A 72,089-nucleotide genomic window follows, 5' to 3' on the forward strand; every position below is an offset into this window, starting at 1 on the left:
GAGTAAATCTTAAAAAATGTTGTGTGCATGCGCGGCACCGATAACACTAATTGAGTAAGATAAATGATATTTCTATAACTATTTTATGACAATTTTCTATCTCTTCCTCACATTTTGTTTTTACTCACATTTTAATTGTTCCCTAAGTTATCAATAACACACTAATTTGAATTTTTCCACGCATGAGATGAGTTATTCTTTTTCTCGATAAAAGGCACGAGTTTTTTGTGATACATGACTTTGCATTCTCGAAAAAAAGGCACGAGTTTTTCGTGACGCACGACTTTGCAATAGCCAAATCCTACTATCCTAGTCCTACAGTTGCTTTTTAAGTGTCGCTGTCTCTGGAGAGTGTGCCGTAGGTTCACTTTGGACCAATTGTCTTCTTGGCAGTGCCCCACTGGGTCTGCAGCTCATTTGTATCTTTGTTGGGACAAATCAACATGAAGGATCGTGCCACATGTTAGAGCATTCCACAAATAACAAATACTCCCTGGGTCCTATTTTAACCGAATTTTTTTTCATTTCACACATAAGAAAAAGTGTATAAGGAAAAAAGAGAGAAAAATAGTTTTAAGTGTCTTGTCAAGTATTAGTGCATTCTTTCTTATCATAAATGAAAAGTAGAATATATTGAATTGGAGGGTAATTTATCCTTATTAAATAATAAAATCATTTTCTTCATCTTTATTCTTAAAATAAGTTATTATTTTCTTATGAGAACATCTAATTTCATCATATCCTTCATTTAACATACAATATTTATCTCTTTTGTTCCATAATTGAATCATATTTGTCATTAGGGGTAAATTACCTCCAATTCATCAATAACAATGTATTTTAGTTTTTTTTTCCTTGTATAATCAATTATCACTTTCATCTCACAAACATCAAACTTGTTCATCTCTTTCATTGAACACGTAATTTTCATCTCATCGCTCAAGAATCGAATGATAGTTGTAATTAGGGGTAAAATACACACCCAATTCATGAAGAGATAATGTAGAGTGTAGACCTCACGGTGAAATTAATGTTTATAAAGAAGCATCATTAAAAAATGCCTACCAAACAAATCAACTATTAACAATCACCACATTTTGCCAAAATAATTTAAAACTAGATGGATGACCCGTGCGCCGCACGGGTCTTATGAGCTGGAATAACTATTTAATTATTTAATTTCAACTCATATAAATAATTGTTTGAACCAATATTTAAGAACCAAAATGATAAGCGTAACAGAAAATTAAAGTTTATGTGAAGTAGAATAATTGGGATAAGAAGCGGGAGGGCGGTTTTAGAGGTTTGTTGATAAGGTGCAATCAACGAAAGATTAGTGTCGTGAATATATATTTTAAAAGCGAAATTAATTCAACCAAAATTTGTGTGGCATAATGGCAAAAACCGTGGACAATGACCATCTGCAACCGGGTTCAACTAAAATTACAGTTATGATAAATATGAGATAGTCAAATAGTAAGATAATAAAATGCAGTTCATTAGTTTCACTAAATAATCTTTAATACTCAGAGAAAGTAAATAAAGCTTTTAAAACAAAAAAAAAATAGAAATTAAAGTCTCAAAGAAGTTTATAAAAAAACGGCAAAGATACAATGTAAGAAGGTGACTCAATATAATTCACAAAGCATAGGATAGAAAGAGTTGGGAATTAGTAGCAAATATAGAGAAGAGTAATAATCACCTGATAAAAAAAATTGAAATTGATAATTATAAAATTTGGATGAGTGGCCAAGATTTTTTTCAAGTTTATACTCATCATCTCAATAAACATTACCAAATGCCTGGAGTATTATCTAATATTTCTAAAGAGCTCTACTAATCTGTTACAAAGATTCCATTAAACACAATTACAAATTGTTTATAAAACTAACTCTTCATGATTTCTACAATTGAAAGTTCCATGTCAAAATGGTAAACCAAATTTGATGCTGACACCAGGGGCGGATGTATGTTCATCCATGTGTGGGCTTATGCCTACACTAAATTTTTAGAAACAATTATTTTTAGTAGTATAATGTATCAATAGTTGACATTTTGACCACATGACCTACACTTATCACAAATTATTTCTCTTTTGGCCCACACATATCATCATATATCTCAAATTCTTTCTTGATAGTATGAATATTGTCAAGAATCGGAGAGGACAATGATTAATGCTACAAAATTTCAAAATAAGAAAACCATTCAAAATTTCCATAATATGAAAAATTGTAGAGGACCATTAGAGTAGAAGGCAGTGGTAAGTAGTAAGGTATTGATTTCATTTATTAGTGGGCCATAGCCATTAACATTATTGGCTAGAATTTATAGAGACACACGTTTAGCAAAGAGAAACATGCCATTATGTTATTTTTAAATCATAAAAAAAAAACAAAAAAAAACAACAGAAACAGATGAATGTTTAATAAGCTATCAAAATTGTATCCTTTTTTTTTCCTTCCCAAGACCATGAGATTAGTAATGACATGAACCAATTTTTTTTCTTAAACAACATTACATCAACATTATAATATTCAAGTTTATACACTGTATGTTTTGATGTTGTTATACTTAGATTAGTAAATTCCCAGTACTTTATTAAACGAATAAGAAATACTTATACTTTTTCCTTATGTTGAGCATAAAATTTTGGTATAGTTATAAACTAAATAAGTATTGACGTAATTTATATTACTTCATTGTGGTCCTAATTAAGAACAGCGGGGTTAACAAAAAAACATAAGAGTGGTAGCTTCGACAATATGAGTATGATATACAAACACTGTATTATTTATCCAGGAATTCTGGCATATTTTGTTTCCTTTCTCTGCATTCGAAACTTTCAGACAATTGCTTTTAGGATATTAAGAGCTGAGGATGGTGGATATGCTATAACTCTAAATATAAGCCGGTATAGTATAGTATTGTTAGAAACAATTAAAGTTAGCTATTTTAGTCTCAATTGTAAATAGGGGCATTTATATTAGAGCACGATGCTCATTGTATATTAACTTGAAATTTTTTCTCATTTCATCAAGAATGAAATACCATTCTCTTTTCTCTCAAGTTCTCAACATTTACACCACGAAACAAATATTTTGAAGAAAAAAAGAAAGGGTTTGAAGCATGTCAGAGATAGGATTAGCCATCAAAGGACCGACGACAAAAAGGAACATCAATGTTACCAATAAACTCAAAGAAAAAAATGGATTTCAATAAGCATGAATTGCTATTTCTATACCAATTAAGCAGTGGAAAGACAGAAGGGTTTGAAGGTTTGTCCAACCATTTGGAAAACAGAATTTTTTTGAGGATGTGCAAATGATGATTGGGATAGCATGATTGCCATGTATTTATAGTACAGGAACAGGTGTAGAAGCCATGCCTTGGAAACCAACATACTTAAGGTGATTGGTTATGTAGAAGCCATGAGTTTGCATGGGATATGGGAAAGGTCATATTTAATAGCATGAAAATAAGTACATTGAACAACACTCCCCACTTATTCCAACGCTGGCTATTAGGGAAAACTCAACAATCAGTATTTGAATTTCAAAGTGGGGATAGAGGAGGGAAAAGTGGTAGGGTTAAGTGACTATTAGCAATTAATGAAGGATAATTAGAGGGAAAAATTAGGGTAAATGGTTGCAAGACCTAATAAGCATTTAGAGTAAGGGATATAAATTTCTAAAGACTAAAGAAAGTAAAATAGCATTAATCAATCATTACATATACTTAATTTGATACACTTTTTCTTGACCACCTCATTCTTGAAATAATAATGTTTCAAAGTAAAATCATTCTATCGATGAAATAATGACTTCGATATGCAACAACAGAAAAGTGGAGTAGCAAAAGGCTAAAGAAATACAAAGTTGTGCTATAGCACCTAAAACCAAAAGGAAGAAAACACAACAGGGCTTAACAATTCTGCAAAACTGCTCTAATCACCCAACCAAGCAAAGCATAGGATCCAAAGAACATTCGTATAAAAGACACCAAGTTTATGATACCAACATTTTGCCTTAATCTTCAACAACTCTATCTATTCTATTGCAGATAAACAATGTAGACAAAAACACCACATATTTAAAAAAAAAATAAAAAAAAAAAAGAAGAACTCCAACTCAAGGTACATAAACTCTTATTTGATAATAACTTACAATCAACAACAATGGTTCAATGAAATGGATAAAATCAAATATTTGACATCGAAAAGAATACAAAAAAAATGAAGAAGGCATAAGCATAATTTCCTGCTGCACAAAACTGAAGAGACATTTGTTCTTGATGAAAACCGATAGAAAAGTTTGGTCAAGGTTTTCCAAAAAAGGCTGCTCCTGTTTTAAACTCTTATATTGATAGAAAAGTTGTAAAATCCACTTACCTAAACTTCATTCATAAAAGGATCAATTATTGATAGAAAACTTGGATGAGATCGAAGACAAAATCAAGTAAAGGAGACAAAATTAACTTTAGAAAAAGATTAATGGAATTGATTCAAAGTGATAGAACGAAAACAAAAACCCAAAACAAAAAATACCCAGCCAAGCAAACAACTACAATCAATTTCTACATACCCGCGCCACTGCCTCTTTTGCTCCAGATTGAAAAAGCTGCAATGCCATGCTTGAAACAGATTGAAACAAAAGCAGAAAAATATATGAGGATGGAAAAAATGATATAAAAATGATGAGAGAAAGCAAATGAGATGAAGGGTAAGAAAGAAGAAGAAAACAAATGATGATAGAGTATTAAATTAAAATGGAAAAAACTGGAAAGGTCAGCAAGCTAAGCTCGGTAACATTGCTAATAGGAACTTGAAAATTAGAGAGAGGAAGGGTGGTGTGACATTTGCATCTGTGTGGGAAATATACTATTGTGTGCTGAGTGAAAGCTGTATGGTTTTCCATGGGTATCCTAATTCCCAATAGACGTGATTAAATGCAGTTAGTAGTTCAAGCATTCAAAACCCAGATATTCTGAAAGACCAATGTATCACGGTTCACAACATTGTTTAGTTAATTCCACCGAATTAATAAGGCCTGATTCCAAAAAAAAAAATCAACAAACTTCTTTTAATAAGCAAGCCGCATAACTCTCATTTACTGCACATGTATTGGAAGTGTTGCAACAAACTTCCAAAATAATTTGAATTTCAAATTTCACAATTAAAAGGAGGAAAAAATTAGGGTTGCTTAGCAAGCATTAATTACATGGAATTAGAGGGAAAAATTAGGTTTAGTGATAAGCAAGACCTAATAAGCTTTAAGAGTAAGTGATATAATACTATCACACTGTTATTTTGGAGGCGGCATCTTTAAAACGATTGCTTTTCATGTTAGGGAAGAGCTCATCCAATCAAATTAACTTCCTGTATAGTTACATGGGCCTATGGCCTAACCAACGACAGACCAGACTTTTTTCTAAAACAAAAAAGGTCTAGACTTTTTTAGAAGCATATTTAGCTTAAAAGACCAAGCCACAGGCCATTCAAAAAGCCTCTTAGGTCTATTTGGTCGGCCTATTTAAGTAAATATGAATACTATTATTTATTATTATATTATATTTTGTACTTTGAATTAAAATAAAAGTTTATTAACTTTTTCAGTAATTTAAGCTTATCAGTATACATTAATCTTTTGCATATTTAAATGTATTATTATAAACTAGAATTTAAATATGATACAATATATAGTCAAATTCCCTAAAAACTTATCTTGATTATCCAAAGAGAGTTTAATCTAATTGATATATTAGTTTGTCAGTCTATTTAAACTTAGATCACCTTGCTTATTAAAAGATGTTCATATGAAATAGGGTTTTAAACAGGCTAGCAGGCCGTATCAGGCTTTCAGACGGTCAGACTCAGGCCTAAAAAATAAGCCTATGACAGGTCGCAGGTCAAACTTAAGCCTTCAAAAAATATGGCAGGCCAGGCTCAGGCCTTACAAAGCCTAACTCGACCTAACCTATTCCCACCCTTGCACACATCCTCACATAAGGAAATACCAATTGCAGTCGGTGTGACCACACCAGAAAATTATTTACTTTATAAGAAAATCTTCAATATTTTCCAGCCAGGATTTCCTTTAGAAAATAGAATCTTGAAGATTTATATGTTTGATTTGTATTATTATTATTATAATAAGAATGACAGATAATAGAGTATAATGTATCTTTGTAAGTTTTTTAGCCTTAAGACATGTCTTGACTTGACGAGTCTTTAAAGTGTAATTCACTTAAACTTTTCCTTATAATAAAAAAAAAACAGCCTTAATTGTGGTCTTGGTCTTCTTATTTTCACCATTTTGTATAATTGGTATCATTTTGATAGTTTTGATCCCTCTATCAAATATTTAGTCTAAAATAAGGGTGATACGATATGTTTAAAAATAATTGTTTTAAAGGAGTTATCTTACAATTTCATAGATACTGATATTTTCCCATCATTAGATCATATACCACATCCTTTAAAACATACTCCCTCCGTCTCAAATATAAACAAAAATTTGTCAGTAAAAATTAATGTATTTGGTTCAAAATTTATATCAAATACGTCAACTTATGTTGACTCATTTTTGCTATATTTTGAGACGATGAGGTATATCTTCACCAATTTTTAGTTAAGAAATACGATGGAGGGAACAAAATTTTCAAATTTTAAAGTAGGGAACCAAGCCTACAAAATGATGAAAATAGAGAGACCAAAATTACAATTAAATCAGTATTACTTATGTGCCCACCCGCTCTCTCACACAGTTGATTCAAAGTATTGTTGTTTGGAAACACAGTTGATTCAAAGTATTGTTGTTTGGAATAATGTAAATGTTGGAGAACGATAGAAGGGGCGGAAGTAGAGGACCAGAGGTGTTCATGTTTGATCAATTCTAATATATAGTGCAATAACCGAAGTGAAATGTTAAAATTTGAACAAATAAAACAAGAAAAATCAGTTTTCTTTAATTGATTTGATCTATTTTTGGTTTTTATGATGCAAATTGATTCAATCTACCATTACCCATCAGCCGTTAATTGTCATACACAGTTATGATACTGAATGAGAATACCTAACCTACTTTTCTTTTTTGAATTTCTTGGTTCTATGATCATGAAAATGTTTACCGTTTACGGACATGTTATGGTATGACCGTTTGTCAGAATCACGTTAAATCGTTCTCGTGAGCTTTGCTCAATTGATATAAACAATGCATAATATATGCAAGGTCCGAGATTCAAAGCCCGACCACCACAAAAAAAATAAAATTACGTTAAATCACCACAATTATATCAAACATGCACTTAAACAGCATGTAGACCACTCTTTCTCTATATCGAATGTCGGTTAACTATTTTTTTATACATAATCACAATACCAATTAGTAGAATTGGACTTGCATATTGAACTACTAAAAAAATGAAGGATGAGACAACTTCGGTTGTAAAGTGGTTGATTTGTAAAATTGTTGCAAGGGCCGAATAAGTTGGAGGTAAGGGACAAAACACAGTGAAATTTTTGTCACTTACTAAACCACAACACAACTTTTAATTCAAAGTACAAGTTGTCTAAAATACGAAGATATTCTTTTGTCTATCAAAATCGTATAAGACCAAAAGTTGTTTAATACCATAAAAGTTAGTTCTCTGATATTCTGTCTTGTTGTGTCAAAAAAAAATTATGTCTTGTGTTATGTTGTTCTATCTTATGTTGTCATATCCAATATGTACTTTTTATCCGATCAAACACACCTTATGTGTAATAGTTGTGTCTAAACGATCTTTTACATGAGAATATAGAAGTAAAAGATATATTTTTTTGACTGGAAGTATAGAAGTAAAATATGAAATATAAAACACACGGTAAAATTAATATTTGATCACATATATATGATCAATTATAAAATTTAAATAGTATATTACATATCAAAGTATGATATGACAAGCACAACTTTAATTTGAAAACAATTACAATGAAATTACAAGTTTAAATCATAGAACATATATAAATCAACAATTGTCAATGCAAAATACATTATCACACACAAACTCACTTTAATTAATGCATCTTTTTTGGTATGATTAAAACTTTAATGCATACTTGAAGATACCAGGGATGTGGATATTCATGAAGTAATCTTCCCAATCAATAATTTTGGGATCAAAGTAAAACAAATTCATTTCTGCACCTTCTTGTTTTACGGCTAATAGCAACTTTTCTGTATTCATATCATCAAATCTGTGTACAAAAACAAACACTAAGTTAATTAATGAACCAAATGCTTTAGTATGATATTTTAATTTAGATGCTAATTATCAATTAACTTACATGCCATTGAAGAACAAGTAAGGCAGGTAAAGATCAACCAACCGCATAACTGTACTGATTTTCCGATTTAGGTCAGTATATATTCCCCGAAAATATTGGCACAAAATTGAATTTGCCACTTCTAGTCCCTGTTAGATGAAAATATTTTTAGCGCAATGTTGCTAATCGAGAAAATTACACTCACCTCCCTACACCACAGTGGTACATATGTTCTATTTTTTCAAATATGTCACTACTCTCTTTGTTTGACACCAAAGAGAAATATATAGAAATTGTGTATAAAGACTAATCTAACTCATAAACAAGAAGGAAACACAACCAAAGAGCTCAGTAAAACATAAAGTCCTTACAATGTCATTTCATAAATAGTTACCACTCATATTTAATTTGCAACAAAAAATTGAACCCAGATCATTTAATTCATGAATAGTCCCAAAAGTTTAAATCTCGATCATTTAACTCATTCAACTCTTTTAGCTCAAATTAGTTGAGTTATGAGACCCCACAATCCCACACACATTCCCATTTTCAAATTATAAAGGAGAAACGTGTGTAATACACCAAATCAAAACCTTTTACAAAAGGAATGTGAATTGTAATGGTTGAAATTAATGAATAAAAGTAATTAAGTACCTTTAAAGGAAGCAAGTAGCATATGAACATGTATCTCCGGAAGCTAGCTATGTTGCTAAACACAGTAATATTGCCAACCTTAATCGATTTTCCATCCTTGTTTATCAATGGTTTTTTGGTGAAATATTTAAGGTTATAGTCTCTGAAAGTACGGTACGTAATTGGATTTCTGACAGAGGAACCAACATGATATATGATATGATCACTAGGTTGATTTGCATGAGCCATCATAGCTACTATAATTGCATTTACCACCATGTCTGCTGGTATCTGCTCAAAATTCAACATCAATATTAATATTGTACTACTATCAATTTGTGGAATTTATCAAAAGAAAGATTTCGTGCATAGACCAAAACAAGAAAAAAAAAAATATTTGGTGACTCACCACGTCGAAAACTGCGTCGAGATCTGCCATGAAGCTTGTTAACTTTCCTTTACCATAAGCAACGACTACACTGTCTATGGTTCTGCAGAAAACTCCAAATATAAGAAAAATGGAGGATAATTGAGATTCAAAACTTTACTAGAAAAAGTTGAATAATTACCTAAAATTAGAGAAAAATTATATCCATCTTTAATTACGTTAGATAAATCAGATTCAAAGATGATTATTTTTTTATTTATTTATCAAAGAAATATTAGTTTTTTTTTTTTTGACCGAAGAAATATTAGTTCAATAATAAGAGTTTGAATTTGTAATATCAATAAATGTAATTCAAATCGCCGCCTAGGTAACAATTGTAAAATGACCAACCATTAATGTCACTTTCATTAATAATAATTTTTTTCATTCTAAAAAAAAAAAAAACTCATTCAACTTTTTTTAATAGAATAAGATATAATTTGGTGATTTACCTTAAGCCTTCAACCCATCCAGGGAAAGGTTCTCTACAAGTGCTAGTAACAATGGTAGGTCGAACAATAACAACAGACATGTTTTCCTTGAAAGTTTCTACAAGCATTTCTCCCATTGCTTTAGTAAACACATATGTGTTTGGCCATCCATAGTTAGTAGCTCTAATAAATTCAATCATGCAAAAAAAAAAAAAAAAAAAAGATATTCAACTTTTTGTATTTATTAGAATTCACAATCATGCAAAAAAATTGAGAGTTTCACTTATTTGATTACCTTTCCATACCCAAGTCCTTCATGGCCACTTCAATATCATGTTCAGTTGTTCCATGTGCCTGAAATTGATTCAATTTCTCCTCCACTAATTTCTTTTCCATATTAATGTCAAGTCCTGGAACTCCATTTAGTGACACACCGTAGCGATGAGGATCCTCTAATATGAGTCCTCCTCCCTCGCCACACACATAAGCTGCAAGGTATAACAATAACAAAATAAAAAAATTCCATAAGTACAACTTAGGTGATAAAAAAAACTACTTAAAATTTTATTCACAAAATACTTGCAGGCATGGCCGGATTTAGCATAAGGATTGGTTACGCTATAAGCACACCATATTTTTACATAGGATGGAGTATATAAGAATAAAATATTAGAAAAAGTTGACGATTCATTTTGTTCCCGTTAGCAACTGTAAGTGTTACAAATGAACTTGGACTAATAAAACTATTGAAACTATTTTTTTTTTTTGACACAAAAACTACTGAAACTATTATTTTAGGTGAAATAATACATAATCACTAGTTTTATTAGGAAAACTTTTTGAGATGATTATTTTAGCCACATCAAAAATTTAGTCTTGGATCCACCCCTACTTGCATGGACATAAAACATACTCCTTTTTAAGAAATATATATGCTAACTTGTGACATATTATATATTAAAATATAATACTATCTTAATGTCATGAAGACTATTTACATTAGTATAGTCGATTCAAAAAAATATAAGTGGTCTAATTAAGTTGTTGCAACAAATGTGACTAAAAAAGACATCTTTTTTGATACATGCATGTTTGAATACAAAGGGATTAATTGTGATGAAGATTTGACTTTATTATATGGATGGATAGCAGTCCCTCTGCCATACAATAACATATAAACATACTTTCCCCTAAAAAAATAATGAACATATTTGACAATTTCAAACAAATTACAAAATTATTTAATAAATAAATAAAAATAATATTTTAGCTATATTACTTTTTTTTTTTGAAGGAAATGTATTAATCTTTTTTTTTTAAAAGACAAACTCTATTAATCTTATTAAGTACTTCATCGCTCTAGTCTCGAATGAAAGTTTTGAAGGAACTATATTAATCTTTTAAGAAATGCTAACATGTGCCCTCTTGTTAAGAAGTTTAAAATGAAAACTTTATATTTGAAATTGTGCATTCAACATATTAAAACAGGAAAAATTATCTTTTTCTACCTAAATTTCATCAATCATTTTTAATTCAATATCTATTCAATTCAATATCTTACACTTTACACATATACATATAATGGTAAACACACAATTCTACCTTGAGTCATTGCAATACTACCGATAATAATTGATGAGTGTATTAGGAAGACATTATTAAATGGTGTAAAAATAGTTGAATTTTCTTACGTTTGAGACTACGAAATATAAGTATTTATTCACTTACATTTAAATTGGGTTGATACCTAAAATAATTTCTCTAATTTGTGTGAGTTCTGAAAATAGTCTCTGTAAAAAGAAAATTACAGATTGCACCCCTATACTTTTCATATTTTTCCCTCACCTTGTTAAAATAGATATTTGGGGGAAGTTTTAAAATTGTCCTCGCAAAAGGTCAAGATGACTGAAAATTACCTCTTTAAAGGGTTAAAATATGAAGAATCCAAAATTTCTAGAGTTGAACCTGTGGTTTTTCTTCTACATAAGTTATTTTTAGACCTTGCCCAAATTACGATAGTTATTTGATGTATTAAGCCATTTAAATTTATTAGTTCACATTAGTTTTTCACATATGTAAATATACTATTGTCTTTTTTAGTAAATGTAAATATATTAGGCTTAATAGCAGTTTTGACTCCCTATGTTTTAAGACGTTGCGATTTTGGCCCCTAATAAAATAAAATACAAAAATGCCCCCTAAATATTACCTCTTTTGCAGTTTTGGCCCCCTGACCAATTTTAACCAAGTCAATGCACAAGTGGACGCCACGTGTGTAATTTTTTTTCTAATTAATTTTTTTAATTAAAAAATAAAAAAAAATATCTTTTTAATAATTAAAAAAAAAATACACATGTGGCCTCTACGTCAGCTTTGACTTGGTCAAAATTGGCCTGAGGCCAAAACTGCAAAAGGGGCAATACTTAGGGGCGATTTTGAATTTTATTTTGTTAGGGGGCCAAAATCACAACTTCTTGAAACATAAGGGGTCAAAACTGCTAATAAGCCAATATACTATTATTAACTATAGTAGAATTTAAATATGATATCATGTATAGTCAGATTCATTAAAATGTCATGTAAAATATTAAAATGAAATTTACACCTAAGCATTTAAAAGTCTAACTCTGTCGAACCTATTTTGACCCTCAGAGAGTAGTAATTTTCACTAGCACATGTCTATACCAACCTGTTGAAACGTGGACAAGCACCTTTAGTTGAATACATTTTTTGGCAAAGCTCGAAACATGTTTGACTCCTAATGTATTTATACCCAATGCAACATCGTATCTGAATTTAATAACAATCAATGAAGAATTATATACAACTTTTAACCATAAAGAAATTAACGTGACACATAAGGTTCTAAATTGTATCACCTTTCATCAAATTTTGTTGTTGCAGCTAAATTAACTATAACATCTGTTTGATTGCAAATCTCCTCTTCTAGAATGGATTCCTTCAAATTCAAGCCTTCCTTAGAAATGTCTCCAGGCACCAAAGTCAACTTTTCAGAGACAAAAGAGTTGAATTTTGAACCCTGATTTTCCTTCAGCAATTTAAACAAGTCCTTCCCTATTATCTACATATCAAACACAAACTTATTACGTATACATAATGAGAAAAAAGTAGTAAAAATGTTATTTAAAATATCAAAAAACAGAAAGAATGAAAAATGTTATTTTATACGAAAATGAGACTTATATTCAGGGCCGGTTTTAAGATTTTTGATGCTCTGGATGAAACAATAAAATTTTGTCCTTTTAATTATTCTAATGTTTTTCTTCATCCATTTTTTGTTGCAAAAAATTTATTTATAATCAAAGTTCTCTAAAAATATATTTTCAATAGAATTAATCAAAGAGAATTAAAAAGAAATATATATCTATATAATACTAATTATCAAGTAAAAATAATAATTTTGGTTCCACTAAGAATGGTGTCCTGGACTGCCGGCCTTTCCACCCACCCTTAGGACCATGCTTATATTTGTTCTAATAATATACAAATATTCATCACCTCATTGCGGAAACGTTGGGCAGCAGATTCAGAATCCTTAGCTCTTAGAAGAAGATAAAGTTTCTTCACATTTGGTTGAACTCTCAAAATCTTTTCAACCAAAACTGCAAAACTAAACAAGTAAACAAACATATATATAATTAAGTCATGGCTTAAAGACAGAGAGAGATATGTATACTTTTTGCGAGGAAGCCAGTGGCACCAGTGACTAAAATTGTTCTGCCCTCAAGAAAGTTCAATATGCTTCCCAATTCCATTTGAAATAAAGGAAGAAATTTTTTAAAGTGAAGTTTTCGCTACAAATGAATGAAATGGGCACAATGACAATGTTCTGGAATTATGATTAATGCCTTGATGGTGATATACCAATACCATATGTCTTTATATAGACATATGACACATGAATACTATAATATTTTTTTGAGGGGACATGAATACTATAGTATTATTAAGTGGTTTTTAGGTAGGAAAAAGAAAATATGATGTAGGATGAATCAATGAAAGTAATCCTATTAACACATATTTTATAACACACTTTTTATTTGTTCAAATTTATGGGTCTCACCAAAATTATATGCGATCCACATGGTTTGGCGAGACCTATATGAAATTTAACTAATAAAGAAGAGTATGTTTCTGTACAAAAGGAAAATGAGTGTGTTGCTAGGACTCTATGTTTTGAAAATATTTTGAAACTCTAACAACGATAGGTGCTTCTCACTCTAAATATAAGTTTATGGTATTACTCATTCTCACAACTGAAATGTCATCCGAATATTAATAACTCAAAATTCAACTTATGTTTGTTTTTTTCTTCATATTTTGTTAGATTAACGTCAAACAAGTCGTGTCACTCCAGCTCTAGAGACGCGGGGATCTTAATTTCAACTTAAAGGCAGGTGCATGCAGGGATGAATCTAGAAATTTATTGAATGGGGTGAATCTTTTAATAGTATACATTGAAATTAAATACTCCTAAAAATCACTTAAAATCTAAAAATTCAAATTAAGAGTTCAATCTCAATCTCAGTTGAAAGAGATATATATATTTTTTTAGGAAAGAGATATACATATTTAATATGTGACACACCATAAACTATTATATTCCAAAAATTTTGATGTTTTAGTGAATTTATTATTGTTTTCTCAAGTTTACCCTTGTTGGAAAACTCCATAAACTATTAAAGTAGTTGTGACCTTTGGTTTATCACATGTGAATTTAATGATAAATAAGGACATTTTAGTCAAAAACACATAAATATTTATATACTTTAATTACTCCTTAAAACTTGTGCCAAGAGCTAAAACATCAAAAGAAAAGGAATGGAGGGAGTATCTTTTAACTTTTTAAGAAGTGTAATTAAGAAGCTAATGATAATCTCTAATAAAAAGGCGGTGAAGGATCACATGGGAAGGTAAAATCCCTTCCCACCATGGGTCAGTTTGGTTTTAGTGGTTTGATCAAAAGGAGACCATAATATTATTGTGCTCTATCAGCATCATATTTTTTTCCCACCATCTTTCTCAACCATTCTCTCTCTTCTCACCCACCACTTGCAGCAACTCATTTTTTTCCCACCACCTCTTCTCTACTTTACTTTTTATCAATGGTTTCTATGCAAAATATTAATCATAATTAGCAATAGTAATGATGATAATAAAATGAAAATGGAATAGATTATACCTGCATATTTTTAGCCTGGATGATTAATTTGACGGAAGAGAGTGGACCGTCCCATGACATACAAACAACGGAGAGTGAACCGCCGCTGCTGCCGCGGCGTTTGGTTAATGTTGTTGTGGCGGCATATTTCAATTTCAGCAATTGTGATGTGTCTCCTTCTCCTGTCAAGAATGTTGTGGAGGGTAACTTGGTCTTTATGGAGGAAAATTGAGGAGGAAGAGCGAGTACAGAAAGGCACCGCGTGGAAGAAGAAGAAGAAGAAGAAGAAGATGGAAAAAGGTTTGTATGGAAGTTGAAGGGGAAGCACTTGGGTGACATAATGTCACCGTGACATTAAATCTGAGCCACACAACACACATTGCCACATAAAATCTGGGCCACACAACACATACAACACATCTGGGCCACACAACACAACACCTTTGTGTGGCCCAGATTTAATATCACGGTGACATTATGTCACCCAAGTATTTTCCGAAGTTGAAGTGAGTCGCCATTGACATGCGCAGTTCAATGAATAAACATATTAATAAATCACAATTGATTAATTTTTTGAATCTTTAGTATTTATTTGGATTTATATTATGCGTTATCTTGATTTTTTTTATCTATCTTCAATTGATTTTCTGGGTTATGTTAGTGTGATAGGAGTGAAGTTGGTGGTAGTGGAATGATGGTGTGAGGAGGTTTATGGTAAAAACGTGAATGAGAGATGGTGGTTGGGAAGGAAGAAAAAAATATAGTGCAGAGAGAACATGATAATTTTGTGGTCTTCTTTTGATCAAATGGTTAATATCACCTTTCCCATGGTGGGAAAGGATTCACATGTCCCATGTGAAATGCCACCTTAAAAAGGCTATTGATAAGATTCTTCTTTTAATTTCAAAAGATCCGTGAGTGCTTTTGAATTTTGATCATCAAATAAAGAGACATGTTTTTTCTATTTTTTTTTTTTTTTACAAAAGACATGTTTTTTGTATGCTACCCCTCGATGAATTGGAGGGTAATTTATCCTTATTAAATAATAAAATCATTTTCTTCATCTTTATTCTTAAAATCAGTTATTATTTTCTTCTGAGAACATCTAATTTCATCATATCCTTCATTTAACATACAATATTTATCTCTTTTGTTCCATAATTGAATCATATTTGTCATTAGGGGTAAATTACCCCCAATTCATCAATAACAATGTATTTTAGTTTTTCTTTTCCTTTTATAATCAATTACCACTTTCATCTCAAAAACATCAAACTTTTTCATCTCTTTCATTGAACACGTAATTTTCATCTCATAGCTCAAGAATCGAATCATAGTTGTAATTAGGGGTAAAATACACACCCAATTCATGAAGAGATAATGTAGAGTGTAGACCTCACCGTGAAATTAATGTTTATAAAGAAGCATCATTAAAAAATGCCTACTAAAAATCAATTAACATGAAAATCAACCAATTTCTATTTGTTTATCAATAAACAAGATGGGCTAACATTATTCCTAATGGTGTGTTTGGTTGTGAGAAGAAAATGAAAAGAGAGAAATAGGTGAGAAAGAGTATAAGAAGAGAGAAACAGATGAGAAATAGAGTAGATTTGATGGGTTGTTTGGTATAAGAGAAAGAAGAGAGAAATAGAAGAGAAAGAGATATTATTGTTTTTTGAAAAGACAAAAATATCCTTGAATAGAAAACAACAAATAATTTATGATTGATTAATTTATTTTTGTACAAATTAACTTAATTTATTAGTTTGATAAAATTAAATTGTTTTAAACCGTAATCCACCTCTCATAAAAATAAAAAAACGTAACCAGAAAACAAATTTAAACCGTAACCCACCTCTCATAAAAATAAAAAATCAAAATCAAAACGTAATCCTGACTAGTGTGACTTGGTGTTGATATTGTGTAATAATAGTGTGGATAAAACTGTAATTTTGGTGGTTCATTGGCACTTTTTCTGCTTTCTTCGCTGGATAGAGGAGATATCAAAAAGTAAGAATTTGCTCTCCTCTAACTCTCTCTCTTCAACTTCTCTCATCAACCAAACTGAAGAAAGTCACTAACTCTTCTCTATTTCTCTCCCACCTATTTCTCTCTTCTATATTTCTCTAGAACCAAACAAACCCTAAGTGTCAACAAGATGAATCATATCATATCCTCTCCTCATAAAATTATTTAAGTAAGTCCCACCAAACAAATCACCTATTAACAATCACCACATTTTGCCAAAATAATTTAAAATATAATACTATCACACTGTTATTTTGGAGGCGGCATCTTTAAAACGATTGCTTTTCATGTTAGAGAAGAGCTCATCCAATCAAATTAACTTCCTGTATAGTTACATGGGCCTATGGCCTAACCAACAACAGGTCAGACCAGACTATTTTCTAAAACAAAAAAGGTCTAGACTTTTTTAGAAGCCTATTTTGTTTAAAAGGCCAAGCCACAGGCCATTTAAAAAGCCTCTTAGGTCTATTTGATCGGCCTATTTAAGTAAATGTGAATACTATTATTTATTATTATATTATATTTTGTACTTTGAATTAAAATAAAAGGTTATTAACTTTTTCAGTAATTTAAGCTTATCAGTATACATTAATCTTTTGCATACTTAAATGTATTATTATAAACTAGAATTTAAATATGATACAATATATAGTCAAATTCCCTAAAAACTTATCTTGATTATCCAAAGAGAGTTTAATCTAATTGATATATTAGTTTGCCAGTCTATTTAAACTTAGATCACATTGCTTATTAAAAGATGTTCATATGAAATAGGCTTTTAAACAGGCTAGCAGGCCGTATCAGGCTTTCAGAAGGTCAGACTCAAGCCTAAAAAATAAGCCTATGACAGGCTGCAGGTCAAACTTAAGCCTTCAAAAAATATGGCAGGCCAGGCTCAGGCCTTACAAAGCCTAACTCGACCTAACCTATTTCCACCCTTGCACACATCCTCACATAAGGAAATACCAATTGCAGTCGGTGTGACCACACCAGAAAATTATTTATTTTATAAGAAAATCTTAAATATTTTCCAGCCAGGATTTCCTTTAGAAAATAGACCTTATAATAAATAAATAAAACAGCCTTAATTGTGTTCTTGGTCTTGTTATTTTCACCATTTTGTATAATCGGTATCATTTTGATAGTTTTGATCCCTCTATCAAATATTTAGTCTAAAATAGGGGTGATACGATATGTTTAAAAATAATTGTTTTAAAGGAGTTATCTTACAATTTCATAGATACTGATATTTTCCCATCATTAGATCATATACCACATCCTTTAAAACATACTCCCTCCGTCTCAAATATAAACAAAAATTTGTCAGTAAAAATTAATGTATTTGGTTCAAAATTTATATCAAATACGTCAACTTTTGTTGACTCATTTTTACTATATTTTGAGACGATGAGGTATATCTTCACCAATTTTTAGTGAAGAAATACGATCGAGGGAACAAAATTGTCAAATTTTAAAGTAGGGAACCAAGCCTACAAAATGATGAAAATAGAGAGACCAAAATTACAATTAAATCAGTATTACTTATGTGCCCACCTGCTCTCTCACACAATTGATTCAAAGTATTGTTGTTTGGAAACACAGTTGATTCAAAGTATTGTTGTTTGGAATAATGTAAATGTTGGAGAACGATAGAAGGGGCGGAAGTAGAGGACCAGAGGTGTTCATGTTTGATCAATTCTAATATATAGTGCAATAACCGAAGTGAAATGTTAAAATTTGAACAAATAAAACAAGAAAAATCAGTTTTCTTTAATTGATTTGATCTATTTTTGGTTTTTATGATGCAAATTGATTCAATCTACCATTACCCATCAGCCGTTAATTGTCATACACAGTTATGATACTGAATGAGAATACCTAACCTACTTTTCTTTTTTGAATTTCTTGGTTCTATGATCATGAAAATGTTTACCGTTTACGGACATGTTATGGTATGATCGTTTGTCAGAATCACGTTAAATCGTTCTCGTGAGCTTTGCTCAATTGATATAAACAATGCATAATATATGTAACGTCCGAGATTCAAAGTCCGACCACCACAAAAAAAAAATTTACGTTAAATCACCACAATTATATCAAACATGCACTTTAAACAGCATGTAGACCACCCTTTTTCTATATCGAATGTGGGTTAACTATTTTTTTTATACATAATCACAATACCAATTAGTAGAATTGGACTTGCATCGAGATTATGGATGTGTTTGAACTACTAAAAAAATGAAGGATGAGACAACTTCGGTTGTAAAGTGGTTGATTTGTAAAATTGTTGCAAGGGACGAATAAGTTGGAGGTAAGGGACAAAACACAGTGAAATTTTTGTCACTTACTAAACCACAACACAACTTTTAATTCAAAGTACAAGTTGTCTAAAATACGAAGATATTCTTTTGTCTATCAAAATCGTATAAGACCAAAAATTGTTTAATACCATAAAAGTTAGTTCTCTGATATTCTGTCTTGTTGTGTCAAAAAAAAAATTATGTCTTGTGTTATGTTGTTCTATCTTATGTTGTCATATCCAATATGTACTTTTTATCCGATCAAACACACCTTATGTGTAATAGTTGTGTCTAAACGATCTTTTACATGAGAATATAGAAGTAAAAGATATATTTTTTTGACTGGAAGTATAGAAGTAAAATATGAAATATAAAACACACGGTAAAATTAATATTTGATCACATATATATGATCAATTATAAAATTTAAATAGTATATTACATATCAAAGTATGATATGACAAGCACAACTTTAATTTGAAAACAATTACAATGAAATTACAAGTTTAAATCATAGAACATATATAAATCAACAATTGTCGATGCAAAATACATTATCACGCACAAACTCACTTTAATTAATGCATCTTTTTTGGTATGATTAAAACTTTAATGCATACTTGAAGATACCAGGGATGTGGATATTCATGAAGTAATCTTCCCAATCAATAATTTTGGGATCAAAGTAAAACAAATTCATTTCTGCACCTTCTTGTTTTACGGCTAATAGCAACTTTTCTGTATTCATATCATCAAATCTGTGTACAAAAACAAACACTAAGTTAATTAATGAACCAAATGCTTTATTATAATATTTTAATTTAGATGCTAATTATCAATTAACTTACATGCCATTGAAGAACAAGTAAGGCAGGTAAAGATCAACCAACCGCATAACTGTACTGATTTTCCGGTTTAGGTCAGTATATAGTCCCCGAAAATATTGGCACAAAATTGAATTTGCCACCTCTAGTCCCTGTTAGATGAAAATTTTGTTAGCGCATTGTTGCTAATCGAGAAAATTACACTACCTCCCTACACCACAGTGATACATATGTTCTATTTTTTCAAATATGTCACTACTCTCTTTTGTTTGACACCAAAGAGAAATATATAGAAATTGTGTATAAAGACTAATCTAACTCATAAACAAACAAGGAAACACAACCAAAGAGCTAGGTAAACCATAAAGTCCCAACAATGTCATTTCATAAATAGTTACCACTCATATTTAATTTGCAACCAAAATTTGAACCCAGGTCATTTAATTCATGAATAGTGTCCCAGAAGTTTAAATCTCGATCATTTAACTCATTCAACTCTTTTAGCTCAAATCAGTTGAGTTATCAGACCCCACAGTCCCACACACATTCCCATTTTCAAATTATAAAGGAGAAACGTGTGTAATACACCAAATCAAAATCTTTTACAAAAGGAATTTGAATTGTAATGGTTGAAATTAATGAATAAAACTAATTAAGTACCTTTAAAGGAAGCAAGTAGCATATGAACATGTATCTCCGGAAGCTAGCTATGTTGCTAAACACAGTAATATTGCCAACCTTAATCGATTTTCCATCCTTGTTTATCAATGGTTTTTTTTTGAAATATTTAAGGTTATAGTCTCTAAAAGTACGATACGTAATTGGATTTCTAACAGAGGAACCAACATGATATATGATATGATCACTAGGTTGGTTTGCATGAGCCATCATAGCTACTATAATTGCATTTACCACCATGTCTGCTGGTATCTGCTCAAAATTCAACACCAATATTAATATTGTACTATCAATTTGTGGAATTTATCAAAAGAAAGATTTCATGCATAGACCAAAACAGGAAAAAAAAATTATTTGGTGACTCACCACGTCGAAAACTGCGTCGAGATCCGCCATGAAGCTTGTTAACTTTCCTTTACCATATGCAACGACTACACTGTCTATGGTTCTGCAGAAAACTCCAAATATTAGAAAAATGGAGGATAATTGAGATTCAAAACTTTACTAGAAAAAGTTGATTAATTACCTAAAATTAGAGAAAAATTATATCCATCTTTAATTACGTTAGATAAATCAGATTCAAAGATGATTATTGTTTTATTTATTTATCCAAGAAATATTAGTTCAATAATAAGAGTTTGAATTTGTAACATCAATAAACGTAATTCAAATCGCCTAGGTAACAATTGTAAAATGACCAACCATAAATGTCATCATTCAACTTTTTGTAATATAATAAGATATAATTTGGTGATTTACCTTAAGCCTTCAACCCATCCAGGGAAAGGTTCTCTATAAGTGCTAGTAACAATGGTGGGACGAACAATAACAACAGACATGTTTTCCTTGAAAGCTTCTACAAGCATTTCTCCCATTGCTTTAGTAAACACATATGTGTTTGGCCATCCATATTTAGTAGCTCTAATAAATTCAATCATGCAAAAAAAAAAAAAAAATCAAACATATTCAACTTTTTGTATTTATTAGAATTCACAATCATGCAAAAAAATTGAGAGTTTCACTTATTTGATTACCTTTCCATACCCAAGTCCTTCATGGCCACTTCAATATCATGTTCAGTTGTTCCATGTGCCTGAAATTGATTCAATTTCTCCTCCACTAATTTCTTTTCCATATTAATGTCAAGTCCTGGAACTCCATTTAGTGACACACCGTAGCGATGAGGATCCTCTAATATGAGTCCTCCTCCCTCGCCACACACATAAGCTGCAAGGTATAACAATAACAAAATAAAAAAATTCCATAAGTACAACTTAGATGATAAAAAAAACTATTTAAAATTTTATTCACAAAATACTTGCAGGCATGGCCGGATTTAGCATAAGGATTGGTTTGGCTATAAGCACACCATATTTTTACATAGGATGGAGTATATAAGAATAAAATATTAAAAAAAGTTACGATTCATTTTGTTCCCGTTAGCAATTGTTAGTGTTACAAATAAACTTGGACTAATAAAACTATTGAAACTATTTTTTTTTTTTGACACAAAAACTACTGAAACTATTATTTTAGGTGAAATAATACATAATCACTAGTTTTATTAGGAAAACTTTTTGAGATGATTATTTTAGCACATCAAAAATTTAGTCTTGGATCCACCCCTACTTGCATGGACATAAAACATACTCCTTTTTAAGAAATATATATGCTAACTTGTGACATATTATATATTAAAATATAATACTATCTTAATGTCATGAAGACTATTTACATTAGTATAGTCGATTTAAAAAAATATAAGTGGTCTAATTAAGTTGTTGCAACAAATGTGACTAAAAAAGACATCTTTTTTGATACATGCATGTTTGAATACAAAGGGATTAATTGTGATGAAGATTTGACTTTATTATATGGATGGATAGCAGTCCTTCTGCCATACAATAACATATAAACATACTTTCCCCTAAAAAAATAATGAACATATTTGACAATTTCAAACAAATTACAAAATTATTTAATAAATAAATAAAAATAATATTTTAGCTATATTACTTTTTTTTTCTTTTGAAGGAACTGTATTAATCTTTTTTTTTTAAAAGACAAACTCTATTAATCTTATTAAGTACTTCATCGCTCTAGTCTCAAATGAAAGTTTTGAAGGAACTATATTAATCTTTTAAGAAATGCTAACATGTGCCCTCTTGTTAAGAAGTTTAAAATGAAAACTTTATATTAGAAATTGTGCATTCAACATATTAAAACAGAAAAAATTATCTTTTTCTACCTAAATTTCATCAATCATTTTTAATTCAATATCTATTCCATTCAATATCTTACACTTTACACATATACATAATGGTAAACACACAATTCTACCTTGAGTCATTGCAATACTACCGATAATAATTGATGAGTGTATTAGGAAGACATTATTAAATGGTGTAAAAATAGTTGAATTTTCTTACGTTTGAGACTACGAAATATAAGTATTTATTCACTTACAGTTAAATTGGGTTAATACCGAAAATAATTTCTCTAATTTGTGTGAGTTCTGAAAATAGTCTCTGTAAAAAGAAAATTACAGATTGCACCCCTATACTTTTGAACTCTTCATATTTTTCCCTCACCTTGTTAAAATAGATATTTGGGGGAAATTTTAAAATTGTCCTCGCAAAAGGTCAAGATGACTGAAAATTACCTCTTTAAAGGGTTAAAATATGAAGAATCCAAAATTTCTAGAGTTGAACCTGTGGTTTTTCTTCTACATACGACAGTTATGCATTAAGCCATTTAAATTTATTAGTTTACATTAGTTTTTCACATATGTAAATATACTATTGTCTTTTTTAGTAAATGTAAATATATTAGGCATAATAGCAGTTTTGACTCCCTATGTTTTAAGACGTTGCGATTTTGGCCCCTAACAAAATAAAATACAAAACTGCCCCCTAAATATTACCCCTTTTGCAGTTTTGACCCCCTGACCAATTTTAACCAAGTCAATGCACAAGTGGACGCCACGTGTGTAATTTTTTTTCTAATTAATTTTTTAATTAAAAAATAAAAAAATATTTTTTTAATAATTAAAAAAAATACACATGTGGCCTCCACGTCAGCTTTGACTTGGTCAAAATTGATCTGAGGCCAAAACTGCAAAAGGGGCAATACTTAGGGGCGGTTTTGTATTTTATTTTGTTAGGGGGCCAAAATCACAACTTCTTGAAACATAAGGGGTCAAAACTGCTAATAAGCCAATATACTATTATTAACTATAGTAGAATTTAAATATGATATCTTGTATAGTCAGATTCATTAAAATGTCATGTAAAATATTAAAATGAAATTTACTAGACAAGACCTAAGCATTTAAAAGTCTAACTCTGTCGAACCTATTTTGACCCTCGGAGAGTAGTAATTTTCACTAGCACATGTCTATACCAACCTGTTGAAACGTGGACAAGCACCTTTAGTTGAATACATTTTTTGGCAAAGCTCAAAACATGCTTGACTCCTAATGTATTTATACCCAATGCAACATCGTATCTGAATTTAATAACAATCAATGAAGAATTATATACAACTTTTAACCATAAAGAAATTTTTTTTTTGAACAATTTAACCATAAAGAAATTAACTTGACACATAAGGTTCTAAATTGTATCACCTTTCATCAAATTTTGTTGTTGCAGCTAAATTAACTATAACATCTGTTTGATTGCAAATCTCCTCTTCTAGAATGGATTCCTTCAAATTCAAGCCTTCTTTAGAAATGTCTCCAGGTACCAAAGTCAGCTTTTCAGAGACAAAAGAATTGAATTTTGAACCCTGATTTTCCTTCAGCAATTTAAACAAGTCCTTCCCTATTATCTACATATCACACACAAACTTATTACGTATACATAATGAGAAAAAAGTAGTAAAAATGTTATTTAAAATATCAAAAAACAGAAAGAATGAAAAATGTTATTTTATACGAAAATGAGACTTATATTCAGGGCCGGTTCTAAGATTTTTGATGCTCTGGATGAAACAATAAAATTTTGTCCTTTTAATTATTCTAATGTTTTTCTTCATACATTTTTTGTTGCAAAAGATTTATTTATAATCGAAGTTCTCTAAAAATATATTTTCAATAGAATTAATCAAAGAGAATTAAAAAGAAATATATATCTATATAATACTAATTATCAAGTAAAAATAATAATTTTAGTGCCACTAAGAAAATGGTGTCCTGGACTGCCGGCCTTTCCACCCACCCTTAGGACCATGCTTATATTTGTTCTAATAATATACAAATATTCATCACCTCATTGCGGAAACGTTGGGCAGCAGATTCAGAATCCTTAGCTCTTAGAAGAAGATAAAGTTTCTTCACATTTGGTTGAACTCTCAAAATCTTTTCAACCAAAACTGCAAAACTAAACAAGTAAACAAACATATATATAATTAAGTCATGTCTTAAAGACAGAGAGAGAGATATGTATACTTTTTGCGAGGAAGCCAGTGGCACCAGTGACTAAAATTGTTCTGCCCTCAAGAAAGTTCAATATGCTTCCCAATTCCATTTGAAATAAAGGAAGAAATTTTTTAAAGTGAAGTTTTCGCTACAAATGAATGAAATGGGCACAATGACAATGTTCTGGAATTATGATTAATGCCTTGATGGTGATATACCAATACCATATGTCTTTATATAGACATATGACACATGAATACTATAATATTTTTTTGAGGGGACATGAATACTATAGTATTATTAAGTGGTTTTTAGGTAGGAAAAAGAAAATATGATGTAGGATGAATCAATGAAAGTAATACTATTAACACATATTTTATAACACACTTTTTATTTGTTCAAATTTATGGGTCTCACCAAAATTATATGTGATCCACATGGTTTGGCGAGACCTATATGAAATTTAACTAATAAAGAAGAGTATGTTTATGTACAAAAGGAAAATGAGTGTGTTGCTAGGACTCTATGTTTTGAAAATATTTTGAAACTCTAACAACGATAGGTGCTTCTCACTCTAAATATAAGTTTATGGTATTACTCATTCTCACAACTGAAATGTCATCCGAATATTAATAACTCAAAATTCAACTTATGTTTGTTTTTTTCTTCATATTTTGTTAGATTAACGTCAAACAAGTCATGTCACTCTAGCTCTAGAGATGCGGGGATCTTAATTTCAACTTAAAGGCAGGTGCATGCAGGGATGAATCTAGAAATTTATTGAATGGGGTGAATCTTTTAATAGTATACATTGAAATTAAATACTCCTAAAAATCACTTAAAATCTAAAAATTCAAATTAAGAGTTCAATCTCAATCTCAGTTGAAAGAGATATATATATATATATATATATATATATATATATATATATATATATTTTGACGGAAAAAATATATATATATATATATATATATATATATATATATATATATATATCTCTTTCAACTGAGATTGAGATTGAACTCTTAATTATATATATATATATATATATATATATATATATATATATATATATATATATATATTTAGGAAAGAGATACATATTTAATATGTGACTCACCTCGAATAATATTACTTTTCGTGGAGGAAATCTATGAAAAACTAAAAAAAAAAAAAAATAGCAACAAACCAAATGTGGAATAGAAAACACCGTGTTATCAGTTAAACTAAGCATTTTTATATTAATATTATTATTTTTATAATTTATTTTTACTCTGTTAAGAAATTTCTCAAGTTGTTGTCAACATTTTGAGAAATTTCAATTATTCTTTGTTTCATACTTTCCATTTTCCTTTTTATTTTGGTTTTGAGTTTATCTATACGTATCAAAACAACCAATAGATTTTATTAATTATCACTCTTCTTATTACATCACCAATATATCGCATTTATTATATCCTTTGATGTGTAAAATAGGTTTTTAGGTGTCCTTGGATGATTTTCCTTGTGAGAATTAAAGAGTATCAATTTACCCAAACAATTGCCTATTATTTTTACTATATGAAGTAGGGTCCCCTTAGCTTGAACCAGTGTATGTTTTGGTCCAACTTGGACCAATGAAATTACCTGGTATCACAAGTTGTGTTCTAATTATCCCATGCCATACACCCCCTTATACAAAACATGCTAGCAACTCCTTTTCCCTAGAGTCTAGATGCACATGAGTATGAGTCTTGCAAATTCCAGAATATATAGTCAATTTATGTATCTTATTAAAAATAAATACAAGCCACTATAAAAATTTCTAAGAATGAAATTCGTAATAAAAATAAAAACGTAACTATTAATAAGAGATTGGCATCCAAACTTGATAAAAATTAATAAAAGTTTTTTTTCCTTTCAAACTCTTCACTCATGTAGTTTCTTTTTTAACAAATCTTATTTTATTTTCCGTAAATAGTTTTTTCTAAAAAAAATAAATTGGCTGATATTAGTATATTACTTTACGTTACTCTCAATAGTTTTTTTTTCACAAATCTTATTTTATTTTCCGTAAATAGTTTTTTCTAAAAAAATAAATTGGTTGATATTAGTATATTACATTACGTTACTCTCATCTTGTGTTATATAAATTACTTTGTCCGTATTTTATTGTAGCAGATTTTTTTTCACATTAATCTTTTTGACAAATTTTATTTTATTTTCCGTAAATAGTTTTTTCACAAAATGACAAAGGTTCATGTTTAGACCCAAACCCATAAATCCATTTTCACAAAATGACAAAAATGTTACAGTGCAGCCAATCTTACATAAACCTTGCCTATCATTCAACTTGTACAACAGGTACTGAATAATTAATCTCAACCGTATGTATTAAATATTAATATATCAATGGTCAGCCTTTAACTGGTTCAAGTTGAACCCCAACGTTTACTGGTCCAAATTAAAAGAAACCTATATGAAGTAAAGATCCCATGGTAATGCAAACTTATTACTATGGTACACTGGGTCTGGATTGGTCCTAACTCTGAAAGTTTGAATGTCAAGCTCTCTACTTTGTTAGTGGGTGTGGTTATGGTGCATAAGGAGATCCTTATGCACCGTGCATAATTACTTTCTACACACAATATAATTGCTTTCTACACCCCAAGTAAGTCCACTATAAAATCTATTTATTTGTGGGCCTAATAAAGCCCCATATTATAATTTTTTTCTTAACAATTTATTTATGCAAATTATTCAAAATAGTTTATTTATGCAAAACAACTTATTAGAATGATTTTTTTAAAAACCGCTTATTCAAAACAACTTATTTATGCAAAACAACTTATTCCGATCTCATTTTAAAAAACAACTTATTCAAAATAGCTTATTTATGCAAAACAACTTATTCGAAACAACTTATTAGGATCACTTTTTTTAAAACCGCTTATTCAAAACAACTTATTTATGCAAAAAAGCTTATTTGTGCAAAACAGCTTATTCAAAATAGCTTATTTATACAAAACAGCTTATTCTGATTTCATTTTAAAAAACAACTATTTCAAAACAACTTATTTATGCAAAACAACTTATTCAAAACAGCTTATTTATGCAAAACAGCTTATTCGAAATAACTTATTTATACAAAATAGCTTATTTGTGCAAAACAACTTATTCAAAACAACTTATTTATACAAAACAACTTATTTGTGCAAAAAAGCTTATTCAAAACAACTTATTTATGCAAAACAGCTTATTTGTGCAAAACAACTTATTCAAAACAGCTTATTTATGCAAAACAGCTTATTCGAAACAACTTATTTATACAAAATAGCTTATTTGTGCAAAACAGCTTATTCAAAACAACTTATTTATAAAAAACAGCTTATTTGTGCAAAACAGCTTATTCAAAACAGCTTATTTATACAAAACAGCTTATTCTGATTTCATTTTAAAAAACAACTTATTCAAAACAACTTATTTATGCAAAACAACATATTTATGCAAAACAACTTATTCAAAACAGCTTATTTATGCAAAACAGTTTATTCGAAACAACTTATTTATACAAAATAGCTTATTTGTGCAAAACAGCTTATTCAAAACAACTTATTTATACAAAACAGCTTATTTGTGCAAAACAGCTTATTCAAAACAACTTATTTATACAAAACAGCTTATTTGTGCAAAACAACTTATTCAAAACAGCTTATTTATGCAAAACAGCTTATTCGAAACAACTTATTTATACAAAATAGCTTATTTGTGCAAAACAACTTATTCAAAACAACTTATTTATACAAAACAACTTATTTTTGCAAAAAAGCTTATTCAAAACAACTTATTTATACAAAACAGCTTATTTGTGCAAAACAACTTATTCAAAACAGCTTATTTATGCAAAACAGCTTATTCGAAACAACTTATTTATACAAAATAGCTTATTTGCGCAAAACAGCTTATTCAAAACAACTTATTTATAAAAAACAGCTTATTTGTTCAAAACAGCTTATTCAAAACAGCTTATTTATACAAAACAGCTTATTCTGATTTCATTTTAAAAAACAACTTATTCAAAACAACTTATTTATGCAAAACAACATATTTATGCAAAACAACTTATTCAAAACAGCTTATTTATGCAAAACAGCTTATTCGAAACAACTTATTTATACAAAATAGCTTATTTGTGCAAAACAGCTTATTCAAAACAACTTATTTATACAAAACAGCTTATTTGTGCAAAACAGCTTATTCAAAACAACTTATTTATACAAAACAGCTTATTTGTGCAAAACAACTTATTCAAAACAGCTTATTTATGCAAAACAGCTTATTCGAAACAACTTATTTATACAAAATAGCTTATTTGTGCAAAACAGCTTATTCAAAACAACTTATTTATACAAAACAGGTTATTTGTGCAAAACAGCTTATTCAAAACAGCTTATTTATACAAAACAACTTATTCCGATTTCATTTTAAAAAACAACTTATTCAAAACAACTTATTTATGCAAAACAACATATTTATGCAAAACAACTTATTCAAAACAGTTTATTTATGCAAAACAGCTTATTCGAAACAACTTATTTATACAAAATAGCTTATTTGTGCAAAACAGCTTATTCAAAACAACTTATTTATACAAAATAGCTTATTTGTGCAAAACAGCTTATTCAAAACAGCTTATTTATACAAAACAGCTTATTCGAAACAACTTATTTATACAAAATAACTTATTTGTGCAAAACAGCTTATTCAAAACAGCTTATTTATACAAAACAGCTTATTTGTGCAAAACAACTATTTTGCGCAAAATAAGCTGTTTTGAATAAGCTTTTTATGAGTTAGAGAGAGAAATGAGTATGGATTATGAGTTTCTTTACTGGAACTTTGTTTAACATGTTATACACTGAAATTATTATTGAAACCATAATTATGGTTTAATGGTTTTGATAATCATGTATGTGAAACCAAGATAATTGTGTAATGGTTTTGAATAATTATTAAGATGTTATACACTGAAATTATTACTGAAACCATACTTATGGTTTAATGGTTTTGATAGTCTTCTATGAGAAACCAAAATAATTGTCTAATGGTTTTGCTATGGCTATGGTTTCTGTGAGTTGGTTTCAAAACCATTTTGCTGTGGAAATGGTTTCCGTGAGTTGTACTCCAAAACCATTTTGCAGTGAAAATGGTTTCCGTGAGTTGTAATCCAAAACCATTTTGCAGTGAAAATGGTTTCCGTGAGTAATGCTAACACCAGATCCGTACCGGATTGATCATAAACAACACAATTCATCACAACATTCTCAATAATACTTGTTGTTTATAGTATCTATCATATAATATTATTCATCTTATTTAATTTTTGGCCCAATAATGTTCAATTTAATTTAATTTTACTAAAATTAGGGGTATGGAATACTGAAACCATAAGTACGGTTAAATGGTTTTGATAGTGTTCTATGTGAAACCAAAATAACTGCCTAATGATTTTAAATGAAATTATTAATTTGTTTTAAACAATTTATCTTCTAGAAAAAGAAAACATACTTTTGCTTTATTTTATGTTTGTTTTTCGTGTTAAACCTCTCGAGTTTCTACGAAAAGTAATGCTAACACCAGATCCGAACCAGATTGATCATAAACAACACAATTCATCACAACATTCTCAATAATTCATCAAATCCGAATTCCAGCTTATACCAACAGATTTCACATCGAATCATTTCCCAATTCCAATGAAAATGGTTTTGTAATAAAAAAATTGTGATAAACATTTAAATCATTATTAAGTAACCACTTAATAGTACACACTTATAACCTAATGTAAATTAATCAATAAGTAACCACTTTTTTGTAAAGCCTCGTCATCTCTCTTTTATTTCTTACGTTGTAAAACGAATTTCTGACTTTGTCTAAATATAATCGCGCTTTAATGGTTTTAATAGACTTGTATATGAAAGAAAAATAATTGTCAAATGCTAAATAAAATAAAAGAATAGTGAAAATGATTATTGACAAATGATTTTAAATAAAAACTATTACTGAAACCATAAGTGTGGTTTAATTGTTTTGATAGTGTTCTACACGAAACCAAACTAATTGTTTAATGGTTTTGCTATGAGTATGGTTTCTGTGAGTTGTACTCCAAAACCATTTTGCTGTGGAAATGGTTTACGTGAGTTGTACTCCAAAACCATTAGATGTACTTAATGGTTTTCTTTGATCCAACATGGTGCATATCACAATCAAAAATAAAAAACATATGGAATTTTCTAACCATAACAGAACATTTTCAAAACCATCAGATTCAGGCACCAACTTTGAATTCTTAGCAACAGAATCACAATTCTCAGAAAAATTCCCAATTTGATTTCGACAATTTCTCAAACCAAGTCCATCATCAATTTTCCCAAATTCAAATCAATCCCTAATCCCTCCAACTCATTACTCCCAATTCTCCTCCTCTTCAACGTCGTCATTTCACAATCAAGTCATCCTTTTTCTTCCAAAAATCAAGAATGCAAAGGAACTTGAAAATCTCCAGCAAACTTCATCACCAAACCAATCAAACCCATCATCTATATGTAACCAAAATTGAAAATCATAGCAAGATTCGAATTCAAACACAAAATCATCGGTAGTAATAGTTGACAAATTCCTGAAAGGATGGGACCTGAGAATTGAACCAAAACAAGTGAATGAAATAAAAGTGAAGAAAATATGAATTTCAATCAAAACAGAACACAGTAACATACCTTTGATTTTCTCAATGCGTCTCTTGATTTCTTGTGAACAAGCTTCACAATACATGTGAACTTTCAGAATCATTATCATAACCTTAGGCTGCACCATATAATAAAATAAAAATGATAAAAATGATCCATCACAGATTCAGATAAATTTAAAAAGAAAAAAAATAATTAATTAACCTCTTCAACTTTCTTTTCTTCCTCTGGCTTAGGTTTCTCTTTCTCTTCAATTTTTTTCTCTTGTTCTGAAGGTGGTTTTGGGATCGGAGAAAGAAGCTCAACTTGTCTATGACTCTTCCTCTGAACTCTTTCAAGAACCTTCAATGGATCCGCTTTTTCTCCTTTAACAACAACCTTGTGAGATTTGCAATCAGTAACCACATCTTCATAATTATAAATCTACACGATTTCACGCATAGCGTTCCGCAATTCAAAATTGAAATCTCTACAAATTCACAATCACGCAAACTTGTCACGAATTACAATACACACATACCTCAGAAGAATAGGGATGATCTGCAATTTCGTTTGGGATCGGCGACCTAGGAATCGAATAAGCTGTTTGTGCAAAATAGCTTATTTTGTGCAAAATAGCTTATTTTGTGCAAAATAGTTGTTTTGCACAAATAAGCTGTTTTGTATAAATAAGTCGTTTTGAATAAGCTGTTTTGCACAAATAAGCTATTTTGTATAAATAAGTTGTTTCGAATAAGCAGTTTTGTATAAATAAGCTGTTTTGAATAAGCTGTTTTGCACAAATACGCTGTTTTGTATAAATAAGTTGTTTCGAATAAGCTGTTTTGCATAAATAAACTGTTTTGAATAAGTTGTTTTGCATAAATATGTTGTTTTGCATAAATAAGTTGTTTTGAATAAGTTGTTTTTAAAATGAAATTGGAATAAGCTGTTTTGTATAAATAAGCTGTTTTGAATAAGCTGTTTTGCACAAATAAGCTGTTTTGTATAAATAAGTTGTTTTGAATAAGCTGTTTTGCACAAATAAGCTCTTTTGTATAAATAAGTTGTTTCGAATAAGCTGTTTTGCATAAATAAGCTGTTTTGAATAAGTTGTTTTGCATAAATATGTTGTTTTGCATAAATAAGTTGTTTTGAATAAGTTGTTTTTTAAAATGAAATCGGAATAAGGTGTTTTGTATAAATAAGCTGTTTTGAATAAGCTGTTTTGCACAAATAAGCTGTTTTGTATAAATAAGTTGTTTTGAATAAGTTGTTTTGCACAAATAAGCTATTTTGTATAAATAAGTTGTTTCGAATAAGCTGTTTTGCATAAATAAGCTGTTTTGAATAAGTTGTTTTGCATAAATATGTTGTTTTGCATAAATAAGTTGTTTTGAATAAGTTGTTTTTTAAAATGAAATCGGAATAAGCTGTTTTGTATAAATAAGCTGTTTTGAATAAGCTGTTTTGAACAAATAAGCTGTTTTGCATAAATAAGCTGTTTTGAATAAGCGGTTTTAAAAAAAGTGATCCTAATAAGTTGTTTCGAATAAGCTGTTTTGCATAAATAAGCTATTTTGAATAAGTTGGTTTTTAAAATTAATCGGAATAAGCTTTTTTGTATAAATAAGTTGTTTTGAATAAGCTGTTTTGCACAAATAAGCTGTTTTGTATAAATAAGTTGTTTTGAATAAGCTGTTTTGCACAAATAAGCTCTTTTGTATAAATAAGTTGTTTCAAATAAGCTGTTTTGCATAAATAAGCTGTTTTGAATAAGTTGTTTTGCATAAATATGTTGTTTTGCATAAATAAGTTGTTTTGAATAAGTTGTTTTTTAAAATGAAATCGGAATAAGTTGTTTTGTATAAATAAGCTGTTTTGAATAAGCTGTTTTGAACAAATAAGCTGTTTTGCATAAATAAGCTGTTTTGAATAAGCGGTTTTAAAAAAAGTGATCCTAATAAGTTGTTTCGAATAAGCTGTTTTGCATAAATAAGTTGTTTTGAATAAGCGGTTTTTAAAAAATCATTCTAATAAGTTGTTTTGCATAAATAAACTATTTCGAATAAGCTATTTTGCATAAATAAATTGTTAAGAAAAAAATTATAATATTGGGCTTTATTAGGCCCACAAATAAATAGATTTTATAGTGGACCCAAATAATTCTTTTCACTTGGGATGTAGAAAGCAATTATGTTGGGTGTAGAAAGCAATTATGCACGGTGCATAAGGATCTCCTTATGCATAATAACTTTTGCCTTTGTTAGTCACCTACACATGTGACATATGTCAAAACAAAATCGGTGATCAAACTTTTGGAATAAACAGTACTCCAAAATACACTATGTCTCCAAATCAAAATCGTGAAGCTTGACGATTTGATATTTCAAGAAGGCATCAAGCAAGTAACAATAGTAAAAAGGATTGAAGTGGGTTCGGTGCCGAACAATCAATGCAACATATTGTTTATTACTCCCTCCGTTTCAAAATAAGTGTCGTTTTAGCCAAAAATATTTGTTTTAAAATGAATGTCACCTTCGGTTTCCAATGCAATAATAACTTTTTCTTTTCAATTGTACCCTTCAATTAATACTATATACATTACTTCCAAAGTATTATTTCTTCTTGGCTTAAATATGCCAACCGTCCCTGTAATTTGGGCGAGTTTTGATTTTCGTCCCTGTAAAAAAAAAAATTTTAAATACATCCCTGTAAATTTTTTTTTGTTTTAAAAAGGTCCCTGGCCCCACTTTTTTGCTGACCAAGCATGGCTTTGGCCACGTGGCAGTTGCTGACTGTGCAACTTTTGCCACGTGGCGCTGACGTGGCATGCCACATAATTAAATATATTTTTTAATTTTTAAAATTCTGTTTTAAATTAAAAAAATCTGAAAATAAATTAAAAAATCATAAAAAAATTAAAAAAATCTGAAAAAAATGGGAAAAAAACGGAAAATAAAATTACCGATTTTTATTTAAAATTTTTTTTTTCAAAATTCTAAAATTCTTTTAAAAATCATAAAAAAAATATGAAAATTAAATTTTCGATTTTTAATTAAAAAATACGTTTTTTTTCAAAATTCTGAATTTTTTTTTTAAATTTTAAAAATCTGAAAATAAATTTAAAAATCATATTCTGATTTTTTAATATTACGATTTTTAAAAATCATATTTTGAAAATTCTTTTTCGAAATTAATATTACGATTTTTAAAAAATCAGATTTTTTAAATATTTTTCGAAATTATATATTCTGATTTTAAAAAATTATATAATTTTCCATTTTTTTTCATATTTCCAAAAAATTATATTTTTTAAAATTATATAATCGGAAATTTTTTTTGAAATTATTATTATGATTTTTTAAAAAAATCAGATTTTTTTAATAATTTTTGACTCTCCAACCGATATTCTAAGCGACAGGCTAAACAAAAAAACAGACAAGTTCAGTGTATTATCAACTGGGAAATCATATTGTTTAAGGATTTCATAGACTGATTCTGTTGAATTATCGTTTAGGATTAATGCATGTGAAAGTGTTAAGTAGACCAGAATAGGAAGAATTTTGTGTATTTCGAAAAAATTTAATTTATTTTTTTTTCAGTTTAAAAATAAATTTAAAAAAATTAATTTTCAGTTTAATTACTTGAATATTTGTGTATTTAAAAATTTAATTTTCAGTTTTTTTTCCGATTTTTTCATGATTTTTAAATTTTTTTTCAGATTTTTTAAATTTTTAAAAAAGAATTTTCATTATTTCGAAAAAATTTTTTAATTAAATATCGAAAATTTAATTTTCAGTTTTTTATTAAATATCAAAATTTTAATTTTCAGTTTTTTTTCAGATTTTTAAATTTTTTTATGATTTTTAATATTATTTTCACATTTTTTTAATTTAAAAAAAAAAAAAAATTTCAGAATTTTGAAGAAAAAAATTTAATTGAAAATCGAAAATATTTAATTTTCAGTTTTTTTTTCGATTTTTAAATCTATTTTCGGATTTTTTTAATTTAAAAAAAGATTTTTTAGAATTTTGAAAAAAAATAAACAAAATTTAATTATGTGGCATGCCACGTCAGCGCCACGTGGCAAAAGTTGCACAGTCAGCAACTGCCACGTGGCCATAACCATGCCAGCTCATGCTAGAAGTGGGGCCAGGGACCTTTTTAAAACAAAAATATTTTTACAGGGATGTATTTAAAATTTTTTTTTTTACAGGGACGAAAATCAAAACTCGCCCAAATTACAGGGACGGTTGGCATATTTAAGCCTTTCTTCTTTAATGAAAAACAAACCAATAGTTGATTAGGATAATTTAGTAAAATACTCCCTCCGTCCCGGTTTAATTGACTTACTTTGGTTTTTCACACAGATTAAGAAAAGTGTATAAATAAAGGGGAAAGTGGAATATATTGTATTGGGAATGATAAAAGTAGTATTATTTAGTGTTACTATTGTATTGGGAATGATGAAAGTTGTATTGAAAATTGAAATGGGTCAGTTATTTTGGGACACTTTTTTTTAGAAAATAGGTCAGTTATTCCGGGACGGAGGGAGTAACATCTCTTTTTCTTTTAATTTATGCATTTCTTAATATATGTGTAAAAACCTTAAACGACACTCATTTTGAAACGGATGGAGTAAAACAAAGAAAGAAAAGAAGGTGGTTGAAAAGAAAAAATTGGAAGAACAATAAGTAGAAAATTGATGAACAAGCTAAAAAAATTGATGACCAAGTCTAACATATCGACATATACGACAAGAAATTTCGCTAACTTGAGAGGGTTTTGACCACCAGCAGATTATGTACGAAATATTTAGAATTTTTTAGTTTTTGTCCTATGTCTTTTTTAGTTTGGTTCTGTGTTGAATTATTATGTTGTTTAGGTAAAGAAATATAGTGTGCATAAGTGTATTTTCGAATGTAATGGTCATCTTAATACATATATATAACTTCTAATGTATACCGGATTGATGTATATTTAATTAACGTAAAATATACAAAAGGTTTTTCAATGCAACAGAGCTACGCTAGCTTACGACAGATGTAGTTCTCTAGTGTGTATTTTACAACTGGGGGACAACTCCTTTGGAGATCGAGACGAATGCCCCAAAGTCATAGAAATGCAAAGACTGTGGGGTTTTTTAGTGATACTTACTATGTCCGGGGGTATCTTCTGAAGGTGAGAAAAACACAAGAAGGGAGGTTGAATTGTGTTTTGAAAAATTCTTCAATTCTCCTAAAACTGAACACACTGATCAGAAGCTAAGTGAGACAGCTTCTGAAGTGATGGTCAGAATCTAAATGCAGCGGAATAAAACAGAGAGAGTGAAGAAGAACGACACAAAGCAATTATACTGGTTCCTTCCACAATCCGGAAGTAGTCCAGTCCCCCTTGCACTTCCAAGGAGATTTCACTAAGAGTAATATCTGATTACAATTGCTCAAGCACACAAGCAAGAGACTTCCTTTGCTCAAGCACACAAGCTAGAGACTTCCTTTGCTCAAGAACACAATCAAGAGACTTCCTGCTCAAGCACAACTGCAAGAGACTTCCTAACTAAACAAAATTACACAGAAAATTGTTTAAGGTTGAACACTTGATATACAATCAGAGGTGCTCACAATATAAATCAGATACAGACTCAATGGACTTAAGAATTTCTAAGATATGACTTTGAGACACAGAAATTCTAAGTGAATGCAGAACAATTTCAGCAGAGGTTTGGCACTTGTAAAAATGTTGTGAGTCTTTCGTTCAGCGTTCTTGCATTACCAAATCTCTAGGTCTTTACTCCTTTATATAGAGGTGTGAAAGAGATGTTGTGAAATTGCCAGCACACCAAAGAGTCGTTGTTGAAGCTTGATCTTTCACCAATGATATTTTGCCTGATTTGGTTGTTGTCCTATGAAGAACAAATTTGAAATCCATTCCTTATCCAAAGGAACATTTTTGCAGGCGAAGCCGTATTCTGAAGCTGTTTTCTTGTCTTGTAGCGTGGACACAAAACAGAGTAGTGGAGAACGTGGTTGTACAATTCGTACAAAGTACAATGTCAACGCTTTCGTCCAAATTGCAAGCACATGCCTTCAAACACCTTTGAAATGACCGTTGCAATGTTCCACTAATTTTCTGCTGTGTTTTCGAATCCAATAGATAGCTTTTGCAATGTAGATTCTTCAATCTTTGAATCTTATGCAAATCCAGTTGATCTTCAGCTTCTGGTGAAATGACTTCTGATGAGGCAGCTTCTGATGATGCAGCTTCTTCTGCTTCTGATGATGCAGCTTCTGATAATGTGGCTTCTGGACCTCTTGTCTTCAGGAGCACTATTCTTTAGGAGCGCGTTTTACTCTCTTCAGGAGCAGCTTGACTTCAGGAGCGCTTTCCACTTTCAGGAGCGTATTGCCTTCAGAATCGTCTAAGCTTCATTTCCATTTGCTCTTTATTTGCTCATTCAGAACCAATTAATGATGTAACTTTAACTATGGTCCTGTGCACTTTGAACAAATATTAGCTAGTCCAATTTACAAATTTAAATACCTTGTTATCATCAAAACTCTTTGAGGTTCATTGTTAAACACATTTTGTTCCAACATCTTCCCCAACGAAAACAACAGCTCACCCACGGAGGGCAGGGAAGGGCCGAAAAATGAACGACCCTCTCCCACCCCCCGAGATGGAGACATCAAAGCGAAGATCCATGAAGGGCACCTGTCCTGAATACGCTGCCTCTAGGACCTAGAACACTCGGGAGGGGAGCAACGGAGGACATAGTCGTTCATGAAAGAACTCCTCAAACGGAAGATGGAGGAGGAGAACCAACGAAAGCGACGAACAATGCGGAGAACATTGCAAAGTGGACTCAGTTGATAGGAATATTCAAATCTTAGATACACCGCTTATTCATCTTTATCATCTTTAGAGGTGAATTTTTAGTCATTAGACTCTTTAAAAAAATAAAAACTAAATCTTACAACCTATCTCTACACACAAACTCTACTCCTGTGCAATCTATTTTGACCGCAAATACATGGTTGTAAGATTTTAGCGTTTAAAAAAAAATGAATAAAAAATACGATAAAAAGATACTAAATTAAAAAAAATACAAATGAACAATGTGAACAAAGCATATTCATGTAGCACAAGTCAATTACTTCTTTCTCTGTGAAAAATCTTCACCAATAAACGTGTGTGTATCTTATTGCTTCTTGTACTTTACGGTAAGGGTGTCGCTTCCGTAGAATTGTGTTACTTTTCCTACCGAGGGATATACATGTTTAGAACTTAGAAGAAACATTGAATTGCTTCAAGCAAAACTATAATATATTAAAATATGAACGAGCTAATTAATTAACTATTTAAAAGAAGAAAACACTTGTAAAGTGATCATATAAAAAGAAGAAAATAGAGAGATTAATATCGTAACGCTTTCAACAATAAAAAGTACTAATAATAATGTGTAGTTAGTCATTTTATTGGCAACATTGTAGGTATTGATAATTGAGCTTCAACCACTTTTGATTGAACTCCAATCTTCTATGTGCATTTAACTTGCCGATTCTATTCATTTATTCTCGGTCAAATAATTTACTCCCTCCGTTTCAAAATGAGTGTCGCTTTAGCCAAAAAAATTTGTTTCAAAATGAGTGTCGTTTTCAGTTTTCAATGCAATAATAACTTTTTCTTTTCAATTATACCCTCCAATTAATACTCTACACACTACTTCCAAAGTATTACTTTTAAAACTAACCAATAGTTAATAAGGATAATTTGGTAAAATAACCATTCTCTTTCTCTTAATCATTGCATTTCTTAATATGTGTGTAAACACCTAAAACGACACTCATTTTGAAACGGAGGGAGTAGTAATTAAAAATCTTAAAAGTAAATAAGTGAAAAAAAATTGGATACAAAACTAGATCATACAAATATAATGTTATTATCAATTGAACTATATTCACATGCTTATTGATTTACCTATTTTAATTTGACAGGAGCGGTCTAAAATTCGTATATAAATTCATCATCGAAAAATAACATGATAATATCGCGACCCATGTTTTTTTAAGGGAAAATAATTATATATTGTTGCTACCCAAGAACGAACTAGAGACCACCGGTGTGTAAGGCCGATGTGATAACCACTACACCACATCAACTTGTACGTGACCTATGTTTTTTTAAGAACAAAATTAATTCTAAAAAATAAAAAAGGTTATTTGAAACTTTAATCAAGAAAATTATTTAAAAATGTTTATACAAATAACTTAATATACATATTTTTTTTTTTATTTAAAGAACTTATTATATATTTTAAAAGTGAAAAGTTCTGATGATATTTTTAGTTGGTCAATTTTTTTACTTTAAAATAATGTCATAAAAATGTTTCTATAAAAACCGATTTAAACACATTTAAATTCCAACGAAAAAAAGTTAAAAACATTTAAAATATACCGTAAACACACACATTTGTTCTAAATTGATTTGATCAGTGATTTAAAAATGCTCCTATTTAAATACCTATTAAAATTATATCAACACGTGTATTTCTAGTTACTAAGTTATTTGTCGGAAAAATAAAAACTACTACCTCCGTCCCTATATATAAGACCCTTTTGCTAAAATCACGGGAATTAAGAAAGTGGATATTTCTATTAAAGTTGTTTGAAATCACTATTGTTTTTACATTTTTATCCTTAGGAGAGAGAGTTAGTTTATGTTTTCCATATGCTATTTATTGCTGATTGAAGAAAAAAATGTATAATAAATAGGGGCATGTATGTAAAGAAATAATTAATATAGTTGGAAATAGCAAAGGGGTCTTATAAAAAGGGACAAAAAAAAATCTCAAAAGGGTCTTATAATTAGGGACGGAGGTAGTATAAATAATGCCTTCACATATCATATGAATTTGGAGCCGTTTGGATTTACTTATCCGCTTTGCTAAGGGGTTAGGTTAAAGAATGCATTAATAGAAACCTTGTTTTGGAAATACAAGTTTTTACTTTTGCCTTAAAGATAATTATACCATTTATTTATTTCATCTTACTTATTTTATGGCTCATTTAATGGCCAGGAAAAAGATGGAATATAATATGAAATTGGATAAAGACAATATATGATATGAACAAGATAAGCACTTATCATGTCATGTGTTTGATACGCACATGATATCAATATTTTATCATATTAAATGATAAAGTTATCTTTATAAATCATTTACATATTTTTAACATATTTTAACAAATTTTCATATTATAGCACCCCAAACAAAAATCATATTATAGCAATATCAAAGTGCCTAAAAAAACAACATCAAAGAAAAGAGGAAAAAATTGAAATCAATAAAATTTAGGAGGAACTAACTTGGAGTGTGATCCACTTCAAAGTTTCAGGTTCGATTCTCACCAGTGTCAATTTGTATAAATTGATTTAGCTTCTTCAAGAAAAGAAAGCCAAGAGAGAGAAAAAAAATAGAGAAAAGAAATGCATAACTTTTTAAGAAATAAGAAGCCAATGATTCAATTCATAATTTTTTAATAATCAATTTATCATTTTTTATATACGTGCCTACCTGATAAAGCTAGTACATGCCTACCTGATAACTCCACCTGAAGAAGAAATTATGCGCACTCATGGCCAAGTTCGTGTGTTTCATGTTCCTTCGCGATACTAAATAGCCGACATCTTAACTAAGGGACTTCCATGACAAACTCTTTGATGACTTTTGACATAGTCTCAACATTCGACAACCTTCAGTTTTGACTATGAGGGCGTATTAAAATATGTAAATATTTTTTATATTTAGTATTTTTTTTTACAATTTTTTATATTTCGTATGTATCTTTATTAGAACATGTAAATATCTTTTATATTTACTAGCGGAAAGACGGGCACTATCGTGCCCGTCTGTCCGCTCTTTCTACTACGCTAACGCATGTGATTATTTTATTATATTTATTTGTATAATTTTGATTTAAATTTTAAAATGTTAATGAAAATTATTGATATTTGATTTACAAACAAAATATTGTCAAGGCATATACCAATTATTTATGAACTCAACATATTTTACTCACGTTTGTTACTAATATTTTTATCTGAGGATTTAAATTCCAATTTTTAACATTATTTTTTGCTGATGTTTGTTACTAATATTTTTTTTTTGCTCACGTTTGTTACTAATCTTTTATTAGAGGATTTAAAGTCTAATCTTTAACGTTATTTTTTGCAAGTCTAATCTTTAACGTTATTTTTTGCTCATGTTTGTTACTAATCTTTTTTTTAGAGGATTTAAAGTCCAATCTTAAACAATATTTTTTGCTCACGTTTGTTACTAATCTTTTTTTAGAGGATTTATAGTCCATTTAATATAGTGCTAACAAATCTTTTTTTACAAGATTTTGAATCCTAATATTTTGTTCACGTTTGTTACTAAACTTTTTTTAGAGGATTTAAAGTCCAATCTTTAACAATGTTTTTTGCTCACGTTTGTTACTAATCTTTTTTTAGAAGATTTATAGTCCAATCCTCATCGGCTATTATTTTTATTTAAAAAATAATTAAAAAAACTCATAGAGTTGTGAGAAATAAAGCAGGAAAAAACATAAACTTTGGATTGTTTTTTTTGCATAAGTGATTATTGTTCACCTTTGATTTTCTCAAATTCTGATTCATTCATTCTTCTAAAAAAAAAAAGTAAAAACAAAGCTTGAATTGTAATGTTGGCGGAAAGTAAATTGCTCGAAGGATATAACAGAAAGATATTTAATTCATGAAGTGGACCTTAAAGATATTCCATTCATTGGTGCTTCAGAAGTATTAATCAAGTTCTTGAGCCTTGAAACTTTCTAATTTTTTAGAGGTGATGAGATCTACTATGATGAATTCTGGATCGATTTGAATTCATGAGAAGAGACATAAAGAATGCAAATATAATTTTTAAACTTTTTGTGAGTTTGATTTGTGGTTAACGGTGGTAAAAGAAGGTTAATGATGACGATTAGTGACATTGACTATTAATCTACGTGTTATTTTATAATTGGTCATTTGTATTTAAAATTAAGGGTATTTTTGGAAAGAAAATTCCAACCCAAAAGTGTGCTGAAAGGGGTAGTTTTCTTTATACTACATATAGTATAGATAATATGTATCTTTTATATGTATTTTGTAACTTCTTAATAGTCAAATCAGTAACAACACTGAAGTCAAGACAATAACAAAATCAGTATCACAAACTTTATAACGTCCACCACTTGAGATTCAAACACATTAAATAATCTTTTTCTTCATAAATTTACTATGCAGTTTAAATGACGCAATTGTTAGACTATTTTGATCAACACTAACAATTTGTTTATTTACTTTGAGTTTTTGCCTTTATTTTCACGTCGAAAAACAACATTAAGACGTGAGAAAGAGTATATACGAACATAAATCGAAACTTTGGCTAACATGTTACTCTCTCCGTCCCATAATACTTGACACAGTTGACATTGTTACGCATGCCAATGCATAACTTTGTGTTTAAATATCTTGAATAATATATTAGAAAAAATTATGAAAATTTGATATTTTGAAAATACTTATCGAGACGAATCTAATGACATCTTATATGATATTATTTATCTTTGTATATTAGTAGAAAAATACGGTCAAAGTAAGTTAAATCAAAATCGCACATTTTCAAACGGATCATCTATTGTGGAACGGAGGGAATAACATGCTAATGCAATTCATTCAAGTAGCATGTGCCATGTATGTAGTGCCATAAGAACATTGCCCAAAGCAATGAAGGAACCGAAATAGGAACTAAAGCAACACGAAATTATATTGAATTTCATCGAATAAACAATCATTATGAAATACTCCCTCTGTTCCTTTTTAATTGTCACATTTTGACTTTTTACACAAACCAAGACAACAAATACTTTTACTACTTTTGATACAACAATTTATCTTTTTCCTATAATAACCTTAATCATTTAATACTTCATTTCATACATTTCTCTCTCTGCAATAAATATATAGGGGTAATATAGGTAAAGCCACATTTAATGATACTTTGAATTTTGAAAACGACAGTTAATTAAAAACAAAAAATTTATGCAAAAGTGACAATTATAAAGGAATGGAGGGAGTACTATATGGGGACTATCGGTTGTAACAAAAAGTAAATATTTTTTTTTTTAATCAACAAATTTTATTAACAACTAGATCTCTGCTTAAAACGAACAGAGACCGGTGAAATAGAGAATACAACCTAAAGACGTCGTATATAGACGAAACACCTAAAAATAAACACCAAAAAGTCACCCCCTAGATTCAACACCTAGTCAAAACCTACCTTCAACATCCATGATGGCACCACCACACACCAAAATAAACATCACCATATAAAAAAAGACTCATTTACGAAACAACCACTAAAAACGATATCCAATAAAAAGTAAATATTAATTACCACACTATATGTATGTTTTACAAACTTATTTGCCACAACCATATTATTAAAGTGAAATATCTACGGACTTTGCTGGTGATTAATTTTTTTCAAAGAACTTGACTACAAACCTTTAGTGGAGTTTTTTTGTTTCATCAACAAGACTCGAATTCGAGATTTGTTGAGACTCCATGCCAATGTTATGGCAGCTACCTAATATCAATCACACCACCCTTGAGCAGTAAATAATTAAATATACAACCCCACAATAATGTAATTTAGTCCTTCTATAACACATTTGAATTTAAACAAATCTTTGTATCACTTGAAAATGTACTTGACTAAACCAGGGAGATGAGTGTTCATAAAGTAATCTTCCCAATCTATCTCTTTTGGGTCGAAGTAAAATAAATCTATCTCTGTTCCACTTTGTCTTGCAGCCATCTGCAACTTCTCAGTGTTTATATCATCAAATCTGTGTTCCATAATTAACATTCATGACAGAACATAATTTGTATTAATAGGATGCATAGTTATTCACAACAAAAACATGTTTTGAAAATAAAATAAAATAAAACAAAAAAACAAACAGAGAGAGATAGAAAATAATTTTATGTTATAAATATTTTCTAAAAACTGATTACATGTTTTGAAAATAAAATAAAATAAAACAAAAAAACAAACAGAGAGAGATAGAAAATAATTTTATGTTATAAATATTTTCTAAAAACTGATTGTTTATGTAAGATTATTTTAATCCATATTTTTTTTTTTCACACACCAAAGATCTTTCAACATCTTAATGCCTCTACTTAGGTCATATGTGACAAACTTGCGTTATCAAACCCGGCTTTTTTTAATCCATATCTAAAAGGTAAAAAAATGCTAAAGTAAAGAGACAATTTTTTCTCCCTCCGTCTCACAATTATTGTTTCTTTAGCATTTTTTATTTTTCTCAAAATAATTGTCACTTTACAATGCCAATGCAACATTTATTATTTTTTTCCACTATTATACCCTTATTTATTGAATTTCATCCAACTTAACTACTCCACTAACTACAATTAATAAGGGTGTTTTGGTAAATGTTACTAATTTTACCATTGAAATCAACACAATTAATCGTTTTCTTAATAATCGTACACAAATCTTAAACGACAAATATTGTGAGACGAAGGAAGTAAAAAAGTTGTATAAACTGATTCTTACATGCCCTTGAAGAATAAATAAGGTCTGTAAAGTTCCACCAACCGCATCACAACTTGGATCTTCCTGTTGAGCTCAAGACAAGTTCCCTGAAAATACTGGCAAAGTGCTGTATTGACCAATTTGAGTCCCTAATAAATGGAAAATGTGTTGTCAGCATCTATCCTTGTTAAATTCAAGTTATGATGATGATTATTAAGGAGACATTATTAAAGAGCAAGTGTATTATTTAATTAATGGTGACACTGAATTTGTTGAAGCTCTATAGTGTAGTTTATTTTTCAAATCATGTTGGCTCGTTGTGATTAAGTCAAATTCACTGTTAATCTAAACATACACTATAAAAATCTATTTATATCTCAAAAGAAATTAAAAGATTCATTATCATAATTTTGGATAGACACTCATGTTGGATTAATTATTTAATTAATCAATTATGGATTGACAATAATCAATTATTATAAGTTGATGTCATAATATAAATTATGGTCTATTGTGTTAATCACTAATTATATGATGAATTTGAGTGATTGGGCTTTTGTTACTAAATGGACCGTGATGGGTTGGACCATTTAGATAAGCCCAATGAGAGGTCCCTGCCCTCAGCCGTTTAGCTATTTAAACGTCATCCCATTAGACGGTTAATTATTCTGAAGATTGGTGAGAAAACCTAGAGCTAGACGGAATGAGGGTAGTTACCCCTCTCATAGTTGTTGGCGTTGTCTACGGTTATCCTTCATCAACCTAATTCAAAGGTACACAATCTCTTGTCCTTTTTTTTGTTATTGATGATATGCTATAATTTGTATCTAGTGATTTATGGCTAAAACTAAAACTTTCATCAATTGGTATCAGAGCCTAAATAGATACATGTTATGGCTATTTATTGAATCGGAATCAGTTTTGGCTATCGTGATCTACGTGAATTATATTATATGATCATTTGTTTTATTCTCCATATGCCAAAATTGATGTATGATGTATTGTACCTAAGTCTAACACACGATGAGGTTTTACGAACATGTTGGAATTTTTTTCCTTTTTCCATCGAGGGTTTTCTAATTTTGCATAAGCAACATCCTTTGATTTGATTTGTAGGATTCAGCAATTAATTATTATATGAATCTTCATCAATCTTATATTTAAAGTGAATCTCATAAAGAATGCGCATGAATTTTTTTTTCCAGAAACGTATTTACAAAACAACATGTGTGATATAGAATAGAAATTCACATAAACCCTTGTTTTTATTCGATAAGTAAATTCGTTTGGAAGGATCAACGATTCTGAAATTATAAGTTTCTGAGATTTGCTTGACTACTCTTGAAATTAATTTGGGCATCCCTGTTGTTTTTGAATCCCAATAAAAACGCCATTAAAATCTTTTTGAAACGCTGCTCATACTGTGAAATTGAATCCTACCGCACCGCGGGTCGTTTCGACCCGAATTCAGTTTAATGGGTGCAGAAGAAGACCCGGCATGTGGTAACACGCGTGAACCAAAAATAAATTGACATGTAACCCGTAAATGGGACCGTGTGACACTTTAAAATTCCAATATTTCTTGTATTTATATGCCAACTAATTATCAATTATTATTTTGATCCTTTTGGCATAAATTTTGGAATAGTTTGATACATGTTGATATTTTATACATTATTATTTGGTGGATAAATTGTATTTCTAAAATATCATATATTCTCCACATTTGAGTCTAAAATATGTTATGTGAAAATATTTTTATAGAAATAACACTTATGAAAAATTATTCTTTTAAAGTGTTATGATTGTGAAAATTCTTAGACTCAATTTTGTATATTCTTGCATCAAATATTCTATATATAAATTACTATATTTTGGGATTTGTCGATACCCTCAATTATTTATTAAGTCAAGAGTAATTTGACTATTATAGCATATACATTCTTGAATTCATATTGTCTAAGCATAAAGATCCAAAGTTTACTATTTGATCATTCTTTTGGTGACATATTTAAACTAAGACACTTGTCTTTGATTCTTGTCAAAAAAAAAATTGTTTTGAAGGGTCCTCGTAATATTTTATTTTCAAAATGAGTATAGTGAGTTGTGTATATATGTCATTTATATTAATTGAATCTAAAATTGACATATTTCTCTTTAATATACATTATGCTTTCTGCTATACTCTCTAATCTAGACCCGTAATTTATTACTCTAAATTTTGTGATAAATACTATTAGTGTGTCTTGTCGCAATTAAGTATTTGGATCACAATTATGTTAAACTATGTACTTTTGTATATAGTAAATAATGCATTATTGCATTTTTTATGCTAAAATTATAATGATGAATTAAAATTTGTAAGCCTCTTTGTTGTTTATCTGTTAACTATTATCAAAACAACTTATGAAGAATGGAGGCAATTTTTGAAATATGTATCATCCTTACATCTGAATTCTTATATAAATCATATTGATTTATAATTAGAGTCTCACATATGCTTATTTATAATTGCTTATTCTCTATTGATGAATATTTTTGAGATGACTATACTATAAGATATTCTCGTTAAGTCATCAAAATTCAGTGGCTCCAAGTATAAGGATGAATGTCACACTCTGCGAGGTAAGTTGTTATTTAATATTTTATCCTCTTGTGACTTATTGCTTATTATTGCACATATGAAGAAATTTAGTTCTTCTTCTCTTTTGTTGTGCAATTATGATATCCTATATAGAAGTGAAATTCTTTTTCAGAATATTCTAAACAGAACTCTGTTGTTATATACTATTTTCTTACTATAATGCTCCATTTTGTATTTGTGTTTTTTCTAATTTATAGTGGGAGTATTGAAAAATTTTATTCTAAGAGTTCTTTTCTGGATAAATTAGAAAACTATTGACACACTTCTATTCCAAATAACAACTTTTGTTATTATACTACTTCATATAAAAGAAATTCTAAAGTCATATTTATGATGTGCTAATTTAAAATATTGTTAAGCACGTTTTTCTATCATTTGAATATGACCGAAGTTGAGTAAATTTAAGTATAATTGTTTATGCATGATATTATTGTATCATATTCTCTTAAGCATAAACATTATTTATTTGTATAATTGTAATCTCACCTATCGTGGGTACAATTATGCAAATTTTGTTAAATAGATTAGCATTATATTGGTAACAGTCATACCCTATCGGTGTGTTGTTATTAATATAATTGTTATTATTCAATGTACCTAAAATGTTTATACTTATGTCAATTATAATTAGAATACTCTATCAATGTTTAAATTTTGTAAGACATAAGAATGGTATATTGTGATGATATAGTTCTTACTTATTATCGTTAAGATCCTTGAATGAGATTAATATAAGTAAGTTACTTTGTTAAAAGACATGTAGAAAATTGTATAAATTTTGCAATCCAATATTATTACATTTTGAATTAAATTTCTACCTAAATGTGATTTATATATATATATATATCGGATTGCTACTATCCCTTTGTTATGTGAGTGACGGACATACCCTATCGGTGTGACGTTACTTAACATATCATTTTGTGATAGAGAAATAGTTGAATATTTTATTTAAAATATCTTACAAACCTTTTTAATTCAACTATCATTGTCTATTCTCTATCAAGTGGGAGAATCATTGCTATGTATTCTGTAACGTGATGGACATACCCTATCGGTATGACATTACTTAACATAATCATCCTTTTGTGGGTAAGATAGTTTAACTATCATTCTTCAACAAGTGAGAAAAATTCTACATGTCAACTAACTATATCTCATAAACAAATATATTTATTTGTTTTCATATTTTAGATATGAAATAGAGACTTATATTGAGGATATTAATTATGTTATTGCTATTCTTTAATACTTATAGAAGCTTATGACTATTTTCTCTTATATCCTCAATAATAATAAAATATAAGTCTTGTGTATTTCCGCTGCTTGTAACCTAATTGTTTCTCAAATTTGTGTAAATATAATTGTAGCTTTTGAGTTTTGAGTGAGTTATTAAAATTGTGAACAGAGTCTTATATCCTATTTTTAGAGACTCATCTCACTCATATGATGATAAATTTTTTATATAATCATCATACTCTGTCATATAACGGTTACTACGTTTATAAAATTCTGTGGAATTTTAATTGTGAAAAGGAGATCTTGTGTTATAAAATTCTTAAATGAAAATTTACGTTCTCCTTAATTGTAAATGCAGAATATGTGGTTAACTACGAAACCCAATTCTTGATAATAACTGCCATTGATAAAATATGTATTTATGGGGTTTCATATTATCTTTGAGTTACCACTTGTGTTAATAATTCTGCTATGCTCATGTGCAAAATATGTGGTTGAGTTCATGAAACTCTATTGGCTAAAATTATATAACCACTTATGTTGATGATCTTGCACTAGTAATTGAGTATCCCACTGTTGAATATTACATTATTATAATATTTTGTATCAGTGATCACTAATGAGAATTCCACTTACTCTTGTTTATATATATGTGGGATCAGTGGAAGTGTGTACACAATATTATATATTATGAGCTCAAATGAGAAATCTCACTCTTGTTTATATATAAATGTGAGATAAAGAGAAATGTGTACACAATATTATTGTCGTTATCGCCATATACTCTTGTGCACACTATAAAATATGGCATAACTTAAGAGACTTTAAACTTTAGTCTCATTCTATTATATTGAGATATATATTAAAACTCTATCAATCTCAATGAGCATCATAATTGGATGCTTAAGTCAATTTTGTTGGAATATGCACAATAACCTCGTAGCATGCAAATATATATTGTGCTTCTGTTTTACCAACATTCCACATTTTATGAGGTCATAAATAGTAAGTACAATGTATAATATCAATACTCCTATCAAGTATGATATTGTGTTCTTGTGGTACTTATAATTTGAGATAATCATAAATGTTCTTTTGTTATTGACATTCTAGTGGCCACATTAATCCACATATTTTTCTTTAAACTACGTGTCTATGTTAATCCAATTTGGGGATTATTGAATTTCCTATTTTGCTTTTATGGATTTTCATAGTCAAATTTTTTTTGTAAAACTTGGATTAATTGAATGTCGTAGAACATTTATCGATTTTGACTAAATGTAATTACTCTCTCTTTATAGGCTATCCCTATAAGTAATTACTATTCTTATACCTATGTGGATATATGACTTTTATGGAATTGAAAACTCATTGGCAGAACCACTAACCACAGACTTATATATACGAGTATTGTAACTCATAATGATTTGATCAAGTCTATGTTATTTTGGGTTAGTGGGAGTTTGTTATAGCATTTTTTAAAATGCTTGGGCTATTCTTTAGTGACATATTCCTTTTAATTCAAACGTGTCACTATAGATTCATCATTTGTTAGAAAAGTGAGTCTTTGATCTGTATGATTTGTTTTCCCTATCGGATTCAATTTCTGCAGCATTAAAGCTTACTTCTCTTTTGAATGATTAGTGCTTTGACCATACATGTAATTTTAAATTTTTAAATTCTTTATGACAAGTGAATTTTTTTATTTTTCAGTAATTGAGTATTGTCATCCAAGTGGGAGATTGTTGGATTAATTATTTAATTAATCAATTATGGATTGACAATAATCAATTATTATAAGTTGATGTCATAATATAAATTATGGTCTATTGTGTTAATCACTAATTATATGATGAATTTGAGTGATTGGGCTTTTGTTACTAAATGGACCGTGATGGGTTGGACCATTTAGATAAGCCCAATGAGAGGTCCCTGCCCTCAGCCATTTAGCTATTTAAACGTCATCCCATTAGACGGTTAATTATTCTGAAGATTGGTGAGAAAACCTAGAGCTAGACGGAATGAGGGTAGTTACCCCTCTCATAGTTGTTGGCGTTGTCTACGGTTATCCTTCATCAACCTAATTCAAAGGTACACAATCTCTTGTCCTTTTTTTGTTATTGATGATATGCTATAATTTGTATCTAGTGATTTATGGCTAAAACTAAAACTTTCATCAACTCATTGAAATTTGTAGCATATAACAATTTTATATGTTCAAAACTATAATTATATTTTCTAGGAAATAAAGAGAATCTCTACTTGTTATGAACAACAATATATAAATAAGAACCTTTAATGGAAGAAGGTAGCGAATGAATATGTATCTTTGGAAGCTTGCCATGTTGGTTAATACCGTAATTTTGCCAACCTTAACAACCGTTCCATCTTTGTTTATCCAAGGTTTTGCTTTGAAATATTTTAATGCATAGTCATGAAGATTTTGGTATTTCAATGGGTTTCTGACAGAGGAACCTACATGATATACCCCATCACTAGGTTGATTTGCATGAGCCACCATAGCTACTAACATTGCATTGACCACCATGTCAGCTGGTATCTGCTTATCAAATTCATGGTATATTGAAATGAGATAAAAATTGGAGAAATCATTAGAGAAAGAAAACACAACAATGGATTTAAGGCGAACGAGTACGATGCGAGACGTATAAGAGAAATTTTAAAATTTCAAGAAACGATACAACTAAGTTACGTTAATAAAATTAAATAAAAAAATTTATAATACATTATCTCTTTTTATTAGCATTATTTGTGATTGCAAAAAGGTGCTGATAAAAAGGAACGTGGAACTACAAATATATAGCACTTATAAAGAAATAGACATTACTAGTTTATCATTATTTTATTTCCTTAAAAAAATTATCGTTAATAATATTTAGCTATAATGGTCACAATTTACAAAAGCTAACTGTGATAAGAGAAAAAGGGTTTCTGTCAAAAATATAACAAAAAGAGTTTAGTTCTCGCCTTAATAAGAATATATTTTAATGTCTTTGTCAGCGCAAAAAATTGTAATAACAAAAACAAAAATTAATTGTGGGAGAGAAAGTTTTTCTTTCAAAATGTATAAACTTGCAATATATATATTGATTTGTATAAAAAGAGCCAAAAAAATCCGTAACATATAGTTCAAAAAAGGCAATACTGCCACTCTGTGCCCCAAAAGATATGTATCCCAAAATGTAGAATATATATATATATAGGGGTTTGCTAGGATACACCCACTAGTTTTTATTAAGGTGTGTTTTAGCAAATATATAACTAAAAAGTTGTAAAATACACCTTAAGGTGAATGTTGCTAAAACACACCTTCTTAAAAAATAAGTGGGTGTACGTTAGCAACTCCTATAGGCATTTGCTAGAATACACCCACTTATTTTTTAGAAGGTGTGTTTTAGCAAGCTATAACTAAAAAGTAGTTAAATGCACCTTAAGGTGTAGCTTGCTAAAACACTCCCACATAAAAAATAGTGGGTGTGTTCTAGCAAACCCCATATATATATATATATATATATATATATATATATATATATATATATATTATTATATTATTTCAAATGAGTCCGAAAGTATTTTATTTTAAAAAAAAAATTGTATGCTTTTTTTAAGGGAAAAAAAAAAAATAGTGTATACTTGTGTATTTGGAAGTGTCCTAAAACTGTAAGTATCAGATACATGTTCAACTTGCATAATTTTCCCATTTTGAAGTATTAGGGCTAAACAAAAACTCACCGCATCAACAACACCGTTGATATCTCCAAGAAAACATGTTAGTTTTCCTTTCCCATAAGCAACAGCTAAGCTGTCAATGGTTCTGTATAACAAACATTTATAAGAAAATATTCCTTCTCAATAAACATTCACTTTTATATATGACTTTGTAGTACAAAAGCTACAATTTTGTACCAAAACATGTTCAACATTGTTGAGTTTCATGTCTCTTTAAATTTATTGGTTATTTATAGAATGTTTTAGCATTAATTGTTGCATCAGTTACTTAAATAATTAAGAAGATGCTTTTTTTGGTTACAAATGCAAAAAAATAAGATGTTTAACTAAAAGATGAGCAACAAGCTATATTAATTTTTTGTGAGTATATATATTGTCCTGGCAATCTAGTTATTAGGGGAAGAGGACTCTAGTAATCTAGAGTTCAACCACCAAGTTAATAAAGTCAAATTTTTCATCTAATATTTGAACTTGAGATCTCTATAACAATTCATCCTTAAATGAAGTTCATTAATCATTTGAGCAAGTTGGCATATCAAATGTGAAAAAGAGTTTTATTACATGACACTACAAATGGAGATAACTTGTGCTCCAAGTAAGAGTGTGTAGTTTAGTTGTTTGCACAATAAGCTACTGCAATACCATAGTATGTTATGGTACTCATGCATTTAGCTATATATAGCCTTGTACCTATTGATCAACTAAGCAATAATAATACATTTTTCTAGTTTCATAATATGGTATAGATTTTCCCTCAAGGAAAAGTTTGTTACGGTCCTTGTAACTGTTTTCCGTTATGCCTTGTAGATGAAGATTTGTTGAATCTTCATCTCTTTCCTCCTTATTCCGCCATTTTCATTGCTCAATTTTGCACCGTTTCTTGTTGTTTTTGTGAAGAAGCTTCTCGTTCTTCTTCGTTATTGAGTTGTTTTCACTCAATTTTGTTTCTCTGTTCCTTGATTACTCTTCTTCTTGCTTCGTTTTTCGCCATTATCGCATCTTCATATTCCTCTGTTTGCTATGGCTCGCAACAATAATCAACAACAAAGTTCTGATTTTGAATCTGCTTATTTTGTTCATCCAAGTGAAGGTCCAAATTTTGTTGTAGTTTCACCAAAATTCAATTGTTCTAACTACCTTGCATGGAGTCGTTCTATGCAACGTGCTTTAGCTGCCAAAAACAAGCTTCCTTTCATCAATGGAACCATTCATGTGCCTGATAATGATGATCTGAACCGTAATGCTTGGGAACGATGTAATCATCTTGTTCATTCTTGGTTAATTAATTCGGTTTCAGACTCAATTGCACAAACTATTGTCTTTCATGATAATGCCTTTGATGTATGGGAAGATTTAAAGGAACGTTTCTCCAAAGTTGATAGAATTCGCATTGCTCAATTGAGATCTTCACTGAACACTCTTAGGAAAGGTACTAAATTTGTATTGGATTATTTCACGGAGATGAAGGCTTTGTGGGAAGAATTGCATTCACATAGACCTCTTCCTAATTGTCATTGTCTTTTTCAATGCAAGTGTGATGCTGTGAAAGTACCAAAAACCTATAGAGTTGAAGATCAGATTATTCAATTTCTTACTGATCTTAATGAACAGTTTTCAGTTGTTAAGACTCAGGTTCTCTTAATGGATCCTCTTCCCACATTGAACAAAGTGTTTTCATTGGTTATTCAGGAAGAGAGTAACAATGCTTCTGTTCCTGCTATGGTAACTCTTGAAGATAGCAATGTTTCAATCAATGCTTATGATGCAAGAAAGTCTCAGGGGCGTGGTAAAGGTGTTTACAACAAACCTCCTACTAGACATTGTACTTTCTGCAACAAAAACAATCACACAGTTGATTTTTGTTATCAGAAGCATGAATTTCCCAATGTGAATAAGCCAACTTCACACGCTAAGGCCACTTCTGGTGATGTATCTGATGTCAATGTTTCTTCTGGTGTATCTGGTGTGCTCAAGACAAGATGGAACAACTTGTGGCTTTATTGCAGCAGGCATATTTGATTCCCTCACCTTCAACTCCTTCTTCTGGTCCTGTCACCAATCATATAGCTGCTCCTCAAGTTTCTTTCAGCTACACCACTCCTTCTTCATTGTCTCCTACTTCTGCAGGTATAATCAATTCTACTACCTGTTCTTCATTATCAAATTCATATTGGTTGATTGATTTTGGTGCAAATGAGCACATTTGTTGTGATTTAAAATTGTTTACTTCTTATCATTCTATTTCACCTGTTGATGTCACTTTGCCCAATGGTTCCATTGTCACTGTCACACATGCTGGCAACATTACTTCCAGTCCTCAATTTTACCTTACAAACGTTCTATTTCTGGCCAATGTTTCTTCATAGGTCAATCTTTGATTTCATGGAGAACAAAGAAACAAATCACTGTTTCCAGGTCTTCATCTGAAGCTGAATACATGGCTTTGGCTTCAGCCACTTGTGAACTGTAGTGGATCCTCTATTTACTTATGGATCTTCACATTCAGTGCTCCAAGCTTCCTGTGTTGTTTTGTGACGACCAGAGTGCTCTCCACATAGCTGTCAATCCAGTATTTCATGAACATACAAAGCATTTGGAGATTGATTGTCACTTGGTAAGAGAGAAGCTTCAAGTTGGAATCATGAAATGTCTGCATGTTTCTTCTCAGGACCAACTTGCTGATTTCTTCACTAAGTCATTGCTTCCTCAACCATTCAATATTCTTTTATCCAAGTTAGGGTTACTAGATTTGTACCAACCTCTAACTTGTGGGGGCTATTACATGACACTACAAATGGAGATAACTTGTGCTTCAAGTAAGAGTGTGTAGTTTAGTTGTTTGCACAATAAGCTACAGCCGTACCATAGTATGTTATGGTACTCATGCATTTAGCTATATATAGCCTTGTACCTATTGATCAACTAAGCAATAATAATACATTTTTCTAGTTTCATAATAAGTTTCACCTAGATGAATGAGTTGAAGTAAATATATAAAAAATTAAAGAGTTACATAAAGACATACATTCAAATTTTATACATGTTAATGTATATAAAATAATAATTAGAGATATATTTATATTTTTTGTTCTTCAAAAGTAAATATATTTTAATTTTATATATATATATATATATATATATATATATATATATATATATATTCAATTTTAAAAATAAAAATGATAAGATAATTGAAGTCTTTATATTTACCTGAGACCCTCAACCCAACCAGGGAAAGGTTCTCTTAATGTACTTGTGACAATGGCAGGACGTAAAATAACAACCGATAAGTTTCCTTTCAATTGCTCCACAAGCATCTCCCCAAGTGCCTTTGTAAACACGTATGTGTTTGGCCATCCATACACATTGGCCCTGAAATTAAATGAAATACACTTATTTGAACCTAAAATGAAATACAATTATGGAATAGGTTGATTTTGCAAATAGTGTCTCCAAAATGGCTATTCGACCCATTAGTGTAAAAAAATGTAGGGTTGTTGGGTCTCTAAAATGTTTAAGACGACCTTGTATATTATTTTCCATAGCTATAGAATTATTTTTATCATAACCTAAGCTCTTATGTCACTTTGTTGGAAATTGAGAATGTTAAGGTGAGCTTTTGGGATGAATTGAAGAGCAAAGAATATTTGAGAATACTTTGTTTCTAGCTTACTTGCTTAATTAATTGATTTGCAAATATCACTCTTCCCCTAATTATAAGTTTTAAGGGAGAGTTCTACATAAATCAAGAGATGACATTACATACTTCAAGAGAGAGTTATGTACACTTCTAGTTCTATCTATTATAAATTTGAGATATTTCAAAAGTTTTATTTAAATTGTGTATTATTTTAAATGTGAGAAATATAGAAATACATTTTATTTTATTTTTTTGAGGAAAAAGAAATACATTTATTAGAAAATATTTATTATATCTTTATAGTGGTAATATTGACATGTCACTGTCCTCGTGAGCTTAGATCAGTTGGTATGGACAATGCATAATATATGTAAGGTCCGGGGTTCGAACCCGGCCACTACCAAACACTTTTAATTTTAATAAGCTAACTTTTCAGCTATAAGCTATCAGTCATCAGCCACCAGCTATAAGCTAGCTTTTCAGCTATCAGCTAGCTTATCAGCTATCAGCTAGCTTATAGCTTATTTTTACCAAACACACCCTTAATGTTATTCATCTACTAGGTTGTTAGGCTATTTTATTTTATTTGTTTAATGTTATTCATCTACTAGGTTGTTAGGCTATTTTATTTTATTTTCGGTTACAATTGTTAGGCTATTTATACATATATCATAATATTTATTTAAATATATGTTCATATAAAATCAATTTTTAAATAGATTAACAAAGGTCAGACCTAAGATTAAAAGATAAATTTATAACAAACTACAGACCAAAGGACCTTAAATTTTTTGACTAGCTAGCGTTAGGTTTTGCAACACTTAATTCTTGCAAACCCTAGTTCAACCCAATCTATTCACATTCATATATATATAAATGCTAGTGAATGAATAAAAAACACAAGGTAACTTGAAATATACTACTATTGTGTAGATTTTCACAAACCTTGTAATACCTAGGTCCTTCATGGCCACTTTGACTTCACGTTCCGTGGCTCCTTTCTCTTGTAGCTCACCTAATTTTTCGGTTACTAATTTCTTTTCGGCATTTATGTCTAATCCAGCCACACCGTTTAATGAATTGCCAAAGAGATAGGGACTCTCTAGTATGAGTCCACTTCTTTCCCCACATACATAAGCTGAAATTAAGGCATGACACATGTTTTGCAATAAATGTAAGCGTGACTAATAAATAATAATGCTGTTCTAATCTAACCATAGTACTACTACTATTGATATTGACATTTAATTAAAATGACCTGTTGATACATGGACAAGCACTTTGAGTTTGATACATTGTTTCGCAAAGCTCATGACATGTTTAACTCCAAATGTATTTAGATCCAATGCTATATCATACCTGTACTTTGATGGAGAAAAATAAAATAAAAATTATAACTTAATTGCACTTTGATTATCTATTTTATCAAGCTAAAAAAAAATATTCATTCATTTTCAAAATCGAACTTTTTGGTATTTCAATTATCATTTGTGTACAACTTTGGTTCTGACCCAGATTTTTACCCTAAAAATGATAATTTCTTGTCTTAAAAATGATTTTTACCTCAAAAGTGGTACTTTCTATCCTTAATAATCCCTTTTGGACAAAAAATTACTATATTTTGAGCCAAAAACTTTGGTTAAGATCAAAATTTCAACAACTTTAGGAACCAAAAAGTTTGATTTTACGCATTGTTTTCTTTGTTCTTTGGATTGTTTTTATTTAAAAGTGCACCTTGTAATAAAAGTAAATTTAAGTCTACCAAAAATAATTTAGAAAAATAGTCTAGTACTATGAGAAGTAATAAACATTTGTACCTTTTTCTGAATATAAAAATAAACATTTGTACCTTTCATCAAAGTTAGTAGTTGCAGCCATATTAATAATAACATCTGTTTGAGAGGAAATATCTTCCCTTAAAATGGAATCCTTCAAACCCAAGTCATCCAAAGTGATATCTCCAGGCACCACAGTCAACTTTTCCGAAATAAAAGACTTGTAATTTGTACCCATTTTTTCGTTTAGCAAGTTAAACAAGTCCTTTGCTAAAATCTAAATGCCAAAAATATATATTAAGCCCGTATTAGTCACAACCTTAATTAATTGACAAAGTGAGAAAAAAAGGTGGTGCATGTGTACATTATTAATCATTAGGAGAAGCTTGACAATCATATATGCGCAAATATAGCAAGGCATAAAGAGATGTCATGTTTTCTTTTTGTTACAATATCGTGATATGGTATATGAAATGGAGAGTTATTCCTCATTATTACTCTTTTTGGTTTGTGATATACACGAGAGCTAAAATGCAATCTCTCATCAATTCTCAAAGCTAAGAGAGACAAACACGTGAGGAGTTTAGATGGATATGAGAGTTCACATTTTATCTATGTAAATGACACATGTATGAATTCATTTTAGTAGATATTCTTTTTTATACGTTATTTGAATAACTATTTTTATGACAACTTGGACAATCATATGCAAAGAAATGTAGGCATTGACATGAAAAATCAAAGAAATTGAGAAGAAGTGAGAGCATAACAAGAGTATAAGAGAAAGTTGTTACAAAATAGTTGTACACATATCACTTCTCGTTTGTAAAAAAAAATATCACTTCTAGTATCGTTAACTATCAATTTTCATAATAAAACTATCAACTTTAATGTTGGTCGAAAAAAAAAAACTATCAACTTTAATAATAAATGTAATTTATGTATTTTGATTTATAATTGATTTGGTTTTGATTGGTGGTTAAGTGTGGCATACACTCTCCGATCACTATTATAAGCAAAAATTTAAATTTTAGATTTATTCAATAAATGATGTATGTGGTCTATAATAAAGACCACATATATCATTAATTGAATGAATCTAAAATATAAATTTTTACTTATAATAGTGAACAGATGGTGTCAATGGATTTAGTGATGCACGAATCAAATGAAGATATTTACTTCTGCCGTCTCATTTTAATTGTCGCATTTGTATTTTTTTTCAACTTTTCAAAATAATTGTCACTTTATACCAATATAATATTTTTATATTTTACCACTAATATACATTTATTTGTTGAATTTCATTCCATTTAACTACTCTACTAACTACAATTAATATGAGTATTTTAGTAAATTATACTAATTTTATTGTTGAAATAAACTCATTTATTTAAGAACTATGCACATTCAGAATTCGACAATTAAAATGAAATGAAGAGATATGGTTACAATAATTAGAGTACAATATTTAGACACACATCAAACTGCATACTACTATCATTTAATTATTTTAAAAAAATGAATATTATTTACTTCTTTTCTTTTTCTACCTTTTTCAAATATGTAGATCTATGTAAATATTATGTCTAATCACTTATTTATACACTGTAACTTTTTTGGATCTGTTTGGCATTTCATTCATAGGTGGTTAGGCTTGTCAACGGCTGCCCCTTTTCAGGTGTCGGATCATTTTAATCAGTTTAGCTGTAGTGGTGGTACCACAAAGGTGCACCGCTCTATTCTTCAGGTCATTTGATTTGTTGTAGTTTGGGAAATATGGAAGGAAAGAAACAATAAGCTGTTTAATGTCAAAGAATGCTCGGTTAATTAGGTGATCGATAAGATTAAGTCGCTTGCTTATACGTGGTTGAAGGCGAAGTATATTTCTCTTCCCCTCAATTACTATGAGTGGTGGCTTAGTTCGTTTACCATATTGGGCATAGGCTAAGAGTTTCTTTTCTGTTTGTTTTGCTCTGCACAGGTGACTGTTGTAAATATCTTTGTTGACTTTGAAGTCCTTTCCTTAGTACGTCTTGTGCTAGGAAGGACTCTTTTGAGGTGGTAATATAATTCATTTTAGCTTCTTAAAAAAAAATTATGTCTAATTGATTATGACCACCTAAAACTTCTTCGGTACGTAGAGGCTTTTATTATGTTTATTGATATTAAAGTCGGTTACAAATTAAATTTGGTTTGCAATTCTTGATTTGACATCATGAGTATTTTCTTTAAGCACCGTTACCCTTTATTTTTTAGGTATGGGGGCCCACTTTTTTCGTGGATTTTTTCAACATGACAATACGCATTTGGGTCACTGTTATAAACAAAAATTTATTGAATAAATGATATATGTGGTCTATATTATAAATTATATACATCATTTATAAAATAAATCTAAAAAGTAGATTTTTTTTATAATAGTAACCGGAAAGTGTATTATTTTATCTCTTTCTCCTTCATATCACATCATCAACTTATTATTATTATTATTATTATTATTATTATATATATATATATATATATATATATATATATATATATAGGGGATGTATCAAATGAGAGGAGCTCTTATTGTGAGAGGTGAGAGGAGCTAATCATGACCATTCAATTTAAATCAACGGCTCTAATCAATACTAACTTTAAAACTACACTTGCAATGTCTTTCTTCTGTATACGCGCGCGTGCCTTTGCCCATCCCTCACAAACCATGGTGCCATTGCATCTTCCTCCTCATGCTTTAATTTCCAGTTTTTTAAAGAATAAAGATTTTCGTAAGAAAATATGACAAGATTAAGGCCTGATACTTAAATTTATTCATTGCATCCAGTAGAAATGAACCACAATCCTTTCAAACACTCCATGGACGAACTCCTTTCAACATCAATCTATACAAAATCATTCATTTACAATAGAATTACTTTCCATAGATATTTGTGTCATCGATTCCATATCCAAATAACCATGAAATCCCAATTTCTTAATTTAGGGTTGCATGTATTTTCACAATTTTTTAATTAAAATTTAATAACTGATTTTTTTATATTGACCGTATGAAAAATATATGAATCTGAGTCCTTTTTCTTCTTTTTAGTAGTCACCTAATCCATGATTATTTAGTTCCAAGTCCAACCTAGAAGTTGTGTTTTAAGGAGCTTGTAGAGCCAAATCTCGTTTGGAGAAATATCAATCCTTTATGTCGAGAGAAATGTATGAGAAACAGATACAAAGAGAGAGATGACTAGATTAACAAGGGAGAATCAGATTGGAGAAGAAGCAGGCATGAAGGCGCGCGTGTCAAGAAGAAAGAGAGGAGAGATAAAGTCATGTGTTCCTTTAAAACTCAATTGTTATCTAATCCGTTGATTTAAATTGAATGGTCATGATTAGCTCCTCTCACCTCTCACAATAAGAGCTCCTCTCATTTGATACATCCCCTATATATATATATATATATATATATATATATATAGGGTTTTGTTACAAGTCACCCTTTGGTGGTGTCTTTTAACAAGTCACACCTTAAGGTGTGATTTTCACTTTTTAGTTATAACTTTGCTAAAAGACACCTTCATAAAAATAAGTTGGTGTCTTTTCGCAAATGCTCATAGAGTAACTTGATAAAAGACACCTTCATAAAAGGTGTCTTCTATCATAACCCATATATATATATATATATATATATATATATATATATATATATATATATATATATATATATATATATATATATATGAGGAGGAATCAAATTACACCGATTAAAAATTACACCAATGTTACATTACACCGCTCAATATCGTTTTACTCGATGCATATTTTTCAAATTTAACTGTTGGATTGTAAGTTTATATCACATAGATCATTCACGTAAATTTTTACGAAAATTTAAAATCATTTGATATGTTATTGATATATATATATATATATATATGTGTGTGTGTGTGTGTGTGTGTGTGTGTGTGTGTGTGTGTGTTATTTTATTTATGAGGAACGGAATTGGTGTGCAGTCCGCTTTTGGTGGAATAAAAGGATGGTGTGGTGGCAATTTTTTTTTTTGTATAAACGGTCGTGAATCTGTCGCTATACTATTTGTCGGGATGTTTATCATTTCCGTTTATTTATTTATCTTATATACATCTGTGACAACACTTCTTAGGACACGTAGAAACAACAGTTTTAAACTTTTAAAAAATTGAATCCCCTTTTCACTATTTTGTAACATTCAGTTAAAATAACCAAGACGTTAATGCTTGTTCCACATTTAAATTTCAGTCATCAATTATTTATGTCATGTTGATAACTATCAAATAATGTTGATAATAAACTTGTATATTCATTATTTCCAAAAAAAAACTTGTATATTCATGATTATGTTGGATTATTAGGTAGAGACTACTACTCCCTCCGTTCCGCAATAGATGACCTATTTGAAAATATGTAATTTTGACCTAACTTACTTTGACCATATTTTTCTACTAATATACAAAGATAAATAATATCATATAAGATGTCGTTAGATTTGTCTCGATGAATATTTTCAAAATATCAAATTTTCATAATTTTTTATAATATATTATTCAAGATATTTAAGCTAAAAATTATGCATTGGCATGTGTAATAAGGTCAACTGTGTCAAGTATTATGAGACGGAGGGAGTATTATGGATTTAGTAGGAGAACTCACTAAGAGTTAGTCTCATCCCAATCCTTTTATTTTGTTCTTCAGATAAACAGGTGATAAAGATAAGGTTGCTAGTGGATTGCATTAGATTTTCATTTTTATCTTGAATACTGATGAAATATGACTTCATGTAATTCCTTGTATAATTATATCTTGCCTTTGCTTTGTTAGAGCAAGATTTTGAATTCTCCCTATAATTTGACTCTATTATTTTAATTATCCAATATCAAGTTGTAATGTCTGTATAATATTCTAGAAAATTATAAGGGACGTTATATTTAGTATCTATGTTTGTTTCCTTAACCAAAGCACTAAAGTCACTCTTTAACATTTTATAAACTCAACTACAATTGTGCATTCATTAATTACCTCATTTTGCAAGCGACTAGCTGCAGATTTGTCATCGGAGGCTCTTAAAAGAAGAAAAAGCTTTTTAACATTTGGTTGAACTCTTAATACCTTCTCCAAAAATACTACAAAACACAACCAAATATCAGAAAATGTGCACTAATTATTACTAGTATCAAAGGAAAGATCATGATGAAGGAGACAAAGGGAGAGCATACATACTTTTTGCCAGAAAACCAGTGGCACCAATAACCAAAATGGTCTTGTCCTCTAGAAAGTTGAGTATGCTTCCTACCTCTTGATCCATTGGAGAAAAAAAAATGTATAAGAAGAAAAGTTTATAATAAAGCAAAGTGGCTTCTATGAAGAAATAGGCATATATGGATGGAAAAAAACTAATGTAGCTTGTTTCATATTTATAAGCAGGAAAAAAAAGATAGAGCAATAATGATATGATATATGAGAGCTGCGTGTAACTTATAACCTGTTTTTTTTTATAGTGAGTACTTTTTATGCATTCAACTTCAAGTGTTTTAATTGTCAAAAAAAAAAAACTTCAAAGTGTTTAAAATAGAAATAAATGAAGTTAGTTATATAATAAAAGCTGTTGGTAGGTAAAAAGTATATTTCAAATTTCGTATTCATAGCAAAGTGTAACGTGATTCAACTCATCAACGACCCTTTGAAAGGAAAAAAAAACAAAAAACTCAACGATCCTAAAATAACGATACCTATTTTTTTATAAGGAAATCTATGTCATTTAAATAAGGGCCATATGCTGCTATAACAAGTGTCCTAAGCTATATTTTCTGTCAAAAAAGAGTGTCCTAAGATATTTGATAAGAAATGGAAAGTAGAAATATTTTATTGGCAATAACAATATTTTTTGAACAAGTTGAATACACATTTTTTAAGACATACCTAAAACAATTTTTAAACTTTAACCTTCAAAAAAAGGACTAAAATTTGAGGTCCAAAAACCATAATAGATGTGAGCTTGACATGGGTTTCTCTGGTCCTGCATATCTCTAATATAGAAAGGCGTGTTTATAGATGTGGCATGCAACCTCTTTTTCTATTGTTATGAGAGCCTTTTTTTTGGGATATATATCTCCTTTGTTTGTTATACTCCCTCCGTTCCTTTTTAAGTGTCACTTTTGGAGAAAAATTTTGTTTCAATTTAACTGTCACTTTCAAAGTTCAATGCAACATTAAATGTTGTTTTACCAATATTATCCTTAGTTATTTATTGCGGAGAGAGAAATATATGAAATGAGATATTAAATGAATAAGGCTATTATAGTAAAAGTATCAATTATTGTATCAAAAGCAGTAACATTTATTGATTGTCTTGGTTTGTGTAAAATGTCACAAAGTGACAATTAAAAAGGAACGGAGGTAGTATATGAGTTGATTTATTCTTATCAGATAGCTAGCTGGGGGAAAGGGGAAGCTATCCCATTTATGGATACCGGTGAAAAAACAGGCACGCCAAATGTCTGTCGTTTAAAAATTATAAACAATGTTTTTTTATGAAATTATAAATGATTTTTGTTTTCAAGTTATAACAAATCAAACTAATCATGATTATCTATTTTAATGAAACCAACAATATAACAAAATAATATAATCTAAATTATTATTTTTTTAATGACACCAACAACAATCTCTATTATAGAAAAAATTGTTGTTTAAGGGTATAATTGAGATAATGAAAAAAGTAATTATAGATACATTCATCTAGTTTGTTACACTTTTTAAATGATAAAGGAAAAAAGTAGACATTTGTGTTTTTTTTTTTAATAAAGTAGACATTTGTGTTTGTTACACTTTTATTTTAATATTTAAATTTATTCTTATCTATTTGTTACTTGTGTTCTTTGTATTAAAAATTGAGGACATCTTTAAATAGAGAAAAAGTCAGCCAAAAAAATTAAAATGAGTTATTTTTTATATATATAGGAAATATAGATATTCGTTATGCCTGTTCACAGTCCGAAGCACGAGACCTGTAAAGAAGAAGTGATTTAATTATAGCAAATGTCATCCAGCTTGGTCGCCGTTTAGGCTAAATTTCTTATGACGGAGACGGTCCAAATATCAAATGTTCCCCCTTCAAAAAATAATAACATCAATCAAATGCTTCTTAACTTACGTATGTAAAACCACAAGAATTTTGCTCTTCACCTGTTATACCCTAATTTTGGACCTAAAAATACTAACTCAATTCTTCTTTTCTTGCATTTTAAGTCATTTGAACTGTCTTTGATCAATTGCATCTTTCTCCGCATTTTATTTCAATGTTATTTGCAAAATTCACATGCAAGAGTATTTTAGTCATTTCCTATGTCAAATTTCTCTCAGTCTTTCAAAATTCTGTTTGAGTCCTTTCAAGTAGTGTGAATAAGTCTCTGTTTCATTCTATGTCAAAATCCATTTTAAAAAATTGCATTTGAAGTCATTTTTTGAGTCAGTTTTGCCCCTAGGGGCATTTTAGTCATTTCAAGTGATAAAACTCTGTTTAAACCCTCAAAATTGCCTCTGAGTCTATTAATTTTACTTCTATGAGTCTTTGATTCAATTTCTGTTAAAAGTCCATTTTTCAATTGCATCTGAGTCATTTTCAGCCCCAGGGGCATTTTAGTCATTTCACACGAAATTTCGGCAGAGAGGTACTTTAAAGTACCTCATTTAGGCCATTGGTTCGTTTTAGTCCGTTTTGTCAAATTTTAGACGTTTCACTTTACGTTCAGTCAAATTATCATTTTTTATTTTCAATTTTATTTTTTAGTTTTTTTTAAGTCCAAAGTGTCCAAAATTGCATTTCAGTCCCTCAAGTCACCTTATTTTCTTTAAGGTCCTTTTTTCTTTATTCGTTTTTTAAAGTCAAACTTTTTAAATCTTTTGGTCAAATTACATTTTAGTCCAGATTTCTTAACAATTTTGCAGGTTAGTCCCTCAATTTTTCAGAATTGCACAAAGGTCCCTGAGGTCCAAAACACAGCAAGGCCGAAGCCACCTGATGTAGAATTTTTCCTACACGTCATATAACTATGTACACGTGAGTATATATAGGATCGTTTCCACAGGGAGTTACGTTTAATCATAAGCATTTACACAATCGTTCACATTAAGGGTTTTGATATAATTTGTTTGTTTGTAACACTATATCCATATTTGACACTAAAGTAAAAACGAGAGGGGATCGAACTATTTCGCTTGCGGTATAAGATAACGAGCAAGCATAACAGCAGCAATCTCTTGATCGATTAACAGACTCTAGCTTTATAACCAATATTATTACAATCATTTCTACAATATCCTTCGTGTCCAAAGCGACATCGTTATTTCTAGGTTATCGTTTAAACATTCGTGTCCAAATTCCTTAAACGATAACAAAGTCGATCGGATAACTTAATCGACCGTGTCCAGCCTGATTAAGTATCCGAAAGCATTAAAAGCTTGATTAAAAGTAATTATCAAAGGTTTACAAACTTGTCAAGAGTGATATAACATAAGATAGATTGTTATTCTAGTTCTAGATTCAAGGGTTTGTGTCCAAATCATCTTGAATCTCTTTGAAAGCATTAAAGCAAGAATAACAACAATATTGAATCATTAAGCTAGAACCTTATATATTAAAAGATCAAAAGGTTACATAATAGCTTGATAGTTACCTCAATACTACAAAGAAGGTTAGTTACATATAGACATGTAAACTAATGCAAGGAATGAAGGAAAGATGAAGATTCCATGCCAAGATCCTTGATGTCTCAATGAATCTAGGGTTGAATCTACTCCTTAATCACTTGCTTTGTGTTTCTCTCTATGAAATAGCTCTAACCTCTCTCTAGAAATGTGTAAAATGTTTTAATGGAATAGTGAATAGTCCTAGAGAGAGGGAAAACTTGTATTTAAATGGGCTAAAAACGTGTAATCTCGCTTAAGCGAGATACATCTCGCTCAAGCGAGAAGCCTAAATATCCAATCATGGCCAATGAAGTCTTGCCACGTAGCCCTGCTCCTTGATGAAGTTGCATCTCGCGTAAGCGAGTTAGACCTCGCGTAAGCGAGGTTGCTTGAAACTTAAACCGCCTTAGAATCCTGCTTGAGCGACATGGAAGCGAGATGGAAAGCGAGATGCTCATCTGATCCCTGGAGAAATCTCGCGTAAGCGAGATGATCTCGCGTAAGCGAGTTTCTAAGATTACACAAGCGACCTGGAAGCGAGTTGTAAGCGAATGTTTAGTTTCTCCCTGGAAGAATCTCGCGTAAGCGAGATGACCTCGCGTAAGCGAGATTTGCTTGGTTCACACAATTGAGTTTTGGTCCTTGCTTGTCATTTCCTGCATAAATTGGGTAGAATTAGGCATATAAAGCATAAATGGTATAATTACAACAATTGATTGCTTTTCCGTAGATAACTTGCATAACAAGTCACTAAAAATGCCTCTTTTTCCACATGAAATATATTACTTTTGAGCACTTATCAAACTCTCCCCAACTTAGCTTTTTGTTTGTCCTCAAACAAAAGAATAAAAAGGAAACTCACAAGGCTTTGGACAAGCTTTCTAGCACAGTACCAAGCAATTCAAATCAAATAAAAATTTTCAAGTGGTGATTCAAATGTGAATGCACCGGCAAGCCTGAAGTTCTCCATTATTCCTAGCACAACTATAAATGTGAAACAAGCCCTAAGCACAAAATACACATCATAAACTTCAAAGTATAAACATATCTATCTATGAACCACACCTAACACACTTCTTTGAAAGTAAATGCAATATAATGATAACAATGAATGAGGTAATGAACACACATCCAACAATCATGCTAACATACTATTTAAGTTAGGTGTCCATCCAAATATCATCTCAAAAAGCATAAAAGCATGGATCAAAAGGTCTTGCAAGGGTTATAACTTGGCCGGGCTACAAAAGAAATGTCATATGTGGGGCAGTTGATCAAAAAGCCTAACAAAGAGGAACATTCTTTGTAATTCAACTTGAAATTCAAAATCTTCCCTACCAAAAATTACAACCTTTGATGATTAACAATCAAAACAATAACCTTGACAACTTATTCTGTTTTTGATTTTTCTTTCTTTTTCTTCTTTTTCTTTTCTTTTCTTTTCTTTTTCCAATGTACAACTTTTTCTTTGATTCAATGTTGTCAGGTTATTTTACAACTTCACCAGAACTTAACATATAATGCCTCCTTTTTCTCCCCAACTTGAATACAACCAAACTCTAATTGAATGTTCCCCTATCCTAAGGCAAGGGACAAAGTACAAAAAGGTTAAGGGTTCAACAAAGTAACATTATCAAAGTCCTATAAAATTCAACCATGAACTGGATTTTTGAAAAATTTCAGGCAAATTCGACAAGCATTGTGCTTATGAATATTGACAGTTCATGTTTGAGGTCTTGATTCATTTAGCTCAGATTGGGGTATCAGATACTCACTCTTCTCACAGGTAGGCTTTATGTTCGAGCTCGACCGGTAAGTGACAAGATTTGCCATAAACCATTTGGAAAGGAGTGAGGCCTATAGGAGACTTGTATGCAGTCCTATATGCCCACAAAGCTTCATCAAGTTTAGCCGACCAATCCTTCCGAGATGTAGAGACCGTCTTCTCAAGTATGCGTTTGACCTCCCGGTTAGAAACTTCGGCTTGTCCATTCGTTTGCGGATGATACGGTGATGCTACTTTGTGCTTGACTCCATAATGATCTAGGGCCTTGGCAAGTTGTGTGTTGCAAAAGTGTGACCCTCCATCACTAATGAGAACTCTTGGTGTACCAAACCGGGTGAAAATATTCTTCTTTAGGAACTTCACCACCGTCTTGCTATCGGCTTTAGGCGATGCTACGGCTTCCACCCACTTTGACACATAATCAACAGCGACCAAGATGTACTCATTTGAATATGATGAAGGAAAAGGGCCAACAAAATCTATACCCCAACAATCAAACACTTCCACTTCAAGGATGAGTTGTAGAGGCATCTCATTTCTTTTTGACATTGATCCGGTTCTTTGGCATTCATCACAATACTTGCAATGTAAATTGGCATCTTTGAATAAAGTTGGCCAATAGAACCCGGATTGAAGTACCTTGGTGGCTGTTCTCTCCCCGTTGAAGTGACCTCCATAGGGCGAATTATGACATTGCCACAGGATCTTCTTTGCCTCTTCATCATCCACACACCTACGCAAGAGATTGTCCGCTCCAATTTTGAACAAATAAGGCTCATCCCACACAAAGTGGTTAGCATCATGAAGGAACTTCTTGCGTTGTTGCCATTCAAAATCTTCCGGAATGAACCCGGTTGCTTTGTAGTTCACCATGTCGGCAAACCACGGTCTCACATTGATTGCTAGCAACCGTTCATCTGGAAATTCTTCACGAACCTCCGGTTCATTCTTGGTTACCTCATTGTTTGTCAACCTTGAAAGGTGATCAGCTACAAGATTCTCCGTGCCTTTCTTATCTTTGATCTCTAAGTCAAACTCTTGAAGCAACAACATCCAACGGATGAGCCTTGGCTTTGAGTCGGACTTAGTAAGGAGATACTTGATAGCTGCATGGTCAGTATAAACAACAATTTTGGAACCTACAAAGTAAGAACGAAATTTCTCCATTGCATAAACTATTGCAAGTAACTCTTTTTCAGTTGTGGCATAATTGATTTGTGCCTCATTTAAAACCTTACTTGCATAGTGAATAGCATGAAAAATTTTGTTCTTACGTTGACCCAAGACCGCACCAACAGCATAATCACTTGCATCACACATTAATTCAAAATTTAAATCCCAATTAGGAGCAATGATTATTGGTGCGGTGGTCAACTTTTCTTTTAAAGATTCAAATGCATCAAGACATTCATTATCAAAAACAAAAGACTTATCTTTGTTGAGCAAGTTGCTCATAGGCTTTGCGATCTTTGAGAAGTCTTTGATGAACCTCCGGTAGAACCCGGCATGACCAAGAAAACTCCGAACACCTTTGACATTCACCGGTGGTGGAAGCTTTCCTATGACAACGACCTTTGCTTGGTCTACCTCAATACCCTTAGCAGAAATCTTATGACCAAGGACAATACCCTCGGTAACCATGAAGTGACATTTCTCCCAATTGAGCACCAAGCTAGTTTCAATACACCGCTTCAGCACGGTATCCAAGCTATTCAAACACGTATCAAATGACGAACCGAAAACTGAGAAATCATCCATGAACACCTCCATGCATTTTCCAATAAGTTTGGAGAAGATTGCTTGAACACACCGTTGAAAAGTTGCGGGTGCATTACACAAGCCAAATGGCATTCTTCGATAAGCAAAAATACCAAAGGGGCAAGTGAAAGCCGTCTTCTCGTGATCATCTGGGTTCATGGCGATTTGATTGTAACCGAAGTAACCATCTAGGAAGCAATAAAAGGATTGACCGGAGAGTCTTTCAAGCATTTGGTCCATGAAGGGCAAGGGAAAGTGATCCTTCCTTGTTGCTTGATTGAGTCTTCTATAATCTATACACATCCTCCATCCGGTGACGGTTCTAGTTGGGATCAACTCATCTTTATCATTAGTGATCACCGTCATTCCTCCTTTCTTGGGAACTACTTGAACCGGGCTTACCCAAGCACTATCCGAGATAGGATAGATCATGCCGGCTTCAAGCAACTTCACTACTTCCTTTCGCACCACCTCTTTCATGTTTGGATTCAAGCGGCGTTGCGGTTGTGCTACCGGTTTAAAGTTTTCTTCCATCATGATCTTGTGCATACAATAAGATGGACTTATCCCTTTCAAGTCGGATAGCTTCCACCCTATTGCTTCCTTGTTGGCCTTGAGAACCTCTACCAACTTTGTTTCTTCATCGATGGACAAGGAGCTACTAATGATCACCGGTTTTGTACCATCTTTCTCAAGAAAAACATATTTCAAATTAGATGGTAAAACTTTTAATTCTACCTTGGTGTCATCAACTTTGGCTTCTTCCTTGGATTCTTCTTTCAAATCTTCAAGTATGGCTTGATTAGGAAGAACCTCCTTCAAGGAATCTAGCTCCTTTAAACACTCTTCAATGGCACTTGCTTCGTCTTCATCAATAGCATTGAGTGCGTCCACCAAAGCACTCTCAAGGGGTGTTCTATTGTGCATTTGCTTCCGAGTAGTCAAGATGACTTCTTCGGTTGCATCCATTTTGAAACATGCACCCTTGTCTTTCGAGTACTTCAAAGCTTCTCGGATGTTGAAGGTAACCTCTTCATCATTTACCTTGACCTTCATGATATTATCATCAAGATCAATCATCATCCGAGCCGTTTGCATGAAATTCCTTCCCATTAAGATAGGCACATCCTCATCTTCTTCGACATCCATAACCACAAAATCAGCCGGAAAAATAAATTTGTCCACTTTTACAAGAACATCTT

General features: G+C 30.3%; 3 protein-coding genes and 1 long non-coding RNA gene across 5 annotated transcripts; all 4 read right to left on the bottom strand.

The window, feature by feature from the left end:
- Positions 1 to 7,869: 7,869 nt before the first annotated feature.
- LOC146950189 (fatty acyl-CoA reductase 3-like) lies at positions 7,870 to 13,674 on the bottom strand. Its single transcript, XM_085746129.1, has 10 exons — positions 13,497 to 13,674; positions 13,319 to 13,422; positions 12,679 to 12,881; positions 12,489 to 12,589; positions 10,095 to 10,287; positions 9,821 to 9,982; positions 9,351 to 9,432; positions 8,963 to 9,232; positions 8,330 to 8,457; positions 7,870 to 8,239 (listed from the first exon to the last, which is right to left on the bottom strand). The coding sequence occupies exons 1-10, from the start codon at positions 13,573 to 13,575 to the stop codon at positions 8,083 to 8,085; spliced, it is 1,479 nt and encodes a 492-aa protein (XP_085602255.1). The 5' UTR covers positions 13,576 to 13,674; the 3' UTR covers positions 7,870 to 8,082.
- A 6,003-nt stretch (positions 13,675 to 19,677) lies between these two features.
- On the bottom strand, positions 19,678 to 25,445 carry LOC146950190 (fatty acyl-CoA reductase 3-like). The gene is made up of 10 exons (XM_085746130.1): positions 25,268 to 25,445; positions 25,088 to 25,191; positions 24,446 to 24,648; positions 24,224 to 24,324; positions 21,852 to 22,044; positions 21,577 to 21,738; positions 21,184 to 21,265; positions 20,800 to 21,069; positions 20,164 to 20,291; positions 19,678 to 20,073 (listed from the first exon to the last, which is right to left on the bottom strand). Exons 1-10 carry the CDS (start codon positions 25,344 to 25,346, stop codon positions 19,917 to 19,919), a joined length of 1,479 nt encoding a protein of 492 aa, XP_085602256.1. The 5' UTR covers positions 25,347 to 25,445; the 3' UTR covers positions 19,678 to 19,916.
- A 6,037-nt stretch (positions 25,446 to 31,482) lies between these two features.
- LOC146950191 (uncharacterized) lies at positions 31,483 to 32,563 on the bottom strand. Its single transcript, XR_015027458.1, has 2 exons — positions 31,993 to 32,563; positions 31,483 to 31,910 (listed from the first exon to the last, which is right to left on the bottom strand). It is a non-coding gene; the product is annotated as an uncharacterized LOC146950191 (long non-coding RNA).
- Positions 32,564 to 44,384: 11,821 nt separating this feature from the next.
- LOC146950192 (fatty acyl-CoA reductase 3-like) lies at positions 44,385 to 64,039 on the bottom strand. Of its 2 annotated transcripts, none has more exons than XM_085746132.1 (10): positions 63,876 to 64,039; positions 63,675 to 63,778; positions 58,700 to 58,902; positions 58,109 to 58,209; positions 57,796 to 57,988; positions 56,421 to 56,582; positions 53,214 to 53,295; positions 51,940 to 52,020; positions 45,599 to 45,726; positions 44,385 to 44,864 (listed from the first exon to the last, which is right to left on the bottom strand). In XM_085746132.1, the coding sequence occupies exons 1-10, from the start codon at positions 63,958 to 63,960 to the stop codon at positions 44,711 to 44,713; spliced, it is 1,293 nt and encodes a 430-aa protein (XP_085602258.1). In that variant the 5' UTR covers positions 63,961 to 64,039; the 3' UTR covers positions 44,385 to 44,710. The 2 variants fall into 2 exon arrangements, with proteins under 2 accessions (XP_085602258.1, XP_085602257.1); XM_085746131.1 differs by having other exon boundaries at positions 51,754 to 52,020.
- Positions 64,040 to 72,089: the final 8,050 nt, after the last annotated feature.

This window comes from Medicago sativa, chromosome 2 (genome assembly GCF_051527215.1).
Source record: "Medicago sativa cultivar Bolivia chromosome 2, Bolivia_mono, whole genome shotgun sequence".
Lineage (NCBI taxonomy): Eukaryota > Viridiplantae > Streptophyta > Magnoliopsida > Fabales > Fabaceae > Medicago > Medicago sativa.

Bases quoted from the DNA above. Each gene is read 5' to 3' on its own strand.
- LOC146950192 (XM_085746131.1), bottom strand. From the start codon at position 63,960: ATGGATCAAGAGGTAGGAAGCATACTCAACTTTCTAGAGGACAAGACC. The intron at 58,210-58,699 runs GTACAAATGTTT...ATCAAAGTACAG, and splicing joins ACTACTAACTTTGATGAAAG to GTATGATATAGCATTGGATC. The intron at 53,296-56,420 runs GTAAATATAAAG...TTTGTTATACAG, and splicing joins GGTTGGGTTGAGGGTCTCAG to AACCATTGACAGCTTAGCTG.
- LOC146950189 (XM_085746129.1), bottom strand. From the start codon at position 13,575: ATGGAATTGGGAAGCATATTGAACTTTCTTGAGGGCAGAACAATTTTA. The intron at 9,983-10,094 runs GTAATCAAATAA...TGAATTTATTAG, and splicing joins AAGGACTTGGGTATGGAAAG to AGCTACTAACTATGGATGGC. The intron at 9,433-9,820 runs GTAAATCACCAA...AGTTTTCTGCAG, and splicing joins GGATGGGTTGAAGGCTTAAG to AACCATAGACAGTGTAGTCG.
- LOC146950190 (XM_085746130.1), bottom strand. From the start codon at position 25,346: ATGGAATTGGGAAGCATATTGAACTTTCTTGAGGGCAGAACAATTTTA. The intron at 24,325-24,445 runs GTGATACAATTT...TATTAAATTCAG, and splicing joins ACAACAAAATTTGATGAAAG to ATACGATGTTGCATTGGGTA. The intron at 21,070-21,183 runs GTGAGTCACCAA...AATTTTGAGCAG, and splicing joins TCGACGCAGTTTTCGACGTG to ATACCAGCAGACATGGTGGT.